At 42.6% G+C, this 60948-nt stretch overlaps 1 protein-coding gene and 1 long non-coding RNA gene across 9 annotated transcripts; one reads left to right on the top strand and one right to left on the bottom strand.

Annotated features, from left to right (window-relative positions):
* Window positions 1-490: 490 nt before the first annotated feature.
* LOC119804015 lies at window positions 491-25738 on the bottom strand. 3 transcript variants are annotated; one of them, XR_005283779.1, is made up of 8 exons: window positions 25011-25738; window positions 18829-18988; window positions 14742-15321; window positions 12568-12613; window positions 9964-10037; window positions 5023-5232; window positions 997-1089; window positions 491-702 (listed from the first exon to the last, which is right to left on the bottom strand). It is a non-coding gene; the product is annotated as an uncharacterized LOC119804015 (long non-coding RNA). The 3 variants fall into 3 exon arrangements; XR_005283778.1 differs by lacking the exon at window positions 25011-25738 and adding an exon at window positions 24610-24988; XR_005283777.1 differs by lacking the exon at window positions 25011-25738 and adding an exon at window positions 19171-19406.
* Tyms (thymidylate synthetase) lies at window positions 25189-59391 on the top strand. 6 transcript variants are annotated; one of them, XM_038315562.1, is made up of 14 exons: window positions 25189-25497; window positions 25685-25791; window positions 26087-26139; window positions 28109-28257; window positions 37577-37778; window positions 43284-43443; window positions 46537-46635; window positions 47249-47771; window positions 49036-49109; window positions 51442-51616; window positions 56075-56176; window positions 56840-57015; window positions 58022-58093; window positions 58880-59391. In XM_038315562.1, the coding sequence occupies exons 8-14, from the start codon at window positions 47579-47581 to the stop codon at window positions 59015-59017; spliced, it is 930 nt and encodes a 309-aa protein (XP_038171490.1). In that variant the 5' UTR covers window positions 25189-25497; window positions 25685-25791; window positions 26087-26139; window positions 28109-28257; window positions 37577-37778; window positions 43284-43443; window positions 46537-46635; window positions 47249-47578; the 3' UTR covers window positions 59018-59391. The 6 variants fall into 6 exon arrangements, with proteins under 6 accessions (XP_038171490.1, XP_038171489.1, XP_038171492.1 ...); XM_038315561.1 differs by having other exon boundaries at window positions 25894-26139; XM_038315564.1 differs by lacking the exons at window positions 25685-25791; window positions 26087-26139.
* Window positions 59392-60948: the final 1557 nt, after the last annotated feature.

Here is a 60948-nt window from a genome sequence, read left to right as displayed (position 1 = left end):
TATTGAACGAAAGGTCTCAAGGTATCTGTCCCACTTCCTTTAGGTTGGCTAAGTCAAACAACATCAGGCACATGTCAACGTTTCAGCGATTCTCAAAGTTAAATTACTAGTTAAACACCTAATACCAAAGCGCTTTAAAAATAAGTAACATGGGTGGCCGCAGAACCCCAATGGCGGTGAGGACCGGGTGTCCCCTCAAGGTCCACTGCGGGTGCAAAACATACTAGTGGCTGAGAGCAGGAACCCAAATTAAAGGCTTGGGAAGGTCCACAAATGAAGCCCAGATCCTGGGGAAGAGGGGGCGGCCCTCCGGGCGATGTCCCCCTCCATCCCTGGTCCACAGTTTGCCCAAGGTGGCAGCTGCCTGGCAGGTGCTGGGAGCAAGGAGTATGGGTGGCAGCACAGAGCCTAGGGAGCGAGCTTGGGAACAGCTGGCAGGGCACTGGGGTGGGGTGGGGGACAGAGGAGCACACTCACCGATGCTGCTCAGACTCTCTGACAAAGTTCTTCATCCTGCGGATCTTCTCGCTCGGCTGCAGCTCAATGAGGTCTGTACATCAGGGCTGCAGAGGGCCCAGGCACCTTCGCGAAACTGGTCCAGCGCACAGCGCAGACAAAAGCGGCGAGGGCGCGCGGCACAGCGCAGGGAAGGCGGCGCCTCGTCCTGCTCCTCTGCTTCCTCGAGGGCCGCGGGCGACAGGCCTGGGCGGAGGCCGGGAGCACGGGGGTCTTAAGTGGTGCCTGGGGCCGCAGCCCACCTCATTCGCCCTCCTTTGTAAGGGAGGTGGCGCCCTGGGACAAGGCATGGGCGGCTGCGGGAGACGCACGAACGTCAAGTTCCCAGCCCAAGGAATGGTGCAGCCCCAGAGTCGTGACTCCTCTGGCCCCAGGCCTGCACGCGGGACCCAGGCGCGACCCCGCTGCCATTCTGACTCCTAGGCCTCAGCTGCCCTCTCTATCTCTCCCTTGACTTATTCTTTAAAATATTTAACTTACTTGCTTTTCCCTTTGTAAACTGTTGCATAAGGTCCTTCTCCTAGTTTCTCCAGTTTTTCATAGGAATCAGCTTTTCCAAACTTGGGTTCTTGGCTAAACATAAAACAGCGGCAAAACAAAACAGATTGTTTCAGTACCAATTTGTTAACAATAAGTAACATTTTCTGATATCAGAATATTTCTAAAACAAGGCAATAAACAATCATTGTATAAATTCAGAATATACAAACACACGGAGAATTGTATTTGCCCATAATCTAACCAAGGTAGCCCTGTAATTATTTTGATATAGCATCACCCAAGGCTATCTTGCTGGAAATTGTTTGTTAATAGAGATGTCGTCACATTCAATGAACATGCTTTATGACCTGTGTTCTCACATCAATGTGTTATGAACATTTTCCATATTATGGCACAATATTCTAAATTATAATTAATAAACTAGTATATGCAGGTCAAACATACTCTGCCCCGTGTTTTTATACATCCCATTGACGTAGAATAATTGTTACCTTGTTTCAGTAGTAGGGGAGGAACCAAAAGAAGAAAATTTTGTGATACATGAAAGTTGTACAAAAATCACATCTGACTGCGCACAAAGTTTTATCAGAATGAGCATCTTATCTATGACTTTCTAGTTATAACAAAACTGTAGTTACTACACGTATTATACAGCTGCTGATGCTGGGAACACTGTGTTACTCTACAGCCAATCATGACTGTATAATACTTAGTCAGAAAAGTTCTCCTCCAACATATCTCCTCAGTAAATCACACAGATATCACATACTATCTAGAGATAACTGATCATTCTAACCTCGCATCCCCACAGGTGATAATTGTTAAGGACTGACAAATGAAATCGAGGGCTGTCTGCTCCGCAAAGGGGACGACCATCAGAGTGGCGAGACGGCCGGCAGAATGGGAGAAAATCTTTGCAGCTGGATATGTGGTAGAGGATTAACACAGGCAATAAAGAGGGTCCCAAGAATTAAACATGAAAACCCATCTAATCAATAAATAGGTGAATAGAACTGTTCTCAAAGGTAGAACTTCAGACAGCCAGTATGTGGAAATTGTTCAACATCCTTAGCCGTCAAGAAATTGCAAATTAAACAACACTGTGATGCCATCTCACCCAATAAGACCGCTGTCACCAGGAAAACAGCGTGACAGACATGCTAGAGAAGTGTCATGCACGTTTACGCTGGTGAGAGTGTAGCCTGGTGGCTTTGCTACGGAGGGGAGGCACTCACAATACATAAGATGAGCAGCAGATTAATTTGATGAGAATATGGTTCATACCCACAGTGGAGTTTTATACAGCCATAAAGAAGGTGAAATATAGCACCTTCAGGAAAACTAATAGAGATCATCAGTAACATGATAAATCTGATGTAAAAATAAAAATGGTAACATAATCAGCACAAGTCAGACTCAGAAATACACGAACCATATTTTCTGTCATATATGGACACATATTTATGTGTGCATGTAAGCCCATATGTAGGACATATACAGATATGAAATAAGAGAGACTATGATGAGGAAGGAAAGAAAATAAATGGGGAAGAGCAAAGAGAGAAAGAAGAAAACACAATACCCCATATTTTCCCTCATATGCAGAATCTAGACGTGGTCACACACACGTGAAAGCAGAGAGACTACTTAACAGGGAGAAAGTTGTACCCTGAGGTTGCAGGGGAGAAGAGCAGGGAGGTCAAATACAGAAAGTACAATGATACACATGAATGAAAGGTCACAAAAAAGCCCATTCCAACTTGCATTCCAACTGTAGCAATTAATTAGAAATGAAAAAACTAAATATGTTCTCTTGTCCCCAGGCCACACCAAACGCACACAGTGACTAAAGATACATTCTTCAAAACTAACAGTTCAAAACTAACCGTTTATGATCTTGAAAAAAGAATTATCTAACCAGACATTTTGAGGAATCTTGAATGGTATAATGCAATTGGGAGTAAATTTCAGAGAAATGACCCTAAACCCATGAGAAAACTATTAGATTAAAATAGCAGAAACCTTTACGTATATGTGAGAAAGGTAAGGGGAGACTTAATTTTATAAAAATGAAGGACAGATAAGAATGAGGTCACTGAGTTAGAAGGGCAAAGCAAAGACTTGGCCAACATCTACAGAAACGACAATGTACAATTACAAACGGCCAACAAATATTTAAAGCTGCATTCAGCATCCCTAGTCATCCGAAAAATGCAATGAAACCTAAGGATACAACCATGGCTTTTTTCTTAACAGTTTTAATGAAAATACAATTACATCATGGCTTTTTGATGCAATCAACAGAAGCAAGAGAACGAAATAGAATAAGCTGGCAGGTTTCTCAAATAAAAACACGAGTACAAGTCCTAAAGTCACAATTCACGAAAGATGAAACCATGAAAGAGAAGCATGGAGCTCAACGGGCAGAGGAACAGCGGTTCCAGTGAACAGGTAAGGATGACTCTGAAGTTACTGTATGACCAATATTTAACCAGCATAAAAAACATTTAGTGAGTACTGAACGAGAGAAAAGATACAGTTCAAACAGCAATAAACTCGGGTTTGAACAAAATTCTCACCAGACATTTCAAGGAGCGACTGCATCTACAAAGAAAAGTTCATCAGAGATAACAATGGCTGCAAAATGGACAGGAATATTTTATAAAGTTAATAACAAGTGATTTGGCTGGGTGTGGTTAGCCCCCAGAGACAGACATGGGGGGAATCTCTGTAAGTTTGAGGCCAGGCTTGTCTACATTGTAAGTTCCAGGTCAGAGTTATGTAGAGAATTTGCTTCAAAATAAAAAAGAGGCAACGATTTGTATCCCTAGTACTGCAGTAGTTAGTGTGTCCAATGAGATATGGAGACATTGCAAATTTTATCACCTGAAGCAAAAAGATCAAGGCATTAACCTCCACGGTACTTCAACATAAGGCTGGGCTGGACCAGTGCAAGTTGTACAAGAAGGCAAAAGAAAGAGAAAATCATGTTGAGAATTCCTGAATCAATTAGAACAGAGAGTAGACACTAAATAACTCCAAAGTCACAAATTTTAGTATTTTCCTTACATCTTAAAAAGTATTTCCTACATCTACACAAGTAAGATATATACATCTTAAATAAATTGAGGAATGAAGGGGAAATGTAAGAAAGGAAGAGGTAAGGAAAGGGAAATTAGACAAGGGATTCTCAAAAAATACAGGAAGTAAATCATCATCAAATAAGGTTAAGCCCAACTATATCAAAGATTACAATAGACATAAGTGAACCACCTTTGGCAAATAAAAGTTCATGGGGGAATCAACAATGTGCTACTGAGAAGATCCAAAAGCAGAATAAAGAGTATATCTGAACATAAAGAAGGGGGAAACCCTACCATTTGGAATTGAGTTTTGTACAGCCTAAGGTGTAGGGATTGAGTTTCATTCTTTCCATGTTAACAACCCGGGTTCTCAGTCCCATTTGGTAATGTTGCTCATCAACAGATGAATGTATAAAGAAAATAGAGCATACACACCAAATGGAATTTTATTCAGCTAGACACAAAACTGACATCATGAGATTGGTAGGAAAGCCAATGAAGCTTGGAATTTTGTACCAAGGGAAGTAACCAAGGGACACAAAGACAAATGCTGCCTCTTCTCTCCCGTGTGTGTCCTAGCTTCCCTCCACTCCTCGGTCCCATGTGTTCAACGTGGAGAACCTCTAGCTTCCCTCCACTCCTCGGTCCCATGTGTTCAACGTGGAGAACCTCTAGCTTCCCTCCACTCCTCAGTCCCATGTGTTCAACGTGGAGAACCTCTAGCTTCCCTCCACTCCTCGGTCCCATGTGTTCAACGTGGAGAACCTCTAGAAAGCAGGAAACTAGAGAGGAGACATTGCACAGGGCAGGGCACCTTAAGGAAGAGGGGCAGAAGGGACATATATGAGCATGGAAAGGGTGGGAAACTTGGGGCGCACAGGTTCAAATAGAAGGTGGGAGAGACAAGGGAGGTATGACTCACGCTGAACTCTCTCAGGTTGGCCTTGACGAGGAGCAGCAGGCCGTTGCTCTCCTGGGTCTTGGTCTCAGCTTCCCTCAGGAGCTCCTCTGCCGCCTGCAGTTCTTCGCTGTGGTTTGAACCGAGGCCACTGGCTGCCTCCTTCAATGCCTTCAGCTTTTCCTGGGGCTTCTAGAACCTCTCTGAATTCGTGACAGTAACTCTTTAGCAGCCCTGATAAACAGAAATGGTCCACTTAGGAAGTAAAACTTGGGTCTTGAATAGATTTTCAAATGATCATAGTTCCTTCTAGGAATATAGAGTGACATATTTCTGGTTTTGTTTTTTATTTATTTAGACAGGTCTTGGCTATACTGCTTAAGCTGGTCTTTAACTCAAAATAATTCTCCTGCCTCAGCCTCCCTCACTGTTATAAGTGTAAATGACCAAGCTTAGCATGGATCCTGATTGCTTAAGACTAGAAGTATTGGGCTGGAGAGATGGCTCAGCGGTTAAGAGCATTGCCTGCTCTTCCAAAGGTCCTGAGTTCAATTCCCAGCAACCACATGGTGGCTCACAACCATCTGTAGTGAGGTCTGGTGCCCTCTTCTGGCCTTCAGGCATACACACAGACAGAATATTGTATACATAATAAATAAATAAATATTTAAAAAAAAAAAGACTAGAAGTATTTTTTTCTTTCTTTATATGTTTTCTGTGCATGTGTGTGTGATGAGGGAAGGGATGTATAAGTGCCATGTCAAATATGCAGAGTTCAGAGGACATTAAGGTCTGGCCCTTACTATACTTGCATGGATGCCTGCAGGCCAACAGAGGGCATCAGATCCCACTACAGATGCTTGTGAGCCACCATGTGGAAGCTAGAACTTGAACTCAGGACCTCTGGAAGAGCAGACAGTGCTCTTAACTGCTGAGCCATCTGAGCCACCATCCAAAAGACCTGAATTCAATTCCCAGCAACCATATGGTGACTCACAATCATCTGTAATGACATCTGATGCCCTCTTGAGGAAGAGACCTGGTCAGTCATCCTCATCAACGTAGAGCATGAAACCCAACATGGACAAGTTCAACAGAACCGCCATATACGGGCTGCCCATGCATGCCTCAGCAGCCACAGGGCTAGATGACCTCTCACGCATTCCTTCCCACACTTCCCTGCTGTTCCTTGTCCTTTTCCTCATCTGAACACACAGCCTTAAAGACTCTCAGCCATAAATGCTGAAAATCCTGGTTAGTGTAGTAACATGGAATCCTGGGAGCTGCAGTAGGTGCCTGAAGATGGCAGTGGTCTGGCACTGAGTGAATGACGAGCATGTGCGCCAAAGCTGATGACCCAGACTGAAGCACGGACCATGAATTTTATAATAACTATGATTAGTTATATGATGACAAGTCATTCCTGCAACAACCCATGACATTGGAAGAGAGATTATCTCAGAAACTAGAAAGTGAAGGCTAGAAAATACATTTTCAATTCCCCATTGTTTAAAATAAAGGGCCCCTGAGCCATAATTTCACTTATAGATGGAAGAGAGAAGTCTAGAATCTGATTGACAGTGTATTCCAAACAGAAAGGGAGATGCAGAGTTCAGAGGACATTAAGGTCTGTGGGGAGGGAGTGGGACTGGCCCTGCCTTCCCTGCTCTGTTTCAAATGCATTCTCAAAAAGTGAACTCTTCTTAAGAGGTCTAGAAGCTCTGGTGGGCACAAAGGCTCTACTGTCTCTCTGGGTATCCCCAAGTCCTGCTACCACATTTGCACATGGGGTTCACATCTGTTGAGTGACCAAAGGGTGGTGTGAGGAAGGGGACTCCCACAGGTGTCTTTGGATCTCTAGGACGACCAGCCCGGGAATCTACGTCTTACTAAGCTCCTTCATAGGCAAGGATTCTGTCCTATGTGGTGCAGCAGCAGGAGACATAGCTGCCACTCTCACTGGTGTAGCTGGGCCATCTGTGGTCTTGTTACCTGCTCTGGCCTTTGTAGGAGGAGCGGTGGGGCTGTGTCACGCCACCCAGCTAGCTTTACACCCGAAATAATTACACGGAAACTGTATTCATTTAAACACTGCTTGGCCCATTAGTTTCAGCCTCTTGGTCCAGTCCCTTGGCATTAGGAAGCCCAGCCCAACACTGTTCATGTGCTTCATAAAGCGATCGTGACTCTTTCTCTACCAACAAAGCACAAAGTCCCCAAAAGAGAGCCTGTCCACGCAACCTTTGATGTTGGCGTGCAGCTGCTCAATGAACGTGGCCAGGGCTCGAGTCCCATTGACAGTTCTTGTTGTTGCTTTATTCTCCTGCTGACGGCTTGCTAAGATTCTAGTGAGCTGACAGGGCAGGAAGGACTAGGTTAGTGTGGTTTGATATTATATGAGCTTCTGAACACAAGCTGTTGCCTCTTTAAAGGAACAAAATATAACCAGATCATAAAAATTACACGATCATGCAAACCAAGGTAAATATTTCTAGGCTCAGATTTGACGGACTGGATACTGAAATCACCTAAGACACACTCACTGTGAGAAAGGATGGTTTATTTTACAAGCAGTCTAGATGACCAGCAAAGCTTGTGTCCAATTGTGAAAACCTTCTTATGACATTAGCACCCAAGTACAGTCACGTGTCACCGAGTGACGAGAAAGGACTCCTTAGGAGATATACTGTTGTCACCCATATACACTGTGTGCTTCCTTATACAAAAAGGCGTTGTGTGCTTATACCTAGGCCAAATGGTACTTCTATGTGTGCAAATATAACACACACACATTAATGTGCAGCCCATTGCTTTGCTCCTTGGGCCATGAAGAATATAATCATGTATGATTACAGCAAGCTCCAGAGAATATGATAAAATCCAGGAACTCAATGAATAAGGGATGTATGAGCCTGGTGGCAGAGCAAGGATACACTGCTGTTGGGAAATACCATCCTGTACACACCTCGGCTGGCAGCAGCACCATCTGTCACTGTTACTTCAGCAGTGTATACTTTATCCAAGTGTGCTAGACTTGTACACAGCTGGCAGCGTGGTAGACTGCTCACACCAGCACTACTGCAGACACATGAGCAAGGCATGTGCCATGATGTTGGCACAGTTAAGAGTTGACTGAACAACATGTACCTTTCTGAGATAGGAGACCAGAATGTCAGTGTACAGTGCAGGATCTCACACTGACTACCGGAAGTGGAATCTCACTGCCTGGGAGACCAGAATGTCAGTGCGCAGTGCAGGATCTCACACTGACTACTGGAAATGGAACCTCACTGCCTGGGAGACGAGAATGTCAGTGTACAGTGCAGGATCTCACACTGACTATCAAAAGTGGAACTTCACTGCCTGGAAGACCAGAATGATAGTGTACAGTGCAGGATCTCATATGACTATCAGAAGTGGAATCTCACTACCTGGGAGACCAGAATGTCAATGCGCAGTGCAGGATTTCACTGACTACTGGAAGTGGAACCTCACTGCCTGGGAGGTTTTAGTTCCTATGAGACAAGAACAAGTTGTCAGGAAGATTGCCTCAGGCCTGAATCTAGCAGCCAGTAGAGCTATCCATCTCCAGCCTGATAAGTAACATGGGGTCACACCAGCACCTCCTTAGGAGTGGGAGTGAGGCCGTGACCACAAAACTCTCAGCCCCGACGCTGACACCAACTGCCCTCAGCTGTTATTTCTTTTCAATAATTTCATAAGAAGATTGTGATTGTAATATCAAAGAGTAAAAATAACAGGATTGGGTCTGCAGGCATTTTCTCCTTAACAATAAAGAGCTTCTTTCACACTGAGAGAAAAATTATTTTAATCAGATTATTTTCTAGACAGTATCTGATTGCAGAGGTACCCAAAGTCCTCACTTTAACATGCAAGTTCTTCTTATATCATCTTTGGTTTCAAATTTCCTGGCATCAAGACAGTACTTTCTTCTGCATGCATGGCTGTGTATGTCTGAACATATCGAGAAATCTATAATAAAATATATTTGATAACAGGCCCCTCTCACCCGCTAGAAATCAGAAGATGTTTTGGTGGTTCACACCCTTCCATGAGGTAAACAAAATAAATAATTCCCTACTGACATGAAAACCAAGCTAATTCTATCTAGGACCTAAAACCATCAGATTCAACTGGTCTGAAACCTGCAAGTCAAGAACCACTAAGTACCAAAGCCACTCCACCACACAAACTCCACGATGACTGGATTTAGGAAAAGGAGGAAACCTCAACAATCTTTTAGTTCCCCTTAGGTTAAGGAGAGAAGGCAAGCAGCTAAGCGAACCATGCAATTCTTCCTTACCATACACGGCAACTGTGATCTGCTTAGGAACCTTTTTCACTACAGAAGATCGTGGGGGTTAGAACCGTTTGATGATCAACATCTGGGGCCTGCTGGAACCCACCAGATGGAACCCAAAGGCTCCCAAGAGCTGCCCTGTGATGTGGGAGTCCCCTCTGTGTGCTGTGATTACCATTAATGAATAAAGAAACTGCTTTGGACCTATAGCAAGGCAGAACTTAGGTAGGCAGGGAAAGCTAGGCTGAATGCTGGGAGGAAGAAGGGCGGAGTCAGAGAGCCTCAGGAGACAGATGTGCTGAAACTTTGCTGGTAGGCCATGACCTCTTGGTGATGCAGATTAATAGAAATGGGTTAAATTAAGATGTAAGAGTTAGCCAATAAGAAGTTAGAGATAATGGGCCAAACAGTGATTTAATTATTAGTTTCTATGTGATTATTTCAGGTCTAAGCTAGCCGGGTAGCCAGGAGGAACAAGCAGCCAACAGTCCTAGGAGGCTGGAGAAGACCTGAAGGCTCCCAGGGCTGCCCAGGGAGGTGGGTGAGAACCAAAAGGCTTCTGGGGGGCTGCCCTGGGAGGCTGGAGGGGAGCTGGGTTTTTCTTTCTTTTCTTTTCTTTTTTTTTTTTTTTTTAAAGAACTTACCTCCTTTTGTAGGTTTTCTGTTTGTTCTGCAACACCTTCAAGCTGGATTTCTGCCAGAATCTTCTTATCATTTTCTTTTAATAAATACATATAAGGGGGAAAAAAGAAGAAGCAATATTACATTGTTTACTGTATCACATTAAAATATTCCATTCTTCAGAGAATTATGGGCTAACTGCTTTTTGGTTTATAGAAGGACATTGTGATTGCTTTTAATAGTTACTTAAAAGCAAAAGGGCTCACTCATTCATCACCAACTGCCAATTACAGCAATGTTACTCCCTACTAGTAAGCAGACTCCGAACAGACAGCATCATAGACCAAATACAGCTTGGTTTCAGTGTCAAAGTTATAAATATTAACTATAATTGTCAATACACAAAAAAATACTAAGAAAATCAAAATGTATTCAATAAGGAAAACGATTTTTAAGATTATTTGTAATTAAGTGCTTAATCCATCCCAACATCTTAATTTTGTTTAGCTATGCAAACCTCTCACAGCGCCATGAAACAGCTACATGTGACTTAGACATACAATCCAGCTGGAGGTAAACTGAGGCAGAAGGACTTCTGTGAATAATCTAGCCTAGGCTACAGAGTAAGTTTCAAGCTAGCCTAGGCAACAGAGTGAGACACTGTCTGGAAACTCTCCCACCAATAAAACAAGTGTCCTGCTCATCACAAAACCCACGTCTCCAATCAAAACAGTGAGCAGAACAAGCATTGAGAATTAAAGAAAGTCGGGTGCTCTTGTACAGCTGGTACAGAGAAAAGGCAGTGTGCAGAGTCCTCCAAAAATTAAAGATGACACTAGCCATGCCTAAGAAGGCTACTTCAAGGAGAACGACATGAGGGACTGGAAGACCCATTCGCACTCCCAAATCTTTAGCACATATCTGACCAGTAAATGAAGTTACTTAAATTGGGGAAAGCATTAATTGCAGATGTTCTTCTAACAAGAATTTTTACAACAATATTTTACTATGAGATGCTCAAGAATGAGTGGGGTTTTATTGCATTTTCTTTTCCTTAATATGAGGAAGCACCCTCCCTAAACGATAGAAATATCGGCAAATCAATTTAAAACAGCACTAAAAAGGTGTGATCTGAGCACGTGAAGAATATGACTTCCTAAGAGCTACAACTTATTTGACACAAAATGCACGATCATCATCCAAGTTCTTATGTAATAGGCCACGCTTCAAAAGTACTAAGAATATAAATAAACAAAATGTGATTTCTTAATAAGACTGAATGGTTTTGCAGCATCTTGGAAATTCTTAAGACTTTTCATGCTTAAAATTAAACAGTTGGAATATTCTGCTAATTAAATGAAGCTCTACAGATGGCATTCACCCTCTTGCTTCATAACAAAAACAATGTGCAATCATTTTTATGGAAGATTACCTAAAGAGGACATTATTGTAAATCAATGACAAAAATGTTAGACACCCCCTTTCTCCGGGCTAGAATACGCATCTCTAGATGCTTGCACTGACGCCTAAGGTGGTAAATTTTCTAGGCCAAATCTTAAATAATAGCTGCCGGGTTCCAGCTAGTATGGATGCACTTCTAGTGTATCCCCCAAAACTCCAGGATCCAGCTTTCTGCCAACAAAGGACAGCAAGTGATTCCTGCAGCATAAAAGCTGGGAAGGCTACCTTGGGCTTTGTTTTTGTTATGTAAAATGCATTTAAGTGACTCACCCACTTAAGACTACCTACTCTCAGAAGCTTTAAAATACCTTCAAGAACCAAACTAAATGCTTTCCCAGAATGCCAGATAAGCTATTCCCCTCTTTTAAAAAATATGTATATATTTATATGTGCCATTGACTCTGCTTCTTGCAGCCTGAGAGAGCAGAGAACGGTTGCATTGCCTTCCCTTCCCCTTCCGCCCTTTCAACACTCTATTTCCAGAATAGCAACGGCTTTTTTTTAAAGTTATTTTAGAAATGTTAAAAATAAGAGAAAATTGCAGGAGACTATGGAAATAGTTCCTCCCTGAAAGAATAGGGGTTCTATTCATTCTAAGAACAGAAACCACGTGTTTGTCGGCTCTTCGATGTTTCAAATAAAGGGGTGGAGAGGTTGGCTTTGGTGGCCCTGGTACCTGTGAGCTCTCGGGTGGACAGCATGCTCAGCTGCCTGGAAACTAGGGACGCTGTCAGGCGCTCCTAGTAATTTGGGCTCTAAATGAGTTTGGACAGCGTAACAATTAGCATCCTAGGGGCGAAGTACAGGAAAAGCGCGAGCTACCCCAGTCAGCCTGAAATTAACTCTGAAATACCTAACGGAAACACAATTTTTCATCTGGCCTGACTTGGTGGGAGCTGGGCTTGCCTGCAAAGTTTTTCCCAAGTCTTGCTACAGTCTTAGTGTGGAACACGCTCGGAGACCTGGCTGAGGCGGGCTCCGCGGACCAAGGTATACAGGCCGGTTCCGAGCTCATTCCAGCGGCCAGTAGTGCAAGGCTTGCCCGCCCACCCTGCCGGCCTCGGCGGCTCCCAGCCCGCGCACTCCGCACTCCGGTCCCCACAGCAGCCTGGCGCCGAGTATGGACCCCGGCCTCCAGCCCCTGCCTGGACCTGCTGCCAACTTACCTATAAGTAGCCGAAGGGAAGGGCTCGAGGGGCCGATCAGGCAAGACTGGAAAAGTGGAAAAGTGTCAGGGTTAAGGCCAGCAGGCAAACTTCACCCGTCTTTGCGACCCGGCCTAGGGGCGGCGGCAGCCAGGGGACCGTCCGGGGCGCCTACGTCTGCCAGAGGGCGCCCGGGGAGAGGCGGACAGGCCAAGGGCAGGGCACGGGCGGGCAGACTCTCCAGCGCGTGGTGGCCGCTCCGTGCCTAGGCTGCCTCGCCTGCGCTACCTTCAAGGGCGACTGTGGAAAAGGAGCTCGGCCAGCCTGCTGCCAGCGCCCACGCGCTCGCTTCCCCGATTTATCCGTGGTCTCCAAGGCGAGGGCGAGGGGGGAGGGGGCGGGCCGAGGCTAATTCCAGCGACCAGCAGCGCGTGCTCGCCCGCCCACCCTGCCGGCTTCGGTAGCTACAAGACGCGCTCCCCCCCACCCCGCCCCGCCTTCCGTGGCAGCCTGGCGCCCAGTAGGGACCCCGGCCTCCAGCCCCCGCCCGTACCTGGGGATGGCTGCTAGTGTTTCTAACCCCAGAGTTGGGGGGTTAGAGGAGGGAAGAGAGGAAGGTCCTGAAAGCTAGATAAAATGGTTGGTTTTAGTTTTAGAGAGAGACCCTGTCTCAAAAAACAAGTGGAGAAGTGGTGAAGAAAGATTCCTAACATTACTCTCTGGTCTCCACATGAGCACAACCAACCACACAATGTACGTATGCATGCACACACATACACAAAACTAGGAAAGCACCTAGTTTACTTTTGTGGAAAGGAAAATGAGTTCCTCACACACCAACTTGCTGAAGATTATTAATGAATGGTGTATAATTCTGCTGTTTACAAGCAAATGTTGCTGGAGGAAAATAAACATAAATGAGCAGAACTACTTATATTAAACACAGTAAATACAATCATACATAATTTGATGCAAAGATGTGTTGCATTCTTTTATGTTGCATTTGTTAACTCTGTGAAGTTGTGATTCTTGGCCTGTCTAAAAAAACTTGATGGCCTAATAAAGAGCTGAATGGCCAACAGCGAGGCAGGAGAAAGGATAGGAGGGTCTGGCAGACTAAGAGAATAAAGAGGAGAAATCTGGAGGGAAAAGAACGAGCACAAGAGACCAAGGAGAGGAAGACATCAGCGGCCAGTAACCCAGTTACACAGCAAGCCATGGAGTAAGAGTGAAAGAAAAGTTATATAGAAATAGAGAAAGGTAAAAGACAGAGGCAAAAGATAGGCCGGATGATTTAAGAAGAACTAGCTAGAAAGAAGCTAAGCTAAAGCCTTGCATTGATAAGAAAGAAGACCACCTGTGTGTTTATTTGGGAGCTGGGTGGCCGGCCCCCCAAGAGAGTAGAGAGTGAAACAAGCAACAGCCAATGATCAGTTTACACATTTGCCTCCAGCTGTTCAGACAATTCTTACTGGTTTGTTAACATCTTTCAACAATCTTGTAGGTTCTCTCCAGTTACTTAGTTTGTTTTCTTATCAAATATTTAACAGGGATCTGCCTTATTGGTCTGTTATGAGCTAGGATGGAGGAAGCAACAGACCAAAAGATATTACAAATACATGCTGTTCTAAAGGAATTTATTCAATTAAAGTATTATAATAATACTCTGGTTAAGGATTAAGTAAATATTAACCATACTTAATACATACTAAAACAAAAATTGGAAAAGCTAAAAAACTCAAAGCACTATTTAATAGGATTATGTTTTTTAAAATTTAAGTCATAGATTTAATAACGGTTTCCACAGTTACTTTCCTTTTACCAAATGATTGTTATCACAAATTGTAGAAGATGGGTAAATCCTTTTCTTTAAGACATGGGGAGGGAGTAATAAGATGGAAAATTAATTTTACATAGTTTCTGGAGATGTATGTATGCAATGACTATATATAACAATACAAATGTACTAAATGCTATGAACTTTGCATATAAGTTGTTAAAAGAATACCTTTTAGGTGAAGTGTGTTTTATCATAACAACAATTCAAAACTTATGATTAAAAGCACAGTTAACCTATACATTATATAGTAAAATTTGTCTGTGTTAGCTGACCTGTTAAGTACACAATTAATCGCTGTTGTATCACTACTTGTTCGTTGCTGAAAATTAAAATATAAAAACAGAAAATACCTTACTCTGTCAATGTCTGGGTGGGTTAGGAGGATCGGCACTGTTTCTGCATGTCCCTCTCCAGCAGCAAAGTGAGGAGGGGAGCTGGGTGGGCCATTTAAAAGGTTTGGATTGCACTTTTCTTTCTCTAGTAATATGCGAGTGGCCTCATACCTATTTCCCATACCTATAAAAAATACATAAAAATAACCCATCTGAAATGCTTAAGAATTCAAATTTTACAAGATACCTAAAGGAAATCTAGAGGACAAACAATGTATGAAGATACTGACCTAAGTGTCTGGAATGCTTGAAATGTTTTATGTATTACTTTGGTTCAACTTAACTATTTCCATTTCTGACCAACTAAGAGAAACATATTCTCAAAACAAGAGAAAAAGATGGCATAATTATCCCATTAAAAAGTGCAAAAGTTAGCCCAGTGGTGGTGGCACATGCCTTTAATCCTAACACTCAGGAGGCAGAGGCAAGAAGATCTCTCTAGTTTGAGGCCAGCCTGGTTTACAGAGAAACTTCCAGGATGTGCTCCAAAGTTACACTGAGAAACCTTGTCTTGAAAAGCCAAAGGGGGTGGAAGGCGGAGACCTGAAAAAAAAAGTACAAAGGTTAGAAATCAGAAGACATGATCTTTAGTTCAAAATTGGGTCACAAGGTGTAGCTCACTTGGAAGTATATGCATCAAGAACCCCAGGGTTCAGTTGCTAGCACCATGGGGAACAACCAAACCAAATAACAGCATAAAAAGCACCTGAAAATCCGAAATTAAGTCATAAAAGAGCTTACGCCAAGTAAGTTATAGAATGCTGTAAGTTTTAAGTAGATAGCTAGCATAGTACATCAGTAAGATTAGGACACTTTCGTATGTTTAAAAATCCGTTTTATGTGTACGGGTGCTTTGCCTGCATATATGTCTGTGAATCATTTGCATGCAATGCCTCTGGACCTCCTGGAACTGTAATTACAGATGGTTGTAAGTCATGTGGGCACCGTGAATGGAACCCGGCTCCTCTGACAGCAACCAGTGCTATTTACTGAGCCATCTCTCTAGTACTTCAAATTTTTAATGATGGAAATAGTAAACTCTTTTAAAATTATTGGAAAAGAGAAAAGATACAAATCTAGCCCAAGGAAATTTTAAGTAGTATTTTGAAAAAATAAAAAATTTGAATTGGATTTTAAATAGGACAGAACTTAAAAGGAGAAGATAGTAAAGTATTTTAGGTGTGGGGAAAAAGGAATAAGCAATACAAGATTTCAGGAGAGTACCAAGCCCATACCAGGTACACTGGGTCAAGACCAAAAACATGCTGAAGGCTGATCTGAAGCAAAGGCAGAAAAGAGAAAAGGACTTTCTGTTTGGAAAGAAGAGAATAGTAGGGGAGAAGGGAAGGGAAATTTGGTTTTTGCTGTAGTACATGGGGGAATCGCATATTGAATGTGCTGTGATTTGCCTTCAGCATTTGCTGTCTCCCCTCACAGCCCCGTGGTCTCCTCACGCCCTGCATTGCACCTGCACTCTGTCCTGTCTCCCCTCACAGCCCGTGGTCTCCTCACTGCACCTGCACTCTGTCCTGTCTCCCCTCACAGCCCCGTGGTCTCCTCACGCCCTGCACTGCACCTGCACTCTGTCCTGTCTCCCCTCACAGCCCCGTGGTCTCCTCACGCCCTGCACTGCACCTGTACTCTGTCCTGTCTCCCCTCACAGCCCCGTGGTCTCCTCACACTCTGAACTGGCACTTGTACTCTGTCCTGTCTCGGTCATGTCACCTCCCACTATGGTTTTTAGTACTTTTAATATTTTTTCCTTTCCCCCCATTTTGTTTAGAGTTTAACATACTATAACTATTCTGCGCTAAGATACACTGTATCTTCCTAATACATTCCAGCATTTTATTTCTGTTTCTCTTAAGAAGTTGTCTCATTTTGCAGTTTCTTCTCTTATGTGCTTTGTTCTCTATCAGCTTGGGACTTAGGTCGGTATTAGTGTATTCTTTAATGTGCTTTATGCCCCTAAGAGAAGGGATTAAACTGTTTAGTAGCAACTAAAAATGTGTTAATAGTACTGAGGAAGGAGGCAAGGCCTAGAGTATTTACCTGAGAATATGTAAAACCTTCCAACTTAGCATAAGTGTTGGTAAGTCTGAGAGAATGTATAATCCTTAACAAAAAACCTAGAGAACGATACTCATCCTACAACACTGAACTCCATTCAGAAAAACACCCTTTCAGGAGAAGGCGGGACAGAGTGTGTGAGAGAGAACAGCTCCAAGAACAACAAGGGTAACTATACAGACGTGAGTTTTGTATGACATTTAAACTTTTCTTACTCAGCTATTTAATACAGTTTTCACAACAAAGTATGACTTAAGTAGAGGTAATTGTATCAAACTAGAAAAATGAGGTTTGAATCAGTTATGTAATTTATCCACAATGCTATGACTATGAGCCACTGACAATCTGGTTTTCTGAAGTCGACAGGACAAACTACAGAACAGGGCCAATAACACCACCACCAACGACAATGTAATATTCAATAATAATAATAATAAAACCCCTTTTAACTCCAACTTTCTGAGAACAAAGGAATAGGATGGAGTTTTTTAGAAGCTTCATGACATGTTTTGAAACATAACTGAATGTCAACATACAGAAGAATATCTATTGTCATGCACAAAATAAGGCCAACTGGATCAAAGACCTCAACATAAAACTAACCACAGATAGAAGAGAAAGGAAGAAGACTTGAATGCATGGGCACAGGGAGACCACATCCTAAATATAATAACCCCAGTAGCACAGACACTGAGAGCAAAAATTAATAAATGGAAACTCCTTAAACTGAGAGGCTAATGTAAGGCAAAGGATATGGTAAGTAAGACAAAATGATAGCCTACAGAATGGGAAAATATCTTTACCAACCATATATCAGAGAGAGGGCTGATCTCAGAACTCTAGAAACTAGACATCAAAATACCAAATAATCCAGTTAAAAATGGGATACAGATATAAACAGAGAATTCTCAACAGAAGAATGCAGTATTCTTTTTTTTTTTTTTTTTTTTTTGGTTTTTCGAGACAGGGCTTTACAAAAGTTAAGATCACTCAAAACAATACATTACAAGCAATCTCATAAAAATGGAATGATGATGTCTTTTGGAAAATAGTCTCTAACAGTTCATTATTCCATGAAGTAAGAACTCAGTTCAGCTAAGCAGCATTATTACGTGAGAAGAGTAACAGTGCCAAGAGGTATATACACTGGGAATGAACACAAAGAACAAACCCCAGATGTGCTCCAACCTTATAGCTGATAAAGCAGAAGGTAGTGAGTCTAAGAATCTCTGAAGAAGGGTTTGCTAGGCTTCTCGACACCTTAGATTCTGAAAGATCTAAATGGATAACATTTTTTTTACTTTTTATTTATTCAATTTGTCTTTCACATCATGCATCTAGTGGGTAATTTTCTAACATGATATAGTACAATCCCATGTACTTAACAAACGTCAATTTCAAGTTGATGTTTAATAAAGAATAAACCAGTGTAATACCAAACACTAGCGTCAGGACGGGCACTGTCACAGTTTGCACTGGCATGTACTAACTATTGGCCATCTAACCGTATGGCTTGCTATGGCTGAGAAGCCTGCCATTGCTTTACTTGTGGCAGACTTGGAAATTATGAACAGTAGCACACACACAGTTATCAAAGCTTCAGAAAAGAATGCTCAAAAGACAAACATGGCACAGATGCTGCCTGGAATAAGAACAGTTTTCTTATAAAAAAATAATATTATGAATTCAATTTTCCTAAAAAGAATAATCTAGTCACCAGCACGCATAATGGGTGTCATTATGTAGCTGGTTGACTGTAATCCCTTACTGAGAAGATGGCTTAGTAATTATGAATCTCCTTCACAGGCATTTCGATGCAAAGGAAAGTCATCAACCCATTGCCGTTCTCTAATCATAAAAAAGAAATGAAGACAGTATAAACGTTGTGGAAACTCACATTACGTCAAAACAGAAGTGACCCATCTATGAAGAGGACCTATCACTGTGCGGCTGTCGCCCGTGGCCACACTGCTCACTTACATTTCAACACCGAGATATGAGAGCCGGTCAGAGTGAGACCCAACAGTACTTGTCTCCCATGGCACTGCTCACGCTTCACCGCCATTGTTCCTGTCTGGGAATTTGGGTTTTTGAGTAGTCTGGAGCTCCTAGACCAAGTATGGATTTATTACCGCTTTATCTACCAAGAAAAGAAAAAACACAAAATAAAAATGCCTTAAAAGTCTCATATACTTGATTTTCAAATATATAAATAAAGCGCTGGTACTATTTTAATGTCTACAATGACAACCAATGCATCTTTGTTAGGACAAACCATATTTGAAATGTCTTTTGAATCCAGAGTCAAACTGAATCTCTTACCCAGTTTGTGTTCTGAAGCTCCAATCTAAACAAAGGATTGTAAATGCAGGCACCTGCTTTCTCTAGGGCTGGCATTTTCTTCTTCATTTCTAGTGCACCATAGCCCATATGCAGTGAGTTTTCTGTCTGACCTGGCTCAGCAGCATATGCAGGGCTTATAACATTCGTCTTTATCCGCTCAAGGAGAGAAGGTCGGAACAAAGCTGGAATAAAGTGAGACTGGGCATGGTGTTCATCCAGCCACCTGACAGAGAGGAAAAAGTCAAAGGCAGACTGCTCTAGAACTCTGACATGTGACATGTTCTAGTATGTCCAGCTTTAAAGTATGTTTAGTGTTAAGTACTTAATAAAAGCTTTGTCGATAGACACAGCAGTTATTCTATAATGCCTATGCCATTATAATCATAAACACCTTTAGAAAATATGAAGTACTTCTGTACTGGGCCTCCTGAGATGTGATATTACCCAGAAGACAGACTGTAACTGTTCACTGACAAGAGTAACTACTATGCTGACCTCATAAGAGAAGAAACTTGATCCTGAAATCTGGGAAGTGTTTATTATTTTGGAAAGATAAAATTAACATCCTCTAAGTAGGCAAGGCAATCTTACTTGGTGGATTTTTTGTTCTTATAATAGAAAACTGAACATTTTTAATATAATAGGTCATTTTTATTAAGTTTTTTCACAAGTGTACCTCAGACTAATTTCAATTATGATTGGTTAAAATATTCTTAATGTGTTTCTTACTTATCCAAGGCTATTGGCATCCTGGCTGTAAGTATTGCAAAGTGAGTACTGGATTCACTACAAACTCTCATAAGATCTTGTAAGCAGTAAAGAACTGGGCATCCTGGAGTATATGAATGTTTAGTAATATCTGAACAAGAAAAACAAAGAAATTATTTCATTACATAGTTTACAAATACATGTTCTTAATGTAGAGCATATTCTCAAAATGAAAGACCCCAACCCTAGTCTCCATCTTAAGATGTTTTTGTGATCACCTAGGGAAAAACAGGATACCTATGAGTAGTAGAAGCAGCCTTGAGACCAGCTGCACCTGCCAAGGGGGCAAAACAGGATATCTGTGGGTGGCAGGAGCAGTCTTGAGAAAAACACCCAGTCCTTTGTGTATCGAAGCTCAGGAGGCAGAAACTGGCTGAAAACTGGCTTAATTTAGACTTGTTTTTGTTCTTAAGGTTCTGACAACTTGGTAACAGCTTTAAGTGCACAATCTATACAGTTAATATAGGTTATAAGATATGCTGAACCAGAGAATGCTGACAGTTTACTGTACAATAGCTTTACCAGTTAGTGCTGTGGACCATTTCTACCAAAATGAAATGCACTTGTTTTCGTCCTGTTAGACTTGTTTTTATCCTGTTAGACTTGTTTTCATCCTGATGTTGATCCCCCCCATATGTTAATTTGAGTTGACCAATGATATTGCTGTTGCTATGGTTCCCTGTTATGTAACCCTGTGACCCTATAAATGCTTGATGGAAGAATACCAGGGGGGCTCAGTCTCACTGGAGTATTGAGTTCCCTGTTGGTGCCTTCGACATTAAAGAAGCCTCTTGCTGTTTGCATCCATTGGTGTGGCTTATTGAGTCTGAGAGATCCTTCCCTGAACCCTAGAAATTAGGGTCTTTCAAAAATTTGTGGAATATAACAAAAATTGTTCTGTTTGCAATTAGAAAGCCTGGATTCAATGACACCCAGCTCTGGGACTTGTCCACTCTGATAAATACAGCATTTAACATCTTAAATTTTATTTAGTGTGTTTGTGTGTAGATCAGGAAACAACTTTTGGGAGTTGGCTCTTGTTTTCCACCCTGTGGCTACAATGTGTCTTGTTTTCTGCTTGTACAGCACTCCAGGAGAGCTGGCCCGTGAGGTTCTGCTTGACTCATTCTACTGTCTCCACTTCCCAAACTCACAACCGGAATGCTGAGCATCTAGAGGCTTTTTGCCTGTTTTATGTGGGTTCCAGGGAGCAAACTCAGGGCATCAGGATTGCATAGCAAGCACTTTTAATCACTAAGACAGCCCTCTGGTCCTAGCATTTATAATCTTTATAATCAATTTCTCAATAATGTTACAAAATGTATTAAGATTTATAACATCTTTTAAAATGCTAGATGTTTTTTAAGCTTGAGAACACTTAGAAACATGAATCTTGCATGCTAAAGCTGGCAACAAAATGATGCAAATACACGAAGCAGTTGAAGCACAATTGATACAAACTCAGAGACTGAAATTGGAGTTCAACCTCAAATTCAGAAGAGCAAAGCAGCCAGCTACTAGCTCTTGACCTCGACCTCAGTCCAAAATGGTGATCCTGCCTCCAGGAATCTCAGAATTCAGCTGTGTCTGAGAGCTGTCTCCTCCCGTTTTATAATCCTCTCTGGTTCTGGGATTAAAGATTTGCACCAACTGGATTAAAGGAATGCACCGCTGGTTTCTATGGCAACAAGTGTGGCTACTGGGATTAAAGACGTATGTCATTGCTGCCTGGTCTCTAAGTCTGGCCTGTTGAGCTGTTTTACTTCTCTGATCCTCAGACAAGTTTCATTTATTAAAACACAAGTAAAATGCCACTACAAGCAGCAGGCTGATGGATGCCTCTAATAGGAAACTGAATTTTTATCAGAAGCATTACTGTCTTACATGAGGCCAACACTCTACGGTAAAGCACCTCAATGAATTCTCTCTATACTATGAATCAATTGAAAGCATGAAATAATATTGTCTCCATTTACATATAGTTAAATTTTAACTCTTTTTTTTTTTTTTTTTTTTTTTTTTTTTTTTTTTTTTTTTTTTTTTTTTTTTGGTTTTTCGAGACAGGGTTTCTCTGTGGCTTTGGAGCCTGTCCTGGAACTAGCTCTTGTAGACCAGGCTGGTCTCGAACTCACAGAGATCCGCCTGCCTCTGCCTCCCGAGTGCTGGGATTAAAGGCGTGCGCCACCACCGCCCGGCTAAATTTTAACTCTTAAAGATTCACCTAAAGTCTCAAAATTAATTAGCTACAAGATCTGCACTGAAACTTACAAGTGTTTTCTATTATTCCAGGACATCAAAAGCTAAATTACAAATTGTATAATTGCTCTGTAAATGCTATGAACAATATTATTGGGCAGAGGGTTTTAGAATTACAGCAGACATTTTCTTGGCCTGATTACGTTATATCCATTTTTAGGCTATTATGGGTCTCACACAGGCCAGGTTGGCCTCAAGTCTCCTGTGCAGTCAAGGTCCACCCGCTTGGTTTTATGCAGTGCCTGGAATCAAACTCAAGACTTTTATGCATGCTACGGATCTATATCTCAGCCCCTTAAATAACTTTATATATATATATATATATATATATATAATTATATATATTATATAATATATATTAATATATATCAATAATATATAATATATATTATTAATATATATAATTAATAATCTACACATGTAAATGAATGCCAAATAACTGAAAGGTATGCAACAGAAAAAATACAATTGGGTGGAGATCTAGACTAACTAGCTCATTAATAATAATTGCAGCGGCCAGGTAGTGGTGGTGCACGCCTTTAATCCCAGCACTCGGGAGGCAGAGGCAGGCAGATCTCTCTGAGTTCGAGGCTAACCTGGTCTAGAAGAGCTAGCTACAGAGAAAGCCTGTCTTGAAAAAACAAAACAATAACAACAAAAATAATTGTAGTATATGCTCATAAAGCTTTATATGCAAATGGTATTACAGAATGACATTCAACGGTAGGAATCAAATATTATTAAATTTCCTCACTTCGTAGGACATAACTCTATATTCCCGAGAGTTGAGACTGGCAGTATTCTTCAGACGGATAACTGCAACATATGCATGTTCTATGTTTTCTGAATTTCCCATTGCTTTATAAAACAGAAATGTCCTTGGAAGAGTAAATGACATAACTAGCAGCAAGGAAAAAAATAGCATTACACCCAGCTCAACAGCTTTTGTTTTTAAATATTCACTTCGCAAAACAATTGTAAGATGTTAATTTTTATATCTTATAAAAAGAGATGACTTTAATCTTATCTTCATCAAGAACCTGTCTTTGGGGCTTAAAAGGTGGTATAATTATAAAATATCTTATAAAATAAACAAGAACTCAAAGTAGTGGTTCAGAATAATGTACTCTTATTTTCCATAAAGTATACAAATAAATGTTAAGTTTGGAAGCTGGAAGTAGCTGGCTACTTTATACCTACTGACACTCTATAACTTTAAGCGAGAAAACATTGATTTAGACATGACCTAACCTAGGGTTTATAACTATCTTTGGAAATGCCCATCATAGATCTGAACCATTTAGTCAGTAGAAAAAAAATCTTTTCCATTTCTGTTGTCAATCTCTCTAGGTGATCAATAGTTTATCTTCTAAATATATTCACTGTGTCGATGAACGTAACCCTCCCAATCCCCCCCCCCCAATTATTTTTTACGTCTCCACGGGTCATTTCTGGAGAAAGTCAGTGAATTGCAGCTACAAAGCTGACTGCTGAATGTGCTCTTTGCCCAGTGCTATGACCTTTTCACAGCTACACTAGAAAACTTCTCTCGGATTGAGTATCTTTATCCTTTTGACCTTTAAATGTTCCCCTCAGGGATATGCCAGTAAATTTCCAAAAGAAATCAACCAGAGTTTCTTTTCTAGTCACACTGACATGAACTTTAATTTTTTAAAATTCCATTAGGCATTAGAATTTTTTCATATTTAATGAGTCCCTTACTACTTCAACTCTAAGGAGAGGAAAAAGCATTTTCCAGAAAGGATTGAAATGCTACTTGAGAGGATACACATTTACTCTCTTCTCAGATGCAACTGATGTCCCTTCCATACCCGAACTAACTTTCCTAAAGTTAAAAAATGCCTTATATTTTAAATTTTTATCAAAATTAAGTTCTTTTAAAATACCAGTAAGTTATAGCATTTCAAATAAAAGTTAGTATAAGAGCTTAACAAATATTTTTAACTAAAAAAAATTTAATTACAGAAGTTTTCATTGATTTTCTACCAAAGAAACTAAGGTATTTCAATGAATTTACACTGAAACATTAGGATGAAAACATTTCATTTTGCTTTAAATTTTGAGTAAAGATTCATTCCCATTCTACAGTCCATGGGATTTTTTTCAGTTCAAACCTTTTAATAAGATCATCCTGAAAAGCCACTACATGCAGAAGAGCTGCTTACAGAAAGTGAAAAAGAGGCTTTTCTCAAAAATTCCTGTTTAGCAATTATTTTCATCTTCGATAAACGACTAAAACATAATAAAATATAAAGGATAAGATACATGGATGCCTTAAAGACTGCCATCTTCTTTAAAAGGCATTGTACTGTAGAGACTCTGTACAAAATACATGGCGGTTACAGAAAACAATGCTTTCTAGAAATCACCTACAGAGGAAATGAAGTAGCTGTTCATTTTCTACGCAGAATTTAAAGTAAACTAACTCTTGTTTCAATCAGCTCATGACAAGAAGGCGCATTGAGGAGCCGCCGCCGTCTAATTCCTCTGCCTTTCTAAGAGGAGCGGGGCTCGACCCAGCTTCCTGCTGCCCGAAGCCTCGCGGCCGCCAGCAGAAGCCGCCCCGGGAGGTCGGGTCTGGGCTCCCGCTCTCCACCGTCCTTCCCCTTCCGCGGCCGCCAGCAGAAGCCGCCCCGGGAGGTCGGGTCTGGGCTCCCGCTCTCCACCGTCCTTCCCCTTCCGCGGCCGCAGTCGCCCTTCAACCTCCACGGACTTGGGACTCCGAAGACCTCAGCCCGCACCTCCCCGCTGTCGGCACCGGCGCCGGGAAATACCTTCCGGGGTTACGCCCCATCCTGCTTCAGGTGTGCGGCGGCAAACCCTCCGGGTCGCTCTGCGGGGCCGCGGTCGAGCGGGTCCGCGCCACTTGCGGCCGTCTGGAGCGGACAGCGGCCGCCGTGCACTCGCGGTGTGGGCGGCGGCGGAGCCCGAGGCTGGCGAGGGGAGGTCGGCGGCCGCGGCCGGGCGCGCACGAACAGGCGCTGGACTTGACCGAGCGGCGGCGGCCGGCGCCACGGCCCCTCCTTCTGCCCCGAGAGCGGGGCCCAGCCGGGGAGGATGGGGCGCCCGCCCGGTGTGAGCTCGCCCGCCGTCGGGCTCGCGCGGCGCTTCCCGCGGCCTCCAGCGCGCATCCTCCGGCTCCGGGTGGACGGGGCGCGCGGTGGACCAGAGGTCACCGGCTCGGCGCGAGAGGGAGGCGGCCGCGGCGGAGGAGACCTGCAGCCTGCGGGATCCAGCCGGTCCCCGCCGGGAGAAGGAGCCGTAAGTCGGCTTCACGCCCTTCCGCGTCTCTTAGAGCGAGTGCCCCCGTCGTCCCTTCTGTCCCCATCCCCGAACAGACACAGCAGCCTCTCCGTCCCGCGGGGTTTCTCTTGCTCAGGAGTTTGCAAGCCTCCGGGTTTAGGCGTCCCTCTGTCCTCTAAAGATTCGTGCCCTCCATTTCCTGTAGAACCCGGAGCTCACTGCCTCCGCAGCCGGGGTTGAGATGTGAGAAACCTCGGATTCCTCCCACTCCGCGGACCTGAAGTACCGAGGAGCGGAGCGAAGAGGTTAAAGGTGCTTTTCAGGATTTTCATGGGCGGGGGGGGGGGGGGGGGATAGGTGCAGACGGCATCGTTGGACCTTTATGTTGGTTGGTTTTGCCCCCCCAAACAAAAGAATGGATGCTCCTCTGTACCCTCATTCCTGTCCCTGTTTATGGGAACTGTTCTTGCATTGATGTTGGAGTCGGAGGAAATTGGAGCTGGAGCTCTGATGAAGCAGCTAGCTCCTGGAGAGGTTTTATTCCCACAAGCTCGTTTCATATGGAAAGGCATGTTGAGAAATCTTGTATTACAACGACCCGTTCCAGGAAAGCTTTACTTGGAAATCTGAAGAACCAATGTGGAGACGTTTGAATTTTTGGTTAGTATACTTTGGATACTGTTAATTTCTTAATGTTTTGATTACTATTTCACTAGACTTTTCCCCATTAAATTTTAGTTTGCTTTTTAGGCTACTTCTACAGAACGTTCCAGAAATTAGGTTAAAGTATAATTTTAATACTGTCAGTGATGGGACAATAGCTGTCATGTGTCTTCATGTATTTACTACTTTAATCTCAAACTAATGGTACTCTGTACGTTGCAGGTTCTGTTATTATTCTGTAAGCTACTCTAAGGTAGGATGGTAGCATTTTTTTTTTTATTTTTGGAAACTAGTATTTCTTTAAGAACAGTAAGTATGTTTACTCATCCTCCCTCCCAACATCCTTTTAGCGGTCCATTCTGTAACTTTGCATGTCCCAGGCCTTAGTATTAAGCAGGCTCAGAAGATGTAGCTCCAACTGTCTTCTGGAAATACACTGTGGGACTCCTCCCTTCTGAGAGAGTTGATTGTCTTCCTCTTCCTTTCCTGGGTGTGTTCACTTGTGAAAGTGGAGTGCATATATTTATACAGCCTACCCACGGGTAAAAGATCAAAGGTATTTTCATATATGAGTAGATAAGTTGATGGAAGAAGTATGAATTATTCTCCATTGGTGGAAGTGAAAACTTTCCTCTGTGCTTTTAATAGTTTATTTTTCTCTTTGAGGCTGCATATATCATCCATCTAATTTAAATTTTTAAGTGTTTCAAATATTGAGTTTTATTTAGCACATATTGTCAAAAAAAGATTTTGAGAGTCAGTTTAGTATTGCTGGAGGAGTTTCTCTGCATTTTCCTAAAAATGCTTAGGTATCTTATTTACCTTCTCAAAATGATCTGACAGCTGTTTCTACAAGGAGCTTGCTTTTGCTTTTTGGTTTGTAAAGACGATAGGTATTTATAACAAAGAATTGGGAGCTCACCCTCTTTGCTACTGGAGTGTGAATGCTTCCGCATGCTCACGTGGTTAGGATAGAAGGTTTGTGTGTGCACACATGTATATACACTCTTATACATAACCTCCTTTTTAATTTTGTTTTACTTTGTTTCTGAGTCATTTTCCAGACTGTCCTTAAATTTATTGTATAGCCAGGGTTGAGTTATATCCCTAACTTCACAAAACCAGCAAACAACAAGTTCCAGGATGTTTCCTCGGGAGTGAGAAGTCAGATGTAGGCTGTCTGGGGCAGCATGGTGGCTCCACAGTGCTGTCAGCAGCGCCTGCTCCTAGGTCTTTCTGGTCAGTCGTCCTGTCTTACCACCTGTGGTCGTAAGGTGACACTCCAGACTGAGTAGCAGCTTCTCTCTCTTTTTCTCTCATCATCCATGCCTCTGGGTGTGTTAACGTATCCTAGCTAGTCATGTCTAGAATGGAGCTAAGAGAAAAGAGCTGTGCCCTCTTTACATCCCCATAACAAGTTCTTTTCTCTTCTTTTAGAAAATAATTCAGATTTGCCTTCATGTGACATAAAATCACATTTAGATTAGGAACTCGGAACATTTTTCTATAATCTCTTGAGTTGCCACACTTAAAAGTTACTATGTATGTATTATATAACATACATTCTTAGTCTGATGGCTTCTTGGAAGATAATTTAAACTGAAAAAGGGGAAATTGTTCACTGAAGTCCTCTGCTGAATGCTTCATATAAACTATAAAAGAAATTCTGATTTTTTTCTAATACAAACATCCCTGGGTACCCAGTGATAGAGAAAAGTGGATAAAGGAAAACAGGGCTTGTGGAAAATGACAAGACTGAGATCAAATAAGCTCAGATTTGTTGAGGATCTCCCACGTGACAATCAGAAGGCAGGTCACCAAGACAACTGACAGCTAATTCATCATGAAGCGCTTTAGATTGAAAGGCTGCACAAGAGCAATCAAGCTGCTGTGTAGGGGGCCCAGAAAACTGGTGAGGTAACTGTTCCCTAATAAAGTTAAAAGAAACCTCAAACATGTCTTCTAGGTCTTCCAGAGGCGGGGAAGAAAGATACAGGAGGAGAGCTGGAGAAGGCTTTGATTGGCGCTAGGCAGATGAAAATCATGATGGAAAGGAGAGAGATGGAGCACGCATGACTGATGAAAACCTTGAAGAAATGTAAAGAAGAAAAGCAGGTACCATCACTGACAACTACCTGTTCTTAAGCACTTCCAGGCTACGACTTTTGCAACAGTAAATACGTGCCATTAATGAGTGACTCCCTTCCCTATGACATATTTCAGGAGAGCAGTTTAGATTGGAGAAGCTGGAGGAAGCTTTACATTTTCCTGTCTAATCATCTTCCACAGGAGCTTGAACACAACGATTTAGGGATTGATACCTAGTTCAGAAGACTGCTTTCTCAAAATTCTTCACTTTTAGTCTCATTTAAGCTGATATGTCAAAAGTGTTTGGAGAGGTTTTGACTAGATCAAGGATTTCTAGTCCCTGTCACTAATAATCAATAAATAATTAGACACTACTCCTAAATATACTTAGGGTGAGGATGGTTAAGAATTCCATCTTTATTTTCCTTTAGATTTATTTATTTATTTTGAATCAGGGTCTCGTGTAACCCAGGCTATAACTGAAGCTGGTTTTGAACTCTCAACCTTTCCACTTCCTAAGCGCTAGAATTATGTGTATCTACCATCACACCCAGCTTTGAATTCCACATTTTGAGTACATTTGAGTACATTTCCTGGCTGTTAGAAAATATCATCGGATTTCCCAGATCTGATTGGAGCACCACTGTTAAGCCTGACACAATAACGAGCTTATAACGAAGGACAGTCAGTCTGCCCTATTTCTTGACCTTAAATTATCCATGGGTCGGGCGGTGGTGGCGCACGCCTTTAATCCCAGCACTCGGGAGGCAGAGGCAGGCGGATCTCTGAGTTCGAGGCCAGCCTGGTCTACAAGAGCTAGTTCCAGGACAGACTCTAGAAACTACAGGGAAACCCTGTCTCGAAAAACCAAAAAACAAAAAATAAATAAAATAAAAAAAATAAACAAAAAAGTTAAATTATCCATGGGTTTCCCTCGCTAGATTTCTTTCCCCCAAGAATCCTTTAAAGCCCCCTAGCCTTTCTTTTTTTAAGAGTTAGTATAATTGCAGGTCAGCAAGATGGCTCAGTGGATAAAAGCACTTTCCACCAAGCCTGATGACCGGAGTTCAGTCCTTGGAAACCACCAGTGGGAAGAGAATGGACTTTTTACAAGTTCTCCTTTCACCTCCACATGCACACCATGGCCACCTGTACCCACACATGCACATAAATGCACATGCACATGCAAGTAAATAAAGGTGAAAGAATTGAGAGTTAGGCTAGCTGCAGCTCTATAAAAATGTCTTAGTACACTTGAGTCCTCTGAGAAGGGTCCTCATTATTACAGTTAGAAGGAAAGTAGACAGAGAACTAGGGGAGGCCTGGCCAATACCTATAAAATGAAGGGACCCCTTCCTCAGGGTCCTCATACAGTTGGCAGATGAAATGTCTGACAGCATTCTCACAGACTCCAGAGTATATCACATAGCACACTGGCCTAGCCCATTTATTACCTTTATATTAGCATTGTCAGTGGTTGTAACAGGGGACTCTACTACTGAGTACATCCCAATCCCATTTTATATTTCTATTTTTACTTTTTGAGATGCTAGGGATAGAATACATGCTGGGCTCTACCACTGAGCCACATTTTCCAATCTATTTTTAAAAATCATACAACTTTTTATATGGCTATAGTCCAGATATGTATTTTTCCAATAAATAAATATTATATCAAGTGTTCTTGGAAAATGTGAAAAAATATTCCTTAACTATTGTATAGAACTATACTACATACTTCATAGTTTAATAATAGTAACAATTAATACAACATTCAATGTAAATATTTTCAAGAGGTTATATTTTAATACTACTTTTAATCAACATAATTAACACAGAAATAAACACTGTAATTGAATAGTTTGGAAAGTCTAGGTAGGTGACTTATGTCTGTAATCCCAATATTCAGAGTCTGAGACAAAAGGATTACCACAAGTTCAAGATCAATTAAATATTTGGTTCCAGGTCAGTCTGAGCCACAGAAGAGGGACTCCTGTCACAAAGCAAAAATAAATAAATTAATCAATAATTAATTAATACAAAAGAAATTTAGAAAGTATTTTAAATGTTAATGCTGACAGTTACTTTTTATTTTTAAAGAAATTTTGAAATTTGGGAAAATATATTTACATGAAATTTACCATCTTTATCTTTTTCTTTTTCAATTCCCTTTTGTGGTGCTAAGGATAAAATTTAGGACCTCACACATCATGACGGAGCTGTGCTCCCACCTCTGTCTTAATCATTTCTGAGTACAGTGTAGTAGTATTGATCATATTCAGAATGCTGCGCATCACTTCCAGAATTGTTCTATTCTGCAAGAGCTGAGATCCATGCAGAAACAGCACCCTGTTTCTCTCCCATCAAACCTCCCCTTTATTAAATGATTAACTAAAAAGCACAAATGGGGGCTGGAGAGAGAGCTCAGTCAGCTGGTATAGTGCCTGCTGCACAAACTTGGAGATCTGAGTTCAGAGCAGCAACACAGAAGTATGGTGGCATGTGACCGAAACCCTAGCACTAGATGAAGACATCTGACGTTTACTCCTGGGCCCCATACATGTGCATGTGTACAAATAACGCACATACACATGCGTAATCAAGGAAAATACCAATGGAGTTCAATGCACAACTGTATCTTTACCTAAGTTCCTATAAAGTTGGAGCAGATGAATTCCAGTTTCCAGAATCTTACAATTATTGAGCACTGTGGTCTCTGGGAATCCACAAAGCAGTGAGGGCAGAAGCTGCCAAGCTGACCGCAAACCTGTGTAATGGTCGCTTACCAGGCAGGAAGGAGATGGCCCAGCTGGCAGCTGCCAGCCCTCCCTTTTGGCAGCAATCCAAAGATGGTGAAGAAACCTAAAACAGCTCCTCATTAGGACTGTGTGGAAGGCCCCATGCTAGTCCTTCCCTGGTGGGCTTATAGTCTGACCATCTGGGAATAGTGACAGTAAATGTCTAATACAAAACATATCATCTCTTGGAATCCTTCAGCCATCTAGGTCAGGAGGTGTGGCCTTGTTGGAGGTTATGTCACTGGAGGGTGGACTTTGAGGCTTCAAAAGCCCATGTGATTCCCAGTTAGCTTTCTCCCTGCGTCGTGTTTGTGGACAAAGGTATAAAGACTCAGCCACTATTCCAGCAACATGCCACCTGCTGTCATGCTCCTCACCATGATGGGCATGTACTCTAACCCTCTGAGACTGCAAACCTTCACTAAACACTTCTATAAGTTGCCTCGGTCATGGTGTCTTCTTATTGGAACAATAGAAAAGTAACTAGGATACCATCATTGAGTGAAGTCATAGCAGTACCTCAAACAAGAACTTGAACAAAAACCATGGAGGAATGCTGATTGCTACCTTGCTCATGACCTTAGGTCTTTCTGTTGTTGTTTGTTTGTTTGTTTGTTTGTTTGAGACAGTGTCTTGCTATGTGAGCTTGGCTGTCCTGGGAACTCTATCCATATAGACCAGGCTGGCCTCAAACTCACACTCATCTCTCTGTCTTTGCTGGGATTAAGACATGCACTACTATAACCAGCTACAGCCTCATGCTTAACTAGTTTTATTTTTATGTAAAAAATAATTTTATATGTATGGCTGTTTTGTCCACATGTATATCTGTGTACCACACGCATGCCTGGTGCCTGCAAAGACCAGAAGAGAATATTGGATTCCCTGAGGGTAGAGTTCTAGACAGTTGTAAGTTGCCATGTGATTGCTGGTAATCAAACCCAGGTCCTCTGGAAGAGCAGCCGGTGTTCTTAACCATCTCTCAGGACCCTTGCTTAACTTTCTTCATACAGCCCAGGACTACCCGCCCAGGCGATGGTGCTGTAGTGAGGTATCCCCCAAAGAACACTGCTCTGACATGGGTGTTAGCAAATTGAAAGTCTTCAGTAGGCCGGGCGGTGGTGGCGCACGCCTTTAATCCCAGCACTCGGGAGGCAGAGGCAGGCAGATCTCTGTGAGTTCGAGGCCAGCCTGGTCTACAAGAGCTAGTTCCAGGACAGGCTCTAAAAAAGCTGCAGAGAAACCCTGTCTCGAAAAACCAAAAAAAAAAAAAAAAAAAAAAAAGTCTTCAGTAGCTGGCCGGCAACTACAATAGGTATTTGGAATCATGGTGCACCACTGAGCCTTTCTCGGGGTGAGCTCTTAAGCACAAACACCATGCTCTCTGTTGTCTACTTCAGTTAACAAGGACAGTTAGCCAGAAGCAGAACTATAGAACTAAAACTCAAGGTTAGTACATATAGAGAGTTTCCCAGAACTATGGACTTTGATGGATTAGGTCATTGTTTTCATTTTGGCAGGTGGTGCTGTCTACTACAGAGTTTACAGTCTGAATGATACTTCCATCATGGAAACACTTGTGCTAAGGTCTGGGGGCCTGCTACAGTGCCACCCAAGTGAGCTGGGCCCTCCTCCATTAAATAATAATCAGTATAATCCCCCAAAAACATGCCCAAAGGCCAATCTAATCTAGGCAGTTCCCTCAGGTGATTCTAGGCTTTGTTTACAATTAAATCTAAATAGGGTAAGTTAATAAAATCAAAGTTCAGGAAAGACGAGATTCTTTAACTGCGAAGTTATAAAGCTCTTGCATCAGGCTTCCTCACAAAACAAAAACTGTTGAAGTGTTTGTACCAATAGGAAAAGTCACAGTACAATCAACAGGAACCTTTATCCTCTCTGCTGCCTCTCCTCTGCCCTTCACCAGCCAGTGAATCTGGGCCAATGTAGCTCTCTAAAAATGAGGAAGGGCAGAGTTCTCCTGTTCTTGAACACGATGATATAAAAGACACACTGACTTTTAAAATGTCATTAGAGGGACTGGAGAAATGGCTGAGTACTTAAGAGTGCTAACTGCTCTTGTAGAGGATCTGAGTTTGGTTCCTAGCATCCAAATCCAATGGTTCACAACACTTGTATCTCCAGTCTTCGTGGGCATCTACACTCATGTGCACATAAACACCCCTGACACCCCACATAATTAAAAATAAAAAGTAATTTTTAGAAATAAGATGTCATTAGATATACCGTAATATGAATCAAGGTTACCACTGAGTTGTAATGTTAAGCATGCGTTTTATACCCTTCTCTGTATTTTTAACATTTTCCTTATAAATAAACATGTATGCATACATGGAATGATACTGAAACTTATAAAAAAATTTTAATTTATTTAACTTTTCAATGTAGTATTTGTTTGAATTAATCACACTGCTTAGACTGGGGGTATAGTTAAGGGCAAGTAGGAGGTCCTGGGCCAGGGTCATACAACAAAAACAAAAATATCATGAAAAGCAAACTATTTCCCACCCAGCTAAAGCCTAACACAGTGTCATATGTTTAGAATCTGAGAATCTAGGAGGTAAAAGTAGAAGGATCAGGCATTCAAGGCTGACTCTGGCTCTATAATGAAATCAGAGTCAGACTAGACTACATTAGACACTCTCTCAATAAGTACCTCTACTCTCCCCCCCCCAACACGCACATGCATGCATGCACACACAGCAAGCAAAAGCAAACCAAAACACCATGCTTAAGATAACTATGTTTACAGATTAATGTTCTCTGTTAATGAAACATCTTTGTATCCTGTGACTTAATGCATCACAGATTCCTAAGCCTTTGCATGCTCTGAAATTCAAGAGGAGCAAGGTCTTTATTTATTCTAAAACTGTGCTCAACTAACAGAAAAAGATGATTTTAATAGTTTGCTGAACTATACCCAATGTAGCGTGAATTCTAATTGATCTTAATAATAAAAACCCAGAGTCAGATACTAGGGGGTGAAAGGTGACAGATGAGAGAAGCACTAGTTCTTCTGCTGAATTCTTAGACCGAATGGGCAATCCTGTCTCTACAAGTCATCAGACTGGATGTCATCCCTATGAAACCTCAGACTGAATTCTGAGCTGTCTCCTTCTGCTTTATATCCTTCTTTTTGCCCAGTCAAATCACTTCCTGGCTCCAACTCCCTAGTGCTTGGATTAAATGTGTGACCCACACCACTTGGCTCTTTTTCTCTTTTAGACTGATTTACTCTAGTGTAGCAAAAGGTGGCCTTGAACGCACAGAGCTTGGTCTGCCTCTACCTCTCAAGTGCTGGGATTAAAGGTGTGTGTTTCCACTGCTCGGCCTCTGTGGCTAATAGTGGCTTAGCTCTGCCTTCTGATCTTCAGGCAAGCTTTATTTGTTAGATCACAAAGAAAATACCACCACATAGCAGTACAGTGTTTATATAGTTAACTAGGCCTCTTAAGCATCAATAATGCTTCTTTCCCCATTGTGCTCAGTATTGCCAGCCTGGGATCTTATTTCTCAGTTCCCAGGTATACTGAATTTGTAAAGGGCAGGTTCCTTGCACTGTTGAACAAGAGTGTGAATACTTGCTGTTTTTTTTTCTCCCTCTCTCTTCTCTGTTTCATTCTTTCTCCTCTTCAGCCAACTTCACAGTTTTCTTAGCCCCTCTTTTAGAAAGGATCCACTAACTACGTGGGATTACCTCTTTCTGCATACCTCCTCGACCACACACACGTCTACCCCACCTTGGAATTGGTGTCAGAAACTCTCGACATCTTGAATTTGTGTTGCTAGAATATGTTTTGGAAGATACTACTTTTTATAGTTTGGGTTATAAACTACTGTGCCCCACACCCTTAATGTTTTGCTTACTTAAGGCTGGTGGAGTTTATTCCCCCTGAATTGTTCACTGGGTGACTATGAGATACTGTTTTATCATTTGACAATGAGGATAACAGATCCACTTCAAATAGGTCTTTTAAGCATTAGGCAAATGGCCTGAAGTATCAGTGACTTTCATTATTCAAGCATTTGAAAAGTCACTTGCAGGATTGTGTACTAAAGAAATGAGGAGAGCAAAGGAGAAAGAAAGAGCCCTTTATTCCCAGTGGCCTAAAGACTTTCCACTAGAACCCACCTCATACAGTTTCCCTCGCCTTTAGACTAGGTATTAAGCTTTTAACACTTAGGTCTTTGGAAAATATTCCAGATCCAAACTATAGCAGTTAATAGATGTGGCCTATATCGGGTAATACAGCATAAGTGCAATGTAACTTGGTTGTCATAGAGATAAAATACAAGGGAACAGCTGTCCCACTGTGATCCCATACTGTTAAAACTTATTTTTATTTTTTTTTCCTCATGGTTTATTTTTTTTTATATTTAAAAATTTCCATCTCCTTCCCTCCTCCTCCCCCCTCCCTCCCCTCCTCCTCCCCCTTCCCTCCCTTCCCCTCCACCCATATAAAACTTATTTTTAGAAAGCAATTTATTTTAAAACTACAAAGGACATAACAAAACTCCATGGACCCAGCACTTACATTGGAATTAGACATTACAAAATCAGATGAAGCCTGTGTCGCTCTTCCAGGTAGCAGTCCTTTTATCCCCTCAGAAGGAACTGGAGAGAGCCCTCAGAACCCCCTTGGTTCCATAGCTAGAGCCTAAGGGCAAACAGAGTCCCAGCAGCTGCATTTGAAAGCTGGATTGCTCTGTAAAGACATTTAATAAAATCCTGCTCCAAGACAGTAAATAAGTAAATAAAGGAAGTGGGGGAATGCAACTCAGTAGAGCACTTCACTTGTGAGCACAAAAGCCTAGGCTCCACCCTCAGAATCTTGGACCAGCAGGCTGGCTCACAGCCTTTAGAGTTCAAGGGCAGCAGCCAGGTGTGGTGACTCGGGCCTCTAACCCCAGCCTTCCAGAAGCTGGGGCTGGTGACTTTCTGTGAGTTCAAGGCCAGACTCCTCTACACTGTGAAACACCGTCGCTGGGCGGTGGTGGCGCAGGCCTTTAATCCCAGCACTTGGGAGGCAGAGGCAGGCGGATCTCTGTGAGTTTGAGACCAGCCTGGTCTACAAGAGCTAGTTCCAGGACAGGCTCCAAAGCCACAGAGAAACCCTGTCTCGAAAAACCAAAAAAAAAAAAAAAAAAAAAAAAAGAAAAAAGAAACACCGTCTCAAAGCAGAACAGATGCAAATGGTTAATCTAGAATTAGTACTTATGTCTTTATTTTTACATATGTTCTCACATACTATATGCTTGTTTGTATGCATACACATTACACATATACAGACTCCGTACTTAACAGTGTTTTGTTTTATGAAAGTTTGACCATTAGCTTAGGCTTGTCCACTAGTTCTTTTTTTTTTTTTAAGAAAACAATCTTTTTTTATTTTACATACCAATCCCAGTTCCCACTCCCTTCCCTCCTTAACAGTGAGTGTTTTACGTTTAAAATTTTTACATCTGCAGATTATAATTTTAAATTTATTACTGATGAACAAGATGCAGTGGCACACACCTATAATCCCAGCTCTAAGGACGCTAAGGCTAGAGAATCAAGAGTTTGAACCCAGCCTGTGCTATAATAGATGTTATTCTTTTTAAAATATATAGTGGGAGGGAAGGAAGGTCCCATGAGGGTCAGCCGTCCCACGAGGGGCCACTGTGGGGATATTTTTTTTTTTTTTTTTTGCTTTTTTCCAAAGTTCTGCGATTACAAAACTCAGAATCAGAAAAGTGAGGAGGGCACTGTAGCTCGTATGCCTGTAATCACAGCACTTGAGAGACAGAGCTAAGAGGGGTAGAAAGTTCAAGTCAACCTGATTGGCATAGACAAGTTCCAGGCCAACCTGGGCTATCAAGTTAGAACCCATTCCCCTTACCAAAAATAAAACAAAGGCAACTGTCATACATTTTATCTATTTATTATTCTATGAATAATCCCCTAGCTATAATTGTATCATATTTGATATTGTACATGTAAGATAAAATGTTTTTCCAAACATCACTAGACATGATTTTCACTGTTTTACTACAACTCTTCCTTGTTGTCCCAAACTTAACTAGATTCACCATAGAAATTTCCGTTTCTCATACCTCCACTTGTGCTTATATATTTAAATTCCCCCCTTTGATGAGATGGAGAGAATGTACTGTGGAAGGGACAAAGCAGAGGCTTCTGCTTCAATCAAGTTTTTTGGGTAAAGGCCTAATGGTCAGCAGGACTCTGCCCTATCCAGAAGGCAGTCTAGTCCTGAGCCACACCCCAAACACTGCTCCCCTTAAAATATAAGCGGTAGGCATGTGAGATTTTTAACAAGAGGTTCTTTTCTTTATCCACCCACTTCTGCTCTATAAAACCATATAAATAACAATTCATTAAACCAGGTCTCATTTGAAGGTGATATCAGCAATAATTCCTTACTACAAACAACAAGTGTTAACTAAGAACTCTAGGTCTTAAGCCTACACCACCCACTTCCAAGTTTCTGGACTTTTTCTTCACTATTTCTTTACCTCCTTTATAGACTGCCCTGATGTACCTGAATTCCTTGAGGCTCTGAAATTAGTCAATGTATCCACTCAGCAACATGATCAAATTGTTTGGATGGTCCAGTATCATCTGGAAGATACCACATATCTGATGAAAAAGATGCAAGAGCAGTTTGAACGGGTGTCTCAACTAACAACCCATACCTAGTAACTGAGGGCATCTTTAACTCAACAAAGGTAAGGACCCCAGAGCAGAAATGACGTGTGTTATCTCTATTCTGCTAGTTACTGACTGACTACAGCTGACTTTGAAAACAAGCTGAAAAGGAATACGTGTTACTCCATGGTGATTGTATCCAAGCCCACTTGGCTTAACACAGTTCATGTTCTAGAAAGATGGCTCAATCTTTTACATCAGCTACCCATAAAGCTGAGGTAGGAAGGTCTTTAGTTCAAGGCCTGAATGGGCTACATAATGAATTCTGTGTCGGCCTAGACAACTTAGTGATACCCTGTCTGAAAACATAACAAAACAAAAATGCTAAAAGGGCTAGAAATGTATCTCAGTGGTGGATTTGCCTAGCATATCTAGGTTCTGTACTGAGTGGGGATGAGGTCATAAAATACAAAAGTATTTTAAATCTCAAATGACTAATTCTTCTCATTAAGATAGGGCTGTAGCTGATAGTGACAACCTTCAACTGGCTAATAAAGATTTTAAGAAAGAAGACTTGTAGGTAAAGTAGAGTTCAGAATTAGACACCAGGGCTGGAGAAATGGCTCAGTAACTAAGTGCATTTGCTGCTCTTGCAGAGGACCCATATGTGATGCCGGTACCATGAGGAAGTTTACAGCCTTCCTAACTGCTGCTCCTGGGCATTGGTGCCCTCTTCTGGCCTCCTGAGGAGTCAGGCCGGCATGATGTACAGACGTACATTCAGGCAAAACTCCCATTGCATTCAGTAAATAAAAAATTTAAGTTTTAACAGCCGAGAAAGATTGGAAAAGGTCCTTAACCTTTCTAGGCCTGTTTTCCCACTAAGATGGGAACAATGGAAGTCACCTTGAAATGTTTGTCTGTAAAGCCAGTGAGGCTCCTTAATTTTTTAAGAAGTAAATTATAGCACTTACTACTTTTTATACAATAAGCTAAGTCACCTTACGAATTAATAACAGGGCTGGAGAATTAAACATTGTGTCTCAGTGGCTAAAGCAATTGTTGTTCTTGCCGAGGATCCAGGTTTGGTTTCAGGAAGTACATGGTGGCTCAGCCATCTATAACTCCAGTTATATATAGTTCCTGAAGATCTGACACCCTCTTCTTACCTCCTCAGTCATCAGGCAACACATGTGCTTGGTGCACAGACCTAATGTAGTCAAGGAACCCATACGTATAAAGTAGATCTAAAAATTTTTAACATTAAATATCCTCTAAAAACATACTTAAATTGCACTTGTGCTATGACTCCCACATTTGATTACTAACTCTGCTGCCTAAAACAATGGCTGACTTTTCATCCTGAGCTATATACATCCCTATGACCATGCACAAATCGCCTTAATTCCACAAAAGTGTGCATTGATTCCTGTGGGGTTAGCATTGAAGTAGGAGGATCCTAAAAAGACCTGGGTACAAGAAGTCCTGGGCTTGGCAACTAAATTTGCAGTGCTCTGTGTAGTATGTGGTGTTCTGTAGAGAAGAACTGATATGATAGAGTGAATAGATATTACACGGGTTTAGTGCAGTGATTGGCATGCTGTGCTCCGGGTAGTTTAACAGTGGCGGTCCACATATTCAAGAGGTTGAGAACCAGTAGCTACTGATTCCACTAGGATAGACACTTCAGCAAGCCCTCTCTAGTGCTGAAGGCAGTGGGGATTCCCACACTGGAAGCTTTGCTATCCACAGATGATAGTGGTGGTGGCGCCTAACGTGGTGCTGGCGGCTACAGTGCTGGTGCTGGCTACATTGTTGGCAGCAGCTACAGTGCTGGCAGCTGCAGTGGTGGCTGCAGGAGCAGATCAGTTGCACTCACCAGGAAGGAGTGAAGGCAGGTAGGCAAAAAGGAACAGTTTTCCCCTCAGATCTTTACAGAGGGCAGCTGTAAAATGTCGCGTCCCATGCGCAGGAGGGTCTTCCCCCCTCCAATTAATCTCTCCAGGAAATGCTATCACAGATCCATCAAGAGGCATGTCTTTTAGTGGATTCTAGATCCAAGGAAGTTGACATCAAGGCTAACCATCACAGGTTCCTGTACCAGCTCCTGCTCCAGCCACTGTGGTCTAGAACTCCCTGCTGCACCCAGGTGCTGCAAGAGATGTGCAGCAACATTCTTATTTGGCATCCCTCTCTCCTCCCAGCATGCTTTACTCATCCTCATAAAGGTTTTACCTGAGAGCATCCCTTTAGCAATCAACTCACTTTGGGACTCAGCCTGTTTTTAGGGAATCTGACGTTTTTCTCTTTGTCAACCTGCAAGTTGTGGCATAATTTGAAAACTAAGTTTAGCTACTCATAACAACAACCATGTTATAAAGGGGGGAGGGTTGAGTGTTGTGGCAGATGACTGTATGTGATCTTCCCAGCACTGAAGAGGTAGAGGCAAGCAGGGTAGTGGTGGCACACGCCTTTAATCCCAGCACTAAAGAGGTAGAGGCAAGCGGATCTCTGTGCCAGCCTGGTCTACAAGAGCTAGTTCCAGGGCAGGCACCAAAGCTACAGAGAAACTTTGTCTCGAAAGAACAACAACAAAAAGTGGAAAGAGGTAGAGACAAGAAGACCAGGAGTTCAAGGCTGGCTTCAGCTATGGAAGACTCTGTCTCAAGAAATCAAACAAGCCCAATGTGGGAGTGCACATCTGTACTCTTCAGCAGTTAGAAGCTGAGGCAGGAGAATTTCAGAGAGTTCAAGGCCAGTAGAGGGATATAATAGGTACAAGGCTATCCAGGGCTACAGAAGACGACTCTGTCTCACCTCATCCCCATGTGTGAAGATGTAGCTCCATCCTTGGCAGCACAGGTTGTGAGGAGTAGTGAGAGGGAGGTGCCAGGTCTGCCTCAGAGCAGCCTGCGGCCTGTGCCTATCAGAACCGGAACAGTGCACTGCAGTGAGACCTCGCCACTGCCTACCGGAACAGACACAGTGCTTCCAGTGGAGTGAGACCTCATCACCTTCTAAAGGCTCCAACATCTCTCAGCAACATTACGTTGGGAATCAAATTTCAGCATGGGTTTTGAAAGGGATAAATCACATCCAAACCACAGCGGGTAATAATACTATGTTCCCCAGTTTTCGGATGTGCACAGAAGACATTTTATATCGGCTTACACAGAGTTAGCATTAGAAAGAGGCATGATAGGAAGGTGTGTGTGGACTCTGCCACTTTGCTAAACTGAAGAATGGCCCATGAAAGTCATTCTTCTCAAAGCAGCTCTGATTTCATCATGGAAAGCACAGTGCAAATCACAAACCACAGTGTTGAATCCTTTCTACTTCAAAAATTCTAACAAATGAAAAAGCTATGGTGTCTTCTTATCTACAGTTTACAATACTCTTATGTAGTAGACTAGGCACAGATGTTTTATGGAGTTTCCTATATACATTATGCTTTCTAAAAGGCAAGTAAGAGGCACAGTCTAAGTCTAAATGCACTCAAATCAGTTGATGGGAGAAGTGGAACAGTGATCACTATGGCATTTGGTTCAAATAAACAAGACACAAAGATCTTGGTAATACGATTAATCTTAAATAATTACCAAGTTTTAATTCTAATCACTCAAAAGGAATCTTTTTAGCATGCCAGTTTGTGATATGTGATGATATCCTGCAGGCTTTACAGCAGCAGGCAGGGAAAAAAGATCAGGGTGCAGTAAGAATTAAACCTGGCTCAGCCCAGTTGCGTTGTTACTGGTGCTAGACCAGGATGTCTAGAGCCTGGCACAGATCATTTTACTTTAGCCATATTTAAGCATAGCACAATTTTGGGAAAATATATTCAGGTCACAATTAATTCAGCCCTCTGAGTGCAACAAAGCTTAAGACATGTTTACATTGGCATTCTTAGCAAAGTACATATGGCTTCATCTGTAAGATGGTTTCTTCTTGACTTAGAATCAGTGCTCGAGATAAGGGTCTAGGGAGAAAGACTGAGGTAAACATAATGCCTATAGGAGTCAAGATTGACCTGGCCCTGGGATCCTAAGATAAAGAAGTCACTTAGGGTATGGTAAAGTGCAAATGACAACTCGCATATGGGATGGGTTTTATGGTCTAAAAGCAATGCTCAACATTTAGGGAAAAGGGTCTGGTGTAAGTAAAACATGAATCCTGGAAGATACAGGTGAAGTGTATCTCATCAGAGAGCAAAGGATCACTAGGTTGTAAAACTGTATCTGTCCTGGCTCTCCAGCAATAGCAGCTACTCACCTCATTCTGTTGAAGAGGCAAGCTGTGTGTTTAATTTCCTGGTTTCTCCTGTGCTTCTCTCTGTGCCCAAGGCCTTTCTGCCCTTTACAGTGACGTGTTTATTTCCCTACACGACACTGTCATAGGCTCTACAATTACAGGTCATAACACAATGTCTTATATATCTTGAATATTTAATAAACATTTATTGATGGGTTCTTATCATTTTTGTAAGAATTACACATGCATTTTTGAATAGGATAGTGGGTAATGAGTAACAGAAGTGTACTAGACAATGGCTATGAAAGCATATAAAGTTAATTTCCATTTTTTTTATTTGTTTAGTGCTAAGGATGAAGCATAGGGTATTGAGCGTGCTAAGTACATACTCTGCCATTGAGCTACACCATAAAAATTCAGGTTCAACAAATGATGGGAACTGTCAACAATTTTTCAAAGATGAAGTTAAGATTATCCTTCTGAATGTGGGTGACAGCTGCATGGCTGGGGCAGACGGTGGGGCCACTGGCAGTGAGACCAGGATTTATCCCTACTCCTTATACTGGGTTCTCAGGATAGGGAGCTGAAGCTCCCCAAGGCTAGGGCCCCAGGCCATAGCCAGCTCTGCCAAGCATGTTCCTTGTTTTGGAGGAGGATGTGTATTCCTTTTCTATACACCGAGGCTTCAGGGAAAGCTTGGGTCGGTGTAGCCCTCAATACTAGGGACTGAACTGATGTGAGCCACAGATATTATAAAGTCAAAGTACAGCTGACAGATCCATAGACAGATCCACAAGAGCATGATGTGGTGGAGAACCAGATTGTAAAGCTTCAGGAACACTTGTCATTTGGAGAGACACTGTCAATTCTGTAGAGAGCTTGTGAGATCATGACGTTTCTGCCTTCCATAATGGGATTCATCCCAAAATATTCCAACAGTGTATAAATAATTCTTTAAACCTGACTTTTCCTGTACTGGCAACTTTATGCCTTCCCCCACACTGTGGAGCCCTGGTATGAAAGCATTTACTCAGCCAAACATTTGTTCTCATAGCCAACTCTGCATATACAATTATACACATTGACAGGACTTATTGAAAAGAAAGGAGCCCTAAACAGAAGGCACTGAGCAGAGAGACAGTAAGTCTGCTCTCACTGATAAACAGGTCTGGGTGGCCCTGAATTCTCTAACAGCAGACTCAGGAGAGTATAACCTACTGGCCTTTGCTCTACCCTAACAAGCTATCAATATTCTGTACTTACCTTCACCTTTTATGTGACACAAGGTCTTAGTCTAGGAAATTAACTCTTTCTACCTTTACCGCTAAAATATACAGGAAAAATGCTTGGGTCGCTAAACCAGCCCCAGGGAAAGAAATTCCTCCTCACCTGGATGTCAGCGGATACAGCACCAGGATGCTTAGCCCATGGGCCAAGCTCCATCCTAATCCTCTGGGTATCTGCTGGGGAGCTTCTTAGCCACGCCCCTTCTAAGAGGTAAGGCATCTACTTGTCAGTCTTTTGTCCATCCCTAAAAATTTTTTTAAGGATTTATTTATTTATTATGTATACAACACTCCTTCCATGTATGCTTGTATGCCAGAAGAGGGCACCAGATCTCATTATAGATGGTTGTGAGCCACCATATGGTTGCTGGGAATTGAACTCAGGACCTCTGGAAGAGCAGTCGGTGCTCTTAACCTCTGAGCCATCTCTCCAGCCCCCCTAAAAAAATTTTAGCCCTAAAAAAATGAACCTTTGCTAACTATGTCTGTGTGGGTGTGTAAACTGGAAACCTGTGGACAGCTAGGAACATCAAAGGGAAACATCAAGCAAGTATTGGAGAGAGCACAGGAAGTACAAATGGGGCATAGTAAAAAGACATATGTGAGCTAATTTATTTTATGTAGCCTCAGACTTTATTAGTCAGGCTTGCCTGCTAATAAAATCCTGAGAGGTTTAGTGAGGCTTAACACCAACATAAACCTCAATAGTGAACCTAGGTTCTGCTTTGTGTCACATCCGGGCCTATCTGCAGAACACTTGCTTGGAAACTTTCTGATTGTTTGTCTCTGCTGAAAAACAAGTTCCATGAAGACCAGGTCCTTGCCTGTCTTTTCTTCATTGACATAAATAAGCAAGGCATTGTGATAGAGATGTTTGTTGACATAAATAAGCAAGGCATTGTGATAGAGATGTTTGGATTTTATTTCATGAGCGTGGGAGACCCTACTCTTGGTTCCTACTTCACCTTGATCAGCTGATCTTGGGTAGAAAAATAAGATCAGACTCAACATAGAGAAAACTAGCACAAAAGTAACATTCAACTGAATAGTCTGGGATATGTTCTGCCGAGGATTCTGCTAGTGGCTAAAAAGTATGTGGGCTGTTTTTTGTTGGAAAAATGTATATATTTGACTGGTTTTCTGAAGGCATACCGACATCCTGCATTATGATAGACTATCACACTCAGTCACATTCAAAGCCCCAGAAAAAGTTTCCTGAAGGAAGTCCTGCAGTTCCCTGACACCCATAACCTCAACCCACTCAGTCCCGCATCTCTGTACACCTAGAAGTGTTCTCCTCAAATGGACACCAGCCCATCTACTGTTTCCTCTGCTCAGACTTCTGACAGTGCACCTGTGTCTTTCCAAACAACCATCAGAAAGTACATTGTACAACAATAGAATTCAGCATACAGTATTGCTGTAGGATAATGCTCTTGTACACTGTAAAGATTTGTCACTTGTGCTGGTTTAATAAAATGCTGATTGACTAGTAGCCAGGCAGGAAGTATAAGTGTGGCAACCAGACTAGGAGAATTCTGGAAAGAGGAAAGGAAGAGATGCACTCACAAGCCAGACTCAGAGGAAGCAAGATAAGAATGCCATTCTGAGAAAAGGTGCCAAGCCATGTGACTAAACACAGATAAGAATTATGAGTTAATTTAAGTTGTAAAAGCAAGTTAGAAATAAGCCTGAGCAGTAGACCAAACAGCTTATAATTAATACAAGCCTCTGTGTGTTTGTTTGGGACCGAATGGCTGTGGGACCAGGTGATACAGACACTTCCGTCTACACAGTATTCAAATATGCCACATTTACGTGTTGTGTATTTTTAGCTGAAGAAAGTAAGGAGATTGCTCTCCTCGTGTCCTACCTTTCACACAAAGCAGGCCTTACAAGAATTCTTTGACCTACGTTTTCAGGAAATAGGACTATCACAGAAAGCCCTAACCTGCTAAGAGTCAACATAAACCTGAAAAGACAGGTGTTGCCAAGTCCCACCCCCTTCCCTACTGCCAGGAGAGCAGAATCTTATCCTCAGTCATTGTCTACACAACTGCCCTCCACCCCTCAAAAAATTATAGTAAAGTAAGGAAGTCTTCCCTATAGGCATTGGGTGCTACCTGAAGATATTCTTAGCCTTTGGTCTGAAGTCTCCTGTGTGATATAAACATATTAATAAATTTATATTAACCTTCTATTAACTTCTTTGTTATACAGCTTGAGTCATGACGTTGTGTTAGGTAAAGAAAATATATTTCATTTTTCTCTCCTTCATAAAGGAGGATCTGACTTCCCAAAGGAAACACTAATGATTGGAAGAACTGCATCACACTAGTAAGAGTTGTGGAGAAGCAGTGGGGTGAAGAGTTGATGTAGGAAAAGCCAGACTAACATTGTGTTGAACTAAATAGATTTTCAGTTTTCTGTTATCCTGTAACTCAGTGCATTTCAGCTCACAATTATATAGCAAGAATACCAATTTCCCACTACTAAGCTTGTGAAATGTTTCCCCTGATACTTTTGTAGTTAAGCCAAAATGGCCAACCATTTCTCTAAATTTCTTTTGAAATTTGAATTGTTTTATAAAACAAGACCCATAGAAACATTTGACAGTATCTTAGCTAACTAAATAAACAGGGCTGCAAATAAAAGATGATTATGTAATCCCTTATAGTAAATATTCCATCATAAAATTTTTATTTCTAGGGCTGGAGAGATGGCTCAGAAGTTAAGAGCACTGGCTGCTCTTCCAGAGGTCCTGAGTTCAATTCCCAACAACCACATGGTGGCTCACAACCATCTATAGTGAGATCTGGTGCCCTCTTCTGGTATGCAGGTAGAATACTGTACACATAATAAATTTATCTTTAAAAAATTTTTTATTTCTATTACAATTATTTTATTTTATGCATATAGTGTTTTACTTGCATGTATGTCTTTGTACTGTGTGGGTGTCTGGTGCCCACAGAGGCCAGAAGAGGAATTAGACAGTTGTGACTTGCTATGTGGGTGCTGGAAACTGAACCTGGGTTCCCTGGAAGAGCAGCCAGTGCCCTCAACTGCTGAGCCTTCTGTCCAGTCCAACAACATAGACATTTTAAACTGGAGCTTTTGAGGTTGAGTTTTAGCAGGAAGACAGGAGAATGGTGCTGTGGGTTTCTTTCCACTGTGACCGTCAACTTAGGATATTTTATTTTGGCTGAAGGCTTTCAGAACATGGTTGCTTGTTTTAGTTGTCTTCTTGTCTTGGGGGAACAGCCCCTTACTCTGTCATACACACCATGTTATCCTGTCTCTCTAGAGTGAAGATAGACCCTGCTTGCCTCATAGCTGGGAGGAAGCAAAGAAAAACAGGAAGCAGTCAGGATCCCAGTGTTGCCTTCAAAAATGTCTACTTCTGGTCAGTGGACCCCACTTGGTCAGCAGGTCTTTTAACACACAGGCCTTTGGGGGGATTCTCACCCAATGCACACCGTATGCAAAAATGACAAACGTGGGATGCAGGGAAAAACAAATGGAGGCTTGGGCTGGGTTTATCGCTCAGGGGTGCTGTCAACATGTGGGAAGTCTGGGTTCAATTCTCAGCGGAAGAAAAAGTTGATAGTGTTTAGTACCTTTCAGTAGAGCCCCAATCCTATTCTTCATATTCCCAGACATAACCAAAATTTAAAAAGTGTGTTGGGTACCTACAATGTGCTCAGAGTGGTAGTACAGATCTCTTGTTGCACGTACAACACGTGTATCAGTACATTTTGTACTCATCAAATGGTTCTACTCACCAACATTTACCTTTGAAGCCTTCCCTGAAAAATGAGGCAAAAATTTGAAAAGTTGTGGAGTGGTAGAGATGGCTTCGTCGGTAAAGGGTTTGCCACCAAGCTTGATAGCCTGAGTTGTCCCACACTTCGGACGGACACACACACACTCACACCACGCACACTAAATGTACACACTACAAAGAATGCTTGAAAGCCCATCATTAATTTTAACAATGTGCATCTTCTCATACACAGGATGGCCTTGTACTTGATGTGAAACAGAATTGCCTTAAATTCCGGATCCTCTGGCCTAGACCTCCCATGAGCTGGGATTACTGGCGCGCGTCACCACGCCCTGAATCTATAGGCTCTTAATGAAAGACAGGATAAATAAAGAGAATTGGGAACTCCAGCGTGTGTTTACTCTGCTAGCGCCAGGAATTCAGCCGCGTGGGCGGTGGTCTGACAATCTGGCCAGTCAGAAGCTTCCCAGCAGGAAGGGGCGGGAGGCGCCAAACTTAGGGGAAAAGAGCGCGCGGAAGGTTCGGTTTTTGGCGCCTACTACACCGCTTCTAACAGTCCACAATGCCGGTAGTCGGCTCCGAGCTGAAGCTGCGGCCCGCCGCTCAGCAGCAGGGCCCGGAGGCACCGCGGCACGGGGAGCTTCAGTATCTGGGGCAGGTGGAGCACATTATGCGCTGCGGTTTCAAGAAGGAGGACCGCACGGGCACCGGCACCTTGTCTGTGTTCGGCATGCAGGCGCGATACAACCTGAGAGGTGACCGCGGCTAGCCCCCACTACCGGGAGGGACTGCGGGAGGACGAGCGGCGGGCTGGGCGCGGAGGCGCGGGGCTGGCGGCCGCGGTTAGTCTAGCCCCGGCTCAAAAGAGTCCTAAGCTCTGCGTTCCCGCCCTAGAGCCTCAAGGTGATAGCTACTGCAGGTAAACCTGGTCCTTAAGGCCTCTAGGTTCCACCTGGTCGTGCGTCTCCGAGGGACGGAGTAGAAGAAACCTGCCCAAACCTTTCCCTGAGGTCCCGACTTGTGCTCCTCCTCTTCCTTCCCCTTATCTCCTGCTCCCCTTTGCAACTGTTTTAAAAATAGGCGCGAAAATGGCTTAGGCGGTGTTAAAGAGGCATAGAAAAAAAAAAAAAAACCCAAGCCTGAGGCAGAAACTGGGGTTTCCCCAAACAGCCTTGGCTTTATAGAGCAACTCAGAGGATGCGTAAGCCTACAGAGTGGCCCCAGGGAAGAAGTGCTCTTTTGGGGTTCCTGGCATCAGGCGTCAAGCACAAGACTTTGAGTGAGGATATACTTATCTCAAGCATGTTCTGGAGGCGGAAACTTCAGCAGCTCCTGCACGGATTAACCCAGTGCGCAGGGCCTCCTAGAACAGGGAACTCTGATGCCCAGTTTTAGGCTCTTTCCTCTGCTTATGCTGTAGACAAGTTATTCTGCTTCTCTAATCTTCATTCAGCTCTCCCTTGTAGACAGTAAAGAGGAAAGTATTGCTCTCTGACAAACATACACTCTGAGCCTTTCCTCTTTACCTTGTCTGTTGATTGAGCTCCTGCCCTGCCCCTTTGTCTCTATTCTGTTTTGCTTTTGGGTTCCCTGGTGGCCATTCGGAGGCATAAACATTTCTGTTTTCAGATGCTAGGTCAGTTTGCGCCCCAAATGTCTGCAAACTTTCAGTGCTTACCGGAGTGATACCGCTCTGCCTGGAGCATGGTGGACTTGGGTATGAGAGCCTTTAGGTTGTGTCTAGGCCACATTTTGGGTGTTGTCATTACACACCAGTGACAGAGACAGTGGCTCAGTAGTGGGTGAGGACTCCACTTTGCCATATGGGTACCCCCGTGTCAGTGCAGACCTGGGGTTTCACTGACTTACCCCGAAGCTGGGTGGGTTTTCCTGAAGCCACTCCAGGTGTGTGTGTGTGTGTGTGTGTGTCCACCCCCAGGTCGTTTCTCTCCACAGAGAAAGCTGAATGATGGCTCGCAGTATTTTACCACATTTTAACTGTTACAACCTATTTTTCAGATGAATTTCCTCTGCTCACAACCAAACGAGTGTTCTGGAAGGGCGTTTTAGAGGAGTTGCTGTGGTTTATCAAGGTAAGGGTGCTGCTGCTGTTGAAGCTGCCTGTCTTCACAATAGAAGCCTTAGAAGTCAAACTGTAAGCCTGGAGGTGGTGGTGCACACTTTTAATCCCAGCACTCCTAGGCAGAGGCGGGTGGATCTATTTAAGTTCAAGGTCAGCCTGGTTTACAGAGTGAGTTCCAAGACGGGCTCCAAAGCTACACAGAGAAACCCAGTCTCGAAAAACCAAGATAAAGCCGGGCGATGGTGGCACACGCCTTTAATCCCAGCACTCAGGAGGCAGAGGCAGGTGGATCTCTGTGAGTTTGAGACCAGCCTCGTCTACAGAGCTAGTTCCAGGACAGGCTCCAAAGCCACAGAGAAACCCTGTCTCGAAAAACCAAAAAAAAAAAAAAAAAGAAGAAGAAGAAGAAAGAAAAACCAAGATAAAAAAGAAGAGGTAGTAGTAGTGAAACCTGTAGCTGTCAGCCGTTCCCACTTCACTGGCTCATTTTCTAGTGCTGGCTTAGATGCTTTTCTGTGTCCTTCCCATCCTGCTTTCTTCACTGATCTGAGCACACTGGGAGAATCCTGCCCAGGCCTCTGGCACTTGCCATTCCCATCACCTAGGGAAACATCGTCAGCTGACCTAGAAATCAGCCTTCTGCTTTCCCTCTTCTGGGGGGAGGTAAATACATGCAATGTCCTGTGAGTTCCTCAAAGGTAGAAAACCGGTTTCTCCTATTTCCTGTTGTATCTCAGGACTAAAATACAGCCAGCCGCATGGTAGGTGCTCAGCATTATTGATTGCTGAATTGGTAGGTACCAGGGTCACGTAGCTACCTGGGTTATACTGGAGTGGTGTGGTGACAAATGGCAGGAGCTCCAAGTTCCTGCTCTGTATCCTGGTCCACAAGAGTGAGGTTCTGTCCAGTGCTGGCTTAGAGTACTCCCGGAGACAAGATGAGTTCTAAAGCCCCTTCTTTAGAGTACTTGGGATGCTGACTCGGTAGGCAAAGAGGGCCTGAGTTCATCCTGCCCCAGTTGTCACATAAAACATTCCGGGTGTGGAATGGAGAGATGACTCAGTGGTTAAGAGCATTTGTTGCTAGTGTTCGGGGTGGGGATTAGGATTTAGTTCCTAGCACCCATTTAACAGTTAGTGGCTAGCGATCTGTAAGTCCAGTTCAAGCTATCTGACTCCCTCTTCTACTGTCCTTGGGTACTGTGTGCACATGGTGTACAGACACATGCAGGCAAAACACACATACACATAAAATAGAAATGAAGCCTAAAACATGCTGGGTGTGATTGCATGTGTCTGTACCCCCAGTGCTATAATGGGAAGGGGGACACAGGAGGACGTTGGTGATTGCTGGCTGCGAGTCTCGCCCAAATAAGCTCTGGCTTTACTTGGAGACCCTGTCTGAAGGGAAAGGATGGAAAGTAATAGAGTAGAACAGCCAGGATCCTCTCTGGCTTCCGTGGGCTTGGGTACCCGTGCTACACATTTTCCAGATAGCCAGATATGACGCATGAACAGACCACACATGGAGTGTTGAACAAGTCCACTTGAAGTGGAGTGTCACACTTCGACATGGAACATGTTTTATGAAGGAATTCAAAGTTGCAGATGAGGTAGAAATATTTTAGGAACTTGGAGGTATTTAAAGAATTGAAGGGAAGGCTGGGGAGATGGCTCAGTGGGTGTAAAGCACTTGGCCACACAAATCTGACAGCCTGAGCTTGGATCCCCGGAGTCCTCATAAAAAGCTCTGTTTGGGACAGTTGGTGGTGCCTACACCTTTAATCCCAGCACTTGGGAGGCAGAGGCAGGCAGAGCTTAATGAGTTTAAGGCCAGTCTGGTCTACAAAGCAAGTTCCAGGACAGCCAGGAATGTTACCCAGAGAAACCCTGTCTTGAGAAAACAAAAAAGCTTTGGTGGTACTATCTAATCCTGGTACTTCTATGGGAGATAGAGACGGAAACCTACTGGAAGCTCACAAGCTAGCTAGCTTTGGGTAGGTATTATACAACAGGAACAAGAAAGACACCCAGCTCAAATAAGGTCAAGGGTGAGAATCAGCTCCTGTGTGCATGCACCATGGCGTGCTGTCGTGTACGTGTACATACATGCACCATAGTGTGCTTACATGTACGTGTACATACACAAAGACTTTGGGAAGCTGAAGGGAATAGAAGAAATGCCATGAGGAAATTTCTAATAGGGGTAAGACCATTCTATACTCCCTCAGAAGCCTGGCCAGGACCAGCCTGCTTAAAGCTGCACGTGGATAGTGTGCCATGGGTAGGGGATGAGTGACGCAGGATCCTCCTGTGTGCCCATTCTATTCTCAATCTTTCAGGGATCCACAAATGCTAAGGAACTGTCCTCCAAAGGAGTGAGAATCTGGGATGCCAATGGGTCCCGAGATTTTCTGGACAGCCTGGGATTCTCTGCACGACAGGAAGGGGACCTGGGCCCAGTTTATGGTTTCCAGTGGAGACACTTTGGCGCAGACTACAAAGATATGGATTCAGGTGAGGAGATATTATTGCCTCAGGTTTTCTGGGTGTTCTTCCTCAAAGATCCATCTTAGATGTGGGAGATAAGTCCACATCATGGGAGTTGGTAAGTTAACTGATTTGTGAAAGCTGTGCTGGGTGATGGTGGAGAAGCCATGGCAAAATGTCACAAAGGCCAAATCATACTCTTGGTGCCTAGCATTTACTGGGCATTATTGGATCCTTGGAACTTTCTCTACCTGTGTCATTGACCAGTGGTGGCAGATTTGGTCTGTCCTGTCTGGGTTAGGGTTTACGATAGAAGGAGGTTCCTCCGGGATGAGATGCAGGAGTTACCCGTGATGAACATTTCCCTTTGCAATGCTGAAGCACTTGCAAACTTGTGTGTGGTGTGGTGTCTCCGTACCGTTCACCCTTCCCTTCCTGCTCTGTGGGGGCAAAGGTTAAGAAAACTCCTCATGTAGTGACTGGCATGTTCCTCTCTCTGGGTACTGTTTGAGTGTCACAGAGACCAGCTTCCCAGGGCCAGGTTCTAAAGTTAATGTCTCACTAGTGTATGTGTATGTATGCTCGTGTGTGCAGGAAGTAATAAATTACTGGCTGAGCAGACACCAGCAGCCTGGACAGAATGCTTTTCTTTTCAAGGGCCCCTTCAATTCCTTCTAGCCAGTGGGAAGAATTTGGGCCTTGTAGTGGTTTGAATAAGAATGCCCCCATGCTCAAGTAAGCCCCTGTGTTTGAATGCTTACGAGTGGTGTTATTTGAAAGGATTAAGAGGTATGGCCTCGTGGGATCAGGTGTGTCACTGGGGATGAGCTTTGAGGTTTTGGAAGCCAGTGCCTCTTACCCCGCTGCCTGTAGTTCTGGAAGTAGAACTCTCAGCTGCTTCTCCAGCACCATGTCTGCCTGGATACTGCTATGCTTCTCACCATGCTGACAATAGACTAAACCTCTGAAACTGTAAGCAAGCCCCGAACACACCCTTTCTCTTATAAGAGTTGTCATGGTCACGCTGTCTCTTCACAGCCGTAGAGCACCGAGACAGCCTAGGTCCAGATTCCTCAGTTGTGTTTGCCTGCGGTCGACATGTTTTCAGTGCTGGTGATGTTCGGAAGTGGTGGACATCTTTGTGGACTAGGAGTGGGCAAACTGATAAAGGAAGAAAGAAGAGAAGAGGTTGCTGGGCTTGGAGTGTAATGTTATAGTGTTAGTGGGCATGGAGTTACCTGAGAAGTTCTGCAAGAGAATAGTGTGATGCTGCATGGAGTGTGAATGGCTCAGCAGCTAACCTCCGTCTTCCAAGCTTGGAGGCCTGCGTTTGATCCTCAGGAACCCATGTGGTAGCAGAGAATCTGTTCTCACAGCTTCTTAGACTACACGTGCCATAGCATATGCCACACATAACAAAATAAAGGAATATAGTAAAAATGCAAAACAGTTTTAATGGTAAATTTAATGTGTGTGCATACTTTATCTTATTTATTTAGAGTCAGAATCTCACTATAAGAGCTTGGCTGGCCTGGAACTGATTATAATAGACAAGGCTGCCCTTGAACTGTCAGCCTCTGCCCTCCCCAAGTGCTGGGATTTGTCTGGGGTGGGAGCGGCCTGTAGCTGGCTTTCAACTCCTCACCCTCCTGTCTCCGCCTTTCGCCTGGCGGGACTCTAGGAATGAGCCTTCGTGTTCACCGCACCATTTTTTGTTTGGTTTTGGTTATTTAGTTTGTTTGCTCTATTACCGTGTTTCTCTGTGTAGCCCTGATGATCCTAGAACTCTCTCTCTGTAGACTAGCCTGGCCTCAGACTTACAGAGATCTGTCTGCGGAGTGCTGGGATTAAAGGCATAAGCCACAACTCCTAGCTAATTGTCTTTTTTTATTTTTTATTTGTTTATTTATTCTGGTTTTTGAAGGCAGGGTTTCTCTGTATAACAGCCCCATCTGTCCTGAAACTAACTCTTGTAGATTTAAATGTTTTTTAATGCAGATAATTTTCCTGTTCTTTCTCCCTTTTTCCCCTACAGGAAATAATTACAATCCGTTCTGAAATTTATCAGATTTTTTAACACTTACAGATTACAAAATCACCACCACAGTCTAGCCGTAGAGCATTTCCTCAAGTCTTTAATATTGCCTTCTTGGAGCTGGGATTTTGGGAACGCCTCCCTCAGAGAACCAAACTGCACTAGAACACTGACTGACAAACCTTGGTAAAAGTGCATCCAGAGGAGAGTCTGTGGAGTTCTGGTCTTCGTTAATAAATCACCTCTCAGCTTCCACACCTCTGCAGGGGGCAGGGGATTAGAGGCCATGGATGAGAACTGGAAAAAGTACAAGATTATAATCTTACTGCAGTTTGCCTGGTAGTTGTAAGTCAGTGGTGTGCTCAGTGATGGAAGTGTGGGTAGGACAGAGCCTAAGCCCAGGAAGTTCTCTCTGGTTTGTCATTTGACTGTCTGACAAGCTGTCTTCAAGTTAAGATCCAGTGTCCTATGGGACACTACCAGATTGTGTTGGTGAGGTGTGACATTGGTGTGTGTTAGGTATAGAAACTCTATCACATGGGGATGCTGGGAAAATCTAAGACTGCTGGGATTGGAGATGATGGGTATGTATTTTTGTTACTATACCAGAATATCTAAAGCTAACTAACTTTGAAGAAAAGAGGCTTATTTAGAGCAAAGATTTCTTAAACTTTTTTCACTGTGACTTTCATTTGCACAAGAAATTTTTTATGAGGCCTGAGGTATACAGGTACACAAACCAAATATTTATTGCTTATAGATCATTAAAAATTTATCCTATGATAATTCTTTGTCATACATGTAATTTTAGCATTTATTAATAAATAATACACTTATTATTTACTAACGATGAAAACAAATTTTACACATTAATGAGATGGGGTGTGCCTGTCAATTTTAACAGAAAAAATGAAATCTTGTCCGAAAGTAGGTTGTAGGGCATTTTCAGAGTTTATTGATCGTTTGATTCCAGACTTGTCAGTGATGAGAACTGTACACGCAGAAACATGTAGTACAAAATGACAGAAGCACGTTTGCCGTCTCAGAAACTGCCGGCGTTTCTGTTGTCGTTTCAAGCCAGAATTCATTGAATGATGTTTTTATGAAACCAAAGAAGATTCTACCGTGATACAATCCAGAGACACGCTAATTTGGGCTGGTGAGACCGCTCAGTGGCTGAAAGCATTTGCTCCCCAAGGCTTAACGACTCGAGTCCTCTCTAGAACGCTGAGTGCAATGAGACAGTTCCTGAAGGCTGTCCTCTGACTCCCTACGTGCACTGACGTGTGCGCTCCGACTCTCTCACAGCAGACACATCCAGAAAATAATACTAGTTTAGAAATGAAGAACAACCCTCCCGTCCAACAAAACCAAAGATAGACTAATATGAATATATGCCAAAGAATGAGAGTTAATATTAGCAGCCCTGGTTTTTCATAATTAGATCATTACAATTCTACAAAAGCAGCAAGCTGTATGCACAGTTAAGTGCCACAGTTATAATATTCAGTTGTAATACGAGCTGAAGTGTTTCAGGCGGTATTTGTTGGTGCTTCCTGCTGTACCCACGTGTCTGGATTCAGAACCGTGTCTGCAGTGAATGGCCACATGCAGTACTGGGGAGCACTCAGCCACCTCAGCTCCTTTATGCGTTTACATTTGGATTAGTTTTTGCATGTTGCATGTTTAGTTTTCACAGCCCCACATTCATTTACCCAGTAGATAAGGAAATGTAGATCTCAGTCCTGGTGGTTCAGGGCCCACATTTTGATGACAGTGACACAAGGTGACAGACACAGTGTTAGGTGTGAAAGGTGAGAAGTGTGTCTCCTTTGGTTCTTGTGAAGCCACCAGGACTCACTCCTGGAACTCCAGCCTGACGACTTTCTCATCCTAATCACCTCTTTTTAAGATTGATTTATTTATTACATATACAGTGTAATTACAGATCATTACAATGATCTGCAGGCCAGAAGAGGGCACCAGATCTCATTACAAACTGATGTAAGCTACCATGTGATTGCCCGGAATTGAACTCAGGACCTCTGGAAGAATAGCCAGTGTTCTTAACCACTGAGCCATCTCTCCAGCCCCCTAATCACCTCTTAAGAACTCTGTAATTGATTTAAATTTCTACCCAAAAATGAGAATTACATTTCAACACGTGAGCCCTTGAGCGACATATTCAAACCATATCCAAACAGCAGTTAGCAACAGGGGCAGTATTAAGGGGAGGGAGTGACATTGTAACAGACTAAATATTTAGAAGACTTGTGCAGAAAAGAACTTAGATTTTAGTGTAAGGACATTGAGCTTAACCCAGCAAGATCTGAGAATTACTCGGAATTGCTGGGTATATTAGAACTATGGGTGGGGGGGCACTGAGTGGATGCTGTCAGGGTCATCCCGTGAGAGGCTGTGACTGATATGCTGTCCTGACAATTCTGCAGATTACTCGGGTCAAGGAGTAGACCAGCTGCAAAAAGTGATTGACACCATCAAAACCAACCCTGATGACAGAAGAATCATCATGTGTGCCTGGAACCCAAAAGGTAGACAGCATCCCAGTCATCTTCCTTTGGCTAAACTGGCCAGTTAGCCACGGGGAGCAAGGTGGCCGGAGGCACTGCCGGTCACTGGAACTGTCTCCAGTCACGTGGTTGATGAACAGTCACACTTTGTTCTGTTTCTACCTTCTACCCACACGATCTTTATGCATTAAATTGCCTGTAAAATGCACCCATGGTTTTATCTTTCTCATTTGGAGCACACAGTTTCAAATGTTAACTTAAAAATAGATTATAAAATTAAACTCCACCAGGGTATAGTGAATATCCAGGAAAGAACATTTCATATTTCTAATAGATAATAGAAAGATGTGCCTCAGATTCCAGTTTCCTGTGGCCTTTGCAAAAGGAATAATTTCCTTTTATTTGGTGCCATCAATGGCAGCCCAAACCCTTAATTTTAGCTCAGCTGGATGAGCATTGCTTCAGCATAAATGTACACTTGCAGATTCCTTATGCTAGTGGACAAGCTTCCATCACCTCTGCTGCAGGGCTGGGAAAATAGTCTGACTTTGACAGAATGGGAAATTGAGTTGTACATATCTGTAACTTCATGGCTTCTTTCGTGGTTGGCTTGTTTTGTATTTTACCTTTTTTATAGCTGTGTTCTCTAAAACCCCTCCTTCTTTTACCATTGACCCCCCTCAGATCTTCCCCTGATGGCACTGCCTCCTTGCCATGCCCTGTGTCAATTCTATGTAGTGAATGGGGAGCTGTCTTGCCAGCTGTACCAGAGGTCAGGAGATATGGGCCTGGGCGTGCCCTTCAACATTGCCAGCTATGCCCTGCTCACCTACATGATTGCACACATCACAGGCCTAAAGGTGAGCTGCTTTCAGAAGACGTAGTTATAGCATTGTAATAAACTAACTCATAGCAGGGAATTTAGTCTGATTAGTATTAAAATTGTATGCATGTAAATAAGACATGTACTGGCTCACCTTATAACCCTCCTTGGAGCTTTCTGGTACCTTGTTGCCTAAGGAAACTAACATTCATATAGGTAGCTTGTTTTTTTGTTTTGTTTTGTTTTGTTTTGTTTTTGTTTTTGAGACATGGTCTCATTGTCTAGTCCAGACTAGCCTTGGACCTACAGTGATCCTCCTGTCTCAGTGTCAGAACATAGTCCAAGAATGGAGTCCTGAGAAAACTCCAAGAAAACAAGAGTCTTGTGACTTCAGTTTCTTCAATAAACAGACTTCTTCTTGGACTGTAGTTTCATGCTCCTCCCAGGTGTAGCATATAGGAGTGAGTTTATTTCAGCTGTTGCTATTCATGTGTCTCGATGGAAAAACATGTTTTTGCCATGTGTTTCTGGTCTTTGTAATTGTATAGTTTACTCACAGGACTCTTACCCCTCAGAGTATAAATTGTCTGATGCTCTGAATAAAGTTGACTTTTGCAAAGACTTTAGGCCCCACTCTCCCGGGTTCACGATGCCAATTCTCAGCCTTCCAGATCCTGGGACTGTGTGTGTAAGCCATCATGCACAACCTAAAAACCTAAAACATTAACTTTTCTCAAAAACAGCGCTGGAAAAGTTACTTTTGTGGAAAGCTTTGAACTACGTGTGTACCCTGTAGAATGTGCTACTGTGTGTGTACACATGGGGTCCACATTTTCCACAGTGTGCGTAGACGAGAGCACAGTCTGCCCGAGTCCTTTCTCTTCTTCCGTGTGACTTCCAGGAATTAAGCTCAAGTTGTCAGGCTTGGCAAGTGCCGTTACCCACGGAGCCGTCTCATGGCCCTAGTCTGTTTTAACATGTGTTCTTAAAGAATTTAAACGAAAATACTGACTGCTGTGTTCTCTCCTGTGGGTCATTTTTAGCCAGGGGATTTTGTCCATACCTTGGGAGATGCACATATTTACCTGAATCATATCGAGCCCCTGAAAATTCAGGTAAGAAATATATCTGTTAGGTTTCTTTTTGAGCTTGGTGCCTTCTTTTGACAAAAGATTGGGTGCAGGGCATCCTTTGTATCACAGGCACTCTGGCTGACGCTGTCTAGTATTGAAGCTCTCCAAATGCAGGGCTTTTGATAAGGGAGATGAGCGGGAATGAGGCCGTCATCGGCCTTAGCAACCACAAGCACAGGACACGGTAAGGCATTAAGCGTCAGTACCAGAGAGAAGAGCCAGGAGATACGCATTTTAACTCATAATTTTAATTGAAGAGCTGAAAAATAAATGTTTGACTTTAAGTTTCATGCTTAAGTACTAAACTTTAAAAAGCCTGTCTTTTTAAATTCCTTTCAAATTCCTATAATATAGCAGCCAGCAAATGAATCGAAATGGTAGTAAAAGTCAAGAATTGTGTCCCTATGTTTAATGTATTTCTCAGGAGTTATCTGGTGGCTTCAGCCTGTAATCACAGCTACTTAGGCTAGAACAGGAGCATTCCAAGTTCAAGGCTTGCCTGGGCTCCAGAGTGGGTTCGATATAAGCCTAGATACCTTGACTAAGACCCTGTCTCCGAATAAAAAGGTAAACAAAGCTGGACCACAGCTGATGGCAGATTACTAATGTAGCTCTCTTGAGGCCTTAGGCACAGTCCCTAATCTTGCAGAAAGAAAAGACGGTACTGTATTGCATTGTTGTAAAGAAGTACTTTGTGATAAAATACTGTGTTGTTTCAAAAGGAGACACGGGAACAGATATAAAGTAAAACCATGATTTTATTTTTAGCTTCAGCGAGAGCCAAGACCTTTCCCAAAGCTCAAAATTCTTCGAAAAGTTGAGACAATTGATGATTTCAAAGTTGAAGACTTTCAGATTGAAGGTTATAATCCACATCCAGCGATTAAAATGGAAATGGCCGTTTAGAGCTTTTTCAAAGCTGCTGTGAACATCACCAGACTTTAGGGCTTGAGCCTGATGCCCAAGGTAAAATACAGTTTCTCTCTAAAGGGAAATAAACTAAATCGAAACTCTGACAGTGATTTGTCTATTTGTAAGTACCTCAATGTCTAAATGTATTACTGGCATTTAGACTGCCTTTCCTTTAGCATTCACTGAGGTACATAAGAAAACTAAGATTGTATACTAGGCAACAACAACCAGACATTTCTGTATGTCTGTATGAAGAAGGCTGACGAGATTCCTCTAAACTTGAACTATGTTACATGTTTACTTATAAATATTTTATATGTTGTAGTAATAAAGAACTGTTTTGCATTTGTCAGTTGAAACTTTAAAAATAGCTTTTATTGTGTGTGTGTGTTTGTGTGCATGCATTTAGGTTGGAGCACAATTTGAGTAAGTTTGGTTGGACTTGGTGACAAGCTCAAGTTTCTGACTAAAATAGATTGACCCAAAAACCATGAGCCTTCTTACCCTTGTTGGGACAGGGGCTCATGTATCCCAGGCCTGAAACACACTCTGCAGCTGAGGATGACCTTATTCCTCATCCTCTTGATTCTGCCTCCTAGTTGCTGGGATTGTAGGCATGGATTGGAGATTGAACCCAGAATTTCATGTATGCTAGGCAAATTTCCACCAAGGTAGCCACATCCCCAGCCCTCTTGGTTTTTGTTTGTTTGTTTGGTCTTATTCTACCTTGGCTTGTCTGGAACTCACTGCGTAGCCTAGGCCTGCTAGTTAAATTCTATTTAGTAAGATAGATTAAAATATTTCCTCCCGCTTGTCCACAGTGTACTTCAGTATAGTTATATTTTATATGAAAATAAAATGGCCAGTTCAGGTTGTTAGGGTCTGCAGTCGCTCAGAGATTCACCAGACTGTCTTAGTTTGGGTTTGTATTGCTATGAAGAGAGACCATGACAGTGGCAACTCTTACAAAGGAAAAGGGGTGGCTTGCTTATCGTTCAGAGGTTCAGTCCATTTTCATCATGGTGGGACATGGTGGCATGCAGCTAGACATGGTGCTGTACCTGTAGCTGAGAGTCCTACATCTTGCAGGCAACAGGAAATAGTCTGTGACACTAAGAGTAGTTTGAGCATAGGAGACCTCAAAGCCTGCACGCAAGTGACACACTTCCTCCAACAAGGGTACAACTACTCCAGCAAAGCCACACCCATTAGTGTCGCTCCTTTGGGGGCTGTTTTCTTTCAAACCACTGCAGTGATCATGAATAAATAATAAGATACTTTTAATTTCTGGAACCAGGTCTGCACCTGAGAGTGCTCCCAAGATGCAGCATCTAACCATATCAGCCCAGGGCTTGTAAAGACAAAACCCACAAGATTACATGTATTCTGACTAAATGTAGGCAGGGTCTAATAAGACACAAATGTCTTGCAGTTGTCCTAGTCATCTTTTTGAGCAGAGTCAGCAAGTTTGATTACAAAAGCAAAATCACTGTCTCATCTTGCTAGAACAACAGATTTAACAGGATCGGACAATTTAAAAATCTTACAAATTAAATGCTGGATTAAAAACTGGATTAAAAACCTGTAGTTCCAGCTATTTACCAGATTGCAGCAGGAAGATTATTTGACCCCAGAGTACAGACTAGGCAACATGGTGAGATTCACTCTCAGAAAAACCAACCAACCAAGCAAAGAAAAAAAGTTTCAAATTAATAGCAAAAGCACATAGCAAAATATAAAACTAAGAAAACAAACAGCTTTAAAGTTCCACAAAGGTAGAGCTTGAAACAGTAATGCCTCTCCATAGGCATGCAATGCTCACACATGGCTGCGTAGAAACAGGCTTTCTCTGCATAGACCAGGCTGTCCTAAACTCAGATCTGCCTGCCTCTGTCCCGAGTGCTAGGACTAAAGGGTGTGCCATC

Source organism: Arvicola amphibius, chromosome 18, assembly GCF_903992535.2.
Source record: "Arvicola amphibius chromosome 18, mArvAmp1.2, whole genome shotgun sequence".
Classification (NCBI taxonomy): domain Eukaryota; kingdom Metazoa; phylum Chordata; class Mammalia; order Rodentia; family Cricetidae; genus Arvicola; species Arvicola amphibius.
The sequence above is the reverse complement of the archived record's forward strand: the minus strand, read 5'-3'. Positions and strand labels throughout refer to the sequence as shown.

What these genes read in the sequence shown, in the direction of transcription:
- Tyms (XM_038315564.1), top strand. Translation starts at nt 47,579, where the DNA reads ATGCCGGTAGTCGGCTCCGAGCTGAAGCTGCGGCCCGCCGCTCAGCAG. An exon ending in CTACAAAGATATGGATTCAG is followed by an intron (nt 51,617 to 56,074) that starts GTGAGGAGATAT and finishes ACAATTCTGCAG; the next exon opens with ATTACTCGGGTCAAGGAGTA. An exon ending in TCGAGCCCCTGAAAATTCAG is followed by an intron (nt 58,094 to 58,879) that starts GTAAGAAATATA and finishes TTTTATTTTTAG; the next exon opens with CTTCAGCGAGAGCCAAGACC.